This window comes from Silurus aristotelis, assembly GCF_946808225.1.
Source record: "Silurus aristotelis genome assembly, chromosome: 27".
NCBI lineage: Eukaryota > Metazoa > Chordata > Actinopteri > Siluriformes > Siluridae > Silurus > Silurus aristotelis.
The window spans coordinates 12653489-12714436 of NC_139600.1; the positions used below are offsets into that span (position 1 = coordinate 12653489).

Below are 60948 nucleotides of genomic sequence, written 5' to 3' on the forward strand. Positions count from 1 at the left end.
AGAATCCTTTCTTCACTTGAACTAGCACAAGTTTACAAAGGTTGGAGTGAAAGATCTGTTCTTGGCCTTATATAGAGCGCTGACCTAATGAACAACTTTGGATGAATTGGAACACTGACTGAACCCCAGGCCTCCTCACCTACATCAGTACCTGACTTTACTAACACCCTTGTAGATGAATGAGCACAGATCTTCACCAGCACATTTAAAATCTAGTGGAACATCTTCCCATAAGAGTTACAAGACATACTTCAGCATTGACTCGAACATTCCTCATTTCTGGCTGCAACTAAAACCACATAGCACCTACAGAAGTTATCTTCTGATTATCCAGCCACCCCATAATGCAACATAGTGGCTACATTAGATGCAAATACAAAAATTACAAATAGCAGTGCCTTCTCTCATGATAAAAAGACTGATGACTTTCAACAAATGTTAGCCATGTCCTGTAATATGTGTCAAACTCAAAGCCCCTGGGCCACATCTCGCCTGATGTACAATTATATCTGGCCCGCAAGATCATTTTATAAACACCTATTATTATTGTTATTCCAGCATCAATCAAGTCAAGCTTCTGTTGATGTATACAACACTATTGTAAATGTTATTGCGAAGCTAGCCCCTCACAATGGTGAAGAGAAAAGTTGATTCTGAAAACAGCCTTTCAAAACCGATGAAAAGGCTGAGTATATGTTTGCTGACATTGCTGGTAAACCAATGTGTCTTATTTGTGGAGCTAATGTGGATGTAATTGAGGAATTCAATCTAAGACGACACTATGAGACAAAACATCAGGATAAGCTTAAAAACCTGAAATGCAGAGCAGAAGATACATTTACATTTGCGGCATTTAGCAGGCGCCCTTATCCAGAGCGACGTACGAAAGTGCTTTGAGTCTCTAGTAATCAATAAATCTACACTGGTACGCAAGATTACAAACTTAATATAAATATAACCCTTGAATTCTACAAACTTGGAAAGTGCTAATTTAAGTATTTCAGGAAGAGGTAGGTCTTAAGTCGTCGCTTGAAGATAGTCAGGGACTCTGCTGTACGGACATCTAGGGGAAGTTCATTCCACCACCTCAGTGCCAGAACAGGGAAGAGCATTGAAGTGTACTTCTCTCTCATTTTGAGAGAAGGTGGTACCAGTTGAGCAGTGCTGAAGGATCTCAGACAGCGTGGTGCAGTGCGAGATGCGATGAGGTCACTGAGGTAAGATGGTGCTGGTCCATTTTTGGTCTTGTAGGCAAGCATCAGTGTTTTGAATCTGATACGTGCAGCTACTGGAAGCCAGTAAAGGGAGCGCAGCAGTGGGGTGGTGTGGGAGAACATGGGCATATTGAACACAAGTCGTGCAGCTGCATTGTGGATCATTTGCATTGGACGAATATCGTTCAGGGGAAGACCTGCCAGCGGAGAGTTGCAGTAGTCGAGTCTTGAAATAACAAGAGACTGAACAAGCACCTGGATTTGGAGATCTTGACCTTGAGATTAATCACCTGGGATGACCAGCAGTTCTGTTTTGCTAGGGTTGAGTTTTAGTTGGTGAGCACTCATCCATGAAAATATGTCTGTCAAGCATGCTGCGATCTGAGCGGAAGCTGTGGAATCTGATGGAGGGAAAGAAAAGATTAGTTGAGTGTAATCTGTATAGCAGTGATAAGAAAACCCATGTGAGGATATTACTTCACCAATGGAGTGGGTATAGAGGGAGAAAAGGAGGGGACCAAGTACCGAGCCTTGTGGGACACCAGTGGTGAGTCTGCACGAAGCAGATGTGGATCCCCTCCATGTTACCTGGTTTGAGCGACCTTCCAGGTAGGAAGCAAACCATTTCCATGCTGTTCCGCAGATACCGAGGCTCATGAGGGTTGACAAAAGTGTCTTGTGGTTGACTGTGTCAAATGCTGCTGAAAGGTCCAGGAAGATAAGAACAGATGACAGCTTGGCTGACCGAGCAGCATGCAGTTTCTCAGAAACAGCCAAAAGGACCGTCTCTGTGGAATGTGCCGCTTTGAATCCAGACTGGTTAGGATTATGGATGTTGTTCTGTCAGAGATAGACAGACAGTTGGTTAAAAACAGTGTGTTCCAGAGATTTAGAAAGAAAGGAGAGAAGTGATACCGGTCTGTAGTTGTTGATGTCTGATGGATCCAGAGCACGTTTCTTCAAGATGGAAGAACCCTTGCTTGCTTAAAGGTAGTTGGTACATAGGCAGATGTTAATGACCCATTAATGATTGTGGAGATGAAGGGCAGGAGATCTTGTGTGATGGTCTGAATCATAGTTGAAGGGATTGGATCCAGAGGACAGGTGGTGGGATTGCAAGTTTGGATGACTTGCAGTATCTCATCTTCTGTTAAGGTTGAGAAGCTTGAAAGAGATGTAGTGGATTATCGGCTGTGTTGTGTAGTCATTGTTGGGGAGGAAGTGAAGGTCTGGCAGATTTTCTTAATCTTCTCATCATAAAAGGAGGCAAAGTCATTGTGCTTAGGCGGTAGAAGGCAGTTTTGGCAAAAGTCACCTCCAAAGAAAATTTGGTCAGGAGTGCGCAGTAAGATGCGAGGTCTACATCGCAGTTGTGATTTTTTTCCCACTTTCTCTCTGCAGATCTGAGTTCTCTTCGATTGCTGCGCAAAACTTCTGACAGCCACGGTGTGTACAGATGTCACACTGGCAATGTGACATCTGTTCTGTGGATGGGAATGCCTGTGTCTGTAAGAGATGACTACAGAGATGGGCTTGAGGCACATGACTAATCTCCCAATTTGAGATTAATGTGTTTTAAAAAGAAAAAAGTACAAATAAGAAACTCTAAATAAACACCAAGCGTTACTGGTTTTAGGGGGGGCGACCTCAGTCTGGACTAAGTCTGTAGCGCCTTCAATATAAGTAAGTAAGCCCTGCCCACAATTCACACCTCAAGTGAGACTGAAACTACCCTTGATTAATCACCTGACCAAACTAATAGGCACAGACCAACACTAGAATCAACTGAGTTAAATAGATATACATAGTTAGAATCCTACCTGACCAGAAGAGAGTAGATTCAAGATGGAGCTAAAGCACACTGTGGAATACAGAAAGTGGAAGAGTTAAAGATGAATCGGACATTTCAGCAGACATTTTTCACCGGAGCAAATTCACGAACACCCAACATGCTGCTACTATTTTTCAGGGGTACTTTGAGTTGACACTTGGACAAACCAGTCAAATATATGAGGTATAATGCTCTTGTACAGGCAGATCTGGAAGTGGTTACATGTACAACTTCGGAAGCTTTCATTTAACTTCTAAAGATTTTAAGAGAATCCAGCCAGTCATAAGGCAAATTAAGCAGACATCCCAATGCTCACAGCAGATTAATTCCATTAAACTCTAACACATCGTAAATGACCACAAGCATCATCTGTAACCGGAATAGCACAAGTACAATTTTCCATTTCTTCCTCATCTCTGGTAGGAAGTGAAATCTGCTGCAGTATCTGGCAGTAAGATCAATGGGGTTGAACACCTGTTCATGTGCCTAGAGTGTAATCAGATTTGTGATTGCACCAAGGCAGCAGCAGTCCTTGCAAAATCGTGTGTGCCATCCTTTTACCGGACCAGTGGCAACAAAACTGACTGTATACTATTAGATTTTTTTTTCATGCCATGCAACAAGGAGCTTCTCCTGTTGCAACAACGTCTGTGTAAATGCTGTGTTGTAGGAGCACAAATAAATAGGCTAAGCATTTTCCATTTCTTAATATGTACATAGAATTTTCAAGCAATTTAGACATTTTTGCAAAGATTTGTGCTTACAACATGCCAGACACAACAATTTGGTACAAAAAAAATAATCCCAATCACCCTTAGTTCTCCATTTATTGTTAATGTTCTTAGAGAATATTGATGAAAAGCTCTCTAATTAAAATAAATTGGATTGTGTATATTAGAGAGGGAGCGAGATCGAGAGAACTGACTGTTGCTCTGGATGGCAAAACTGTCTGTTAGATCTTTTAATCAATACAATTATACGTTAATGTAGTCTCATCACTTTTATTCATGTGAAACATGTCCCAATTCAGCACTGGGGTGCAGAGTGAATTGCTAAACTATTTTGCGAAATCGAGCAGGCTCCTCACCCCCAAGGGTTCCATCTTTCCTTTTGAATGCTCCACCAACCCCTGGGTTTTGCTTATAATCTGACACAATCGGGTGCTCACAAAGACCTTAAGAGGGGAAAAAAAAAAGGTCAATAAAATAGGTCTTTGGCTATATATTGTTGGAAGACGTTCTTAAAGGCTTTAGGGCTGTTCTTGTTCTTGTATGGGATTAATTTCTTTATTTTAACACAGAATTCAAGCTGAACAGATCTCCCATTGGTTTAATCTTTTCATTTCCCCAAAATTGAATATCCTGTATAATAGAATTTTCATGAGTATATTTACATAGTGGGAAATTGGTGTCCCATGTTTATTCATTTATTTCTTCATAACCCCCCCCCCAGTCTACAAATTTCACGTTACCGTACATCTCCAGTGTGTAGTCAGTTTCCATTTCCATAATGAGATTATATATAAAAAAAAATATAATAATCATTTCTACAATATAGAACTACTTCACTAATGGACAAACCCTAAGTAAAATATGATCTGGATGACTGAAACGGTCAGTGAAAAAAAAATCACAGACCATTTTATTTTTTTTAATGCCCTGAGCTGATGCCTGATATGGCCATAGATTTCTGTTCTTGGTTGACAAAAGAGGAACGTGACATGATCATTGGTTGTGCATTCTGAAATGCTTTTCTGCTCATCTTGGTTATAAAAAGTGATAATTTCGCTCATCCCACCCCAGAACTAGCCCTCATTTTACTGTTCACACAATTCAGTAAAATGAGGGCTAAAGTAAACTCTTGTGTAAAAATCTCATGTTTTTGAAAAAGTTTCTCAAAAATATAAGCGGTTTTTGAAACTCTCAAACCATCTCACCTGCTATCAGCAACAATGCCATGGTTAAATTTACTAAGATCACACTTTCTGATGTCTAATGTGAATGTTAACTAAAGTGGCATGATTTTTTTTAATTAATTTTTTATTTAAATGAATTATAAAACCAGAAGGCATGTAATAGTATCTGTGTTCGGCTTTGTTCTGTGTTGCTGGAGGCAGACCAGATGTTTCGTTAAGCCATCATGTATGAAAGGCCTAGTGTTTAGAGCCATGCCTGGGAAAATGAGACTGTCGTCCTTAAATCAGTATGAGTCGATGTATAGAATATGATTCAGGATGCATGTCCTTTTGGTAGATGACCTCTGACCCGTTCATTAGATAATTAAGATGAATGATCTGGGAAGGGAGCTCCGATACATCTAGGATACATTTAGTCTGGACAAAGACAGACTTCTCTTTGTTAAACATTGTTGCGAAATTAGGTCATATACATTAAGAGGCGGACCCAGAGATCGGGCAAAGGTATTTAACATGTCTGGAGCTATGATTCGGGAGTCGTCGTCATCGTCAAAGCGGTGGCTCCGAGCTGTTCCAGGAGGCTCGTAAAGATGCTGAATGTCTGTGTTAAATAAAAACTTTATTTACAAAGATATATCGGTGTCGGAGAGGATTCATTCCAAGAAACAGCTACACTCCATCAAGACAAGAAATATACAACACATGCACACAAATTTCTTTTCAAAATTCTATTTTGAAAGATGTGCACACATCATATCATCATCATCATCATCATCATCAAGTTGTTGGCCATCTACATTGTCTCTTTTCCTGATCACAATGCAATCATGATCTTCTGGATGATCTTTAAAAGCTTTAATAATAAAATAATAAAAAATGTATCCATAATAATAAAATAAAAAATCATCATAATGTAATTCTTAATTACAATAAAAAAAACACTACAACCGAGTGAATATAACTTTTTTATTGACACAGATATTACACCTATCTCACTCTTGGGGATTCGGCACTAGTAAAAGCCTTGGTGTGCATTATTGTGCTTTTCTGCTAATGGTTATAAACAGTGGTTAGTGAACTTGCCTTCATAACTTTTTTTTTGTACTGTTTGCGTATTAGCTGTAGCTTTCATGCGTAAAATCTGATACTGAAGTGAATGTATTCTATCAATTCCACCTTTCTCTACAATTTGATCTGAACTTGCCTCTGACTGAAGTGCACAAAAGTTTGTGGCCTAACCATTGGTATGTGCTTTTGGAACATTCCACATTTAGTAGCACAAATATATATTTGCTTTTATATATATTTTCCACTCTACAAAATAACATAATTTAAGAACAAAACAAACCTGAACAGGAACAAAACCAGAAGCATAAGATGCAAATAAAAAGCATGGAAAGACTTATATACAAAGAAGAATAAGTGATTAGTGACATGACAGTCATGCCATGATGCAGTGGCTGATGAGCAGCTGTTCTTTTTGTAATATTAAAAATGTGTTTTTGAAATTTTGCTATATGTCCCACTTCTGCAGTTTCTTATAGTTGTTAGCAGTGCTTAATGACACAATAGGTCTCCATATGGGAAATTGCATCACTTTTTTCCTTGAATGAATAGCGGTATTAATGTTCCCAAGTCTAACTATGTTTTCTTTTAAATCAATTCCTATTTAGTAAACTTTCCTGCTGATGAGTATCTATAAAGTTTTATTCAATTTACAATCTCATTTGTTATATTTTGAAAATAAATGCTTTATATACTGATAAAAAAAATCATTATAATTCAGTTCCCTACATTATACGGCTAAACTATGTTAATAAGCTCGTATTTGCTTCTCCATCTGAATAAATAGTCAGTGTAATAATAGGCTGTGAGCACCGATTTGCTTTCTTGTCCAGACTTTTCTTTTGTGCCATGCATTTAATGGTGTGCTTGAGAAATAGGTATGGATTTACATTGCTGGTCTGAACGCAGTATGTGATTGAGAATTAAAGCTGGATTTAATTTATTGCTTCAGAGAGCACTCCTTTAAAATATTTGAAATGAGGGTAGCCCTGGCAAGAATGGAAATCATGGTGATTAGTTCAGATTAAAACTGTCTAAGCTCCAAAACACCAGGAGTAATTTAGCTTTTGTGTGAAATTCTACATTTATTAAGAATGTGCGTTTATGTTAAAAGTGCACAAAAAGGAACATCACTGAGGTTTAAATAAATAAATAAATCAGAATCCTATATGCTGTTTAATCATTTAGAAAGGAATTGATGGAGAGGTGTACTCAAGATTTGCTACATTTTCCTGTAGTAAAATGTTTAGTGTATTCAAACTGGACGTGAGTTGAGACCTAATGCTTTCATCTAGAAGCATTTGACCAATTATACTGTAGATTTTCAGTCAGAAATCTTGTCATTCAACAATTCAAATTTCTTTGTACATTGTATGGATGGGTCCATTTTGATCAAGTATTGTAGTAGTTCTTTGGATTTTGCAATATAGTAAAAAAAAAACATGCATGCACCAACATAAAAGGCTTTACATATTGCCATGTGAAAGGTGCTGGACAGATGCACTTATAGGTTTAGGCCGGTTTTAATAACCATGATGGCAAAATAGCATAAGGTCAGTCGCTTACCAAACAGAATATCACAAAACAAGTTAGAATCAAGAGTGTGACACAAAACAGATGGAGGTCAAAGTGGCAAATGATCGTACAAAAGCTTGATAGTGACTAACTGAGCTCTTAGTGTATTAGGGTGCTTTCATGTGATGACTTTGGGTGTGTAAATAGAAACAGACTTGCCAGGAGCTTGATGACTTAGAATTGTTTGTGTGTGTGTGTGTGTGTGTGTGTGTGTGTGTGTGTGAGCTTTCTGATAACCATGTTTAAAGGCTGAAGTGTCTGCTGGGAGAATACACATTGAAATTCTGGCCAGTTCTAAATCTCCGCCAGTTTATAAAGAATTACTAAATGATTACCATTCTTTAAAGGAATAGGCAAAATTATTATTGTAATATAAAAATGACAGTTTTTGCCAGCTGCAGGAACTTTTAAAAATAATAATATAAACAGACATCAAAATCATCCCAGAAATGGCTGCAAATGAATACTTTTACACATTTGACCAGATCAATCCCCATTTAAAAAAAGAAATTGTAAGAGCAATACATCTCTACAACATTTCTTCCTTCACAGGTGAAGCAAGCCTGCATAATGAGATTTGAATGCACTGTATATGGAAAGAAAAAAAAAGAAGGAAATCCCCATTGAGAATGATGAGTGCTTACAAGGTTATTGTGCTGCACTGAACAAGAGGCCAAGCTGTGATGAGGCAGTCTGTGTGTACGGATGAAGAGATGAAACAGCTGGTGTTGTGAATGAGCCGGCCAGCAGGCTATAAAGAGATGAGAAATTAAAAATGTTTGGATTAAAAACCGGCAGTTTTCCTTTAGGGACGTCCATTTTTTCTTTTCACTCAGACAGCTCATTAAAAGGTAGAGCTTAAATCAGAGCTTATCCATCAGGATATGTTTATAAGCATGAGCCCCGTCAAACTGGTCGTGGTGGGGGTGTAGCAACCATTTATAGTGCCTCTCTTAATGTTAGTCAGAGATTAGGATTCAGCTTTAAATCAAGTGCTCGTTCTTAAAACCCCCAGGGCCCTACGCTAATTTTCTTCGAGTTTACTTGTTTTCTTTCAGACCTCTTGATCAATTTTGATAAAGTGCAGCTTGTAGGAGATTTTAATATGCATGTAGATGATGTAAATGATGCTCTAGGATTATCATTTGTGGACTTATTAAACTCTTTTGGGGTTAAACAAAACGTCACCAGACCGACTCATCGCTTTAACCACATATTAGACGGAGCAGACGTCACTGATATAGATATTTTACCTCAGAGTGATGACATCACAGACCATTATCTCATATTGTACACACTACCGGTAGAGCAGATTAGCCGTGTTTCACCACATTATCGACTTGGTAGGACTATTGTTCCGACCACTAAGGACAGATTCTTAAATAACCTGCTAATAATCTTGATGAAATGGTTAACAACATAGACCTTATCCTCACTGGCACATTAGACACTGTTGCCCCCATCCGGTTAAAAAAGGTTAGAGAACAAACACCTGCACCTTGGTATAATAGTCATACGCATGCCCTCAAGAGAACAGCCTGTAATCTGGAGAGAAAATGGAGTAAAACTAAATTGGAGGTATTTAGAATTGCGTATAAAGACAGTATGCTCAGCTACAGACAGGCGCTAAAAGCTGCAAGAGCTGAACACCTGAGCAAACCTCATAGAAAACAACAAAAACAATCCCAGGTTGCTTTTCAGTACAGTAGCTAAATTAACTACAAATCAGGGATCTGAAAAATGTGTTCCATCACAGTTTAGTAGTGAGGACTTTATGAATTTCTTTACTGAAAAAATAGATAACATTAGAAAAACAATTGTGGTGGTACAACCTCTGACAGCATCTCCTGACATTATCTCGCCTTCAACTCCACAACTACACTGTTTTACAAGTATAGGACAGGAAGAGCTGTATAATGTTATTACCAAAGCTAAATCAACAACATGTCAGTTAGATCCCATTCCAACTCCTCTATTGAAGGAAGTGTCATATACAGCTGGTAAACCCCTTCTCAATATTATTTTTAGGTCACGTCCCTAAATCCCTCAAGTTAGCAGTTATTAAGCCCCTCATTAAAAAAAACCTAATCTGGATCCAAACACCCTATCGAATTACAGACCAATTTCAAATCTCCCATTTATGTCTAAGATTTATTTAAGATAATCTCCTCCTAGATCGGTTACAGAATTACATCAGCATTCAGGGACAGGCATTAAGCTGGTTTAAATCCTACCTGTTCGAGTGTTACCATTTCGTAGACTTAAATGGAGAGTTATCCAGGCTAATGCTAGTAAATTATGGTGTGCCACAAGGTTCAGTTCTAGGACCCCTGCTTTTCCCAATATACATGCTTCCCTTAGGATAATTATTAGAAGGCATGGAATTAGCTTCCATTGTTATGCTAATGATACCCAGCTATATATCTCAACAAAACCAGGCAATACAGCACAATTAGCTTGCATGACTGAGTGTGTTAAAGAAATAAGAGATTGGATGACCCATAATTTACTACTGTTAAATTCTGATTAGACAGAGATTTTGTTAATGGGTCCAAAAAACAGTATACAGAAGCTCCAGCATCTTAACCTGCATTTAGACGGATGTTCTGTAACCACTAGTTCAACAGTAAAAGACCTGGGAGTTATTTTAGACAGCAACTTGTCTTTTAAAAATCATATTAACCAAGTTACAAAAACAGCCTTTTTTCACCTTATAAATATTTCTAAACTAAGAAACATGTTATCCATATCCGATGCAGAGAAGCTCGTCCATGCGTTCATGACCTCCAGAATAGACTATTGTAATGCATTACTAGGTGGATGTCCTGCATCATTAATAAACAAGCTTCAGTTAGTTCAGAATGCGGCAGCAAGAGTTCTTACAAGGTCAAGAAAATATGACCATATAACCCCAATCTTATCATCCCTGCACTGGCTTCCTGTTAAGTTTCGAATAGACTTCAAACTACTACTTCTTACTTATAAAGCACTAAATGGTTTGGCTCCCATGCATTTCTCCAGTCTTTTAAAACGCTACAATCTGCCACGCTCCCCAAGATCTCAAAACTCTGGGCTTCTAGTAGTTCCTAGAATAGCAAAGTCCACTAAAGGCAGTAGATCATTTTCACATTTAGCTCCTAACTTTGGAACAGTCTTCCTGACAGTGTTCGGGGCTCAGACACACTCTCCCAGTGTAATTGCAGATTAAAAACATATCTTTTTAGCAAAGCCTACACATAACACACATCACATCATAACTTTGTGCTCCTGTACATCTGATCACATGCACATTATCAACTTTTGTGTTAATATCATAAACAGCAGCTACGCTAGTTCCTCTCCACTGCTTCTCTTTCGCTCCTCATCCCGAGGCATCCTGAGGTTTGGCCAGCTCCAGTCACGTCCCACCTCATGAAGATTATGAACCTTTGAAGAAGTAGATGCCGAACTCGCAAACATCCCAAACCATCTAGGGACGTACCAGTGCCAATTGTATCGCACTACATGTGTGGAGTTTGACATTGGACCTCCTGGAGTGTTTAAAGGCTCTGGCATGGAGAAGCTGATGCTGGATCTGTGATGATCACAAATGTTGAGCTCAGTAGCTCCTAGTTTTATAACCATTAAGACTGTAGAAAGAACATTACTTATAATCTTATACTCCAGTACTCATGTTAGTTCTCACTCTTCAGTGTTCTGTATTGTTAAAGATTTATGATCAAACTCTTGATGTCACCCAAATGAGGATGGGTTCCCCTTTTGAGTCTGGTTCCTCTCAAGGTTTCTTCCTCATTACATCTAAGGGAGTTTTTCCTTGCCACAGTCGCCATGGCTGCTCATCAGTAATAAATGCACACCGTTCACCTTGACTGTTGGGTTCCGTAAAGCTGCTTTGAGACAATGTCTGTTGTGAAAAGCGCTATAGAAATAAACTTAAACCTTTGAACTTAAACTTAAATGGCCATTTCGCCACCCTGTCGCTTAAAGGAGGTTGAGAAACCAGAGACCATGTAGAGAATATAATGACATTTTCTTCACAAGGATAGTTCAATGGCATTCACTTTAAGACAACCTCCATAATGTCACTATTATTAATAATCTACATTTAGATTACTGCTGGAGAAATAGTCAAACACCCTTTCCATCCTTTTTTCAAAAATATTAAATTACAAATAGAGAGTAAACAAGAATCATAATACTTTATTGATCCAATAGGGAAACTGTTGAAATTGTTGAATAAAAACTAATGAAAAATCTAATGAAAGTGAAGCTCTTTAAATTTGGGGAGATGGGAGCTTGGTGGTTAAGGCATTGGGCTCTGGATTGGTCAAAGGTTGTGAGTTCCAACCCAAACCACACAAAGCTGCCACTTCTGGCCCCCCTCCTGGACCCTTAACTCCATAGCTGTTTAACTGTATGAATGAGAAAACAATGAGATCTAGTAGACTGATACTGGAACACCACCTCCTGCAAGACAATAAAAGCTCTTTCATATTTTTAGGCCTACCGGTTTACAATATATGGTTCAAATTCACAGCCTGAGGTGGGCCATTGCAAAAACATTGATTTTGAAAAAAGATATGGGATAGTATTTATTTATTTATTTTTAAAAGATCCATTTCCACCAAGTCATTTATAATCCAGATTTATATTTTAATGTACTTGGTATTATTCACAATTCCACCAATCTTTGAAAGAATCCCCAGACCCCAACAATCCACACGCGTCATTCTTATTTCAATACGATTAACAGTGTGTAGTAATGCTTTGCCTTGTGTTCAGTCCATATCTTTTCCTGTTGCTTTTGTTGTACTATGATTACATTCACATGTTTTTCCAGTTTGACTCATGCATTACATTTGGTGAGATCTTTCATTGAATCTTTCAGAATCTTTCAAATTATTGATTTGGCATCATAAGGTGTGTTTTGGAAATGATTTTGATTCTAAAACTGAGAGGGTGAAGACAGCAGTGCAGGGAGTAGTCCCTGGTTTGAGCTTTGGTTACTGTCTAGTGGCTTCGGGGTTTTCATCCACCTTCTAAAAACATTAAGCAAGACTACACACACTTTTCTAAGAAATAGGTCTTTTTTTTTATGCAGGATATTATATAAGTTGCTAGAGAAACATGAGCACACAGTAAGAATGGCTTGATCACTATATTTTTTTTTTCAATGCCACATAGTACTATGGAGGTACGTGTGTTATATTTAGCATTGGGTGCACACTAGTCTTTTAGATGTTCCACCCTTGAGATCATCTAGTATACATCGCACACTTTCTTGGCCACAACCTTCAGATTTTTAAAGGTTAAATCTGGTTATCTGCACATCACTTATACAATAACTTTGTATAAGTTTCTTTTTTAAGAACCTGTTTTGTTTGGAAATCTAAGACTGTTTAGGTAGAAAAATTATTATATTTGATGCTTATTTTATATAAACTATTGAATTCTTTTTTGGTTTTTTTAAATAGCATTCTTTAGTTGTCTGTCCAAAGATTAGACACAGATCAATAATAGTATGTCCTTTCCATTTGATCCAGACACCTTCTGTGGTTCTAAGCGCATAGCAAGCAACATTAAAATAACCTAGCATTGATTTTTTATAAGGAGGGTTTTAGAATCCTTATGCTTCAGGAAAGATCGTTATGACTTAAGCTATGTCTGTCTCTGAACACTACTTATGAATTATATCAATCTAGTTCACACAAAAGTGCCACTGCTGTGTGAAATAGAAACAAATATGATGCAGCATCTCCTCAGCATCCCTGCATGTGGCTTATTACTCCTGACTGCACTTTCTTAAGAAAGAACAGCGGCTCTAATAAATAGCTGTCATTTTCTCATTGATTCCAATAAAGATTATCAACTGGGTCAATTTCAATTTCCTCCTTGTGCCATCAATGGCATGTTACCGTTATGTTATTGGTGTAAGAAATTTTTTTTTTTATCCACAGCAATAATTAGGTTTGTATGAGTCATTTTGAAAACTTTTTGGCCAATGAACACCTTTTTTTTATAGCAAGGTCAAGTGCATAAGACCCATCCAGCTATAATCATATATACAGAAAAATAATGATTAGAATCCTCAGTGAGACTGCTTAAAGGGTGTTGTGCTGCACTGAAAAAGAAGCAATGATCAGCTAATCTGTGTCTAGAGCAGTAGAGATTAGGGAAAATTAATCTCGTGTTATACAGGTAAAAAGCAAATGTGCTTTGCAGTAGTGAGAGATAAGAGCAAGTGAGTTTAACTAACTAGTTGTATGATGGGCATGTCATTCAAAATTACACAGTAATTTAGATCCCATGACTTAGTAGTGTAGAGTGTGGAGTCTCCATGGAAAATAAGTGGCTTCGCACCTGCTTTTCTCTGGCTGCCATGGTTACTTCGAATATTTTTAAGTATCATATTCACAGATTGAAGAAGAAATAAAAAAAAGGCAAAAGAAAACTGGACAGTCACTGAGCTTAAATCATCTCTTTATGAGAATCTACATTAGTTTATACACTGCGTTGCTGCTTACTGACTAAATATATGTAATATATTATGGATGTACAGGTGTTCCTATCAAAGCAGTTTAAATGTTGAGAATTATAATAATCTACTGTAGTCGACTACAATTACATTTACTTTTTATACCCTTATCCAGAGCGAATGAGAGTTGAGAGGCCTTGCTTAAGGGCCCAGCAGGGGGTGGCCCAGAGTCTGAATCGGAAACATTAGCCACTTTAGACAGACAGACTTTTTTGTGTGTGTGTATTATATATATATATATATATACAGTGAGGAAAATAAGTATTTGAACACCCTGCTATTTTGCAAGTTTTCCCACTTAGAAATCATGGAGGGGTCTGAAATTGTCATCGTAGGTGCATGTCCACTGTGAGAGACATAATCTAAAAAAAAATCCAGAAATCACAATGTGTGATTTTTTAAACTATTCATTTGTATGATACAGCTGCAAATAAGTATTTGAACACCTGAGAAAGTCAATGTTAATATTTGGTACAGTAGCCTTTGTTTGCAATTACAGAGGTCAAACGTTTCCTGTAATTTTTCACCAGGTTTAAACACACTGCAGGAGGGATTTTGGCCCACTCCTCCACACAGATCTTCTCTAGATCAGTCAGGTTTCTGGCCTGTCGCTGAGAAACACGGAGTTTGAGCTCCCTCCAAAGATTCTCTATTGGGTTTAGGTCTGGAGACTGGCTAGGCCACGCCAGAACCTTGATATGCTTCTTACAGAGCCACTCCTTGGTTATCCTGGATGTGTGCTTCGGGTCTTTGTCATGTTTGAAGACCCAGCCTCGACCCATCTTCAATGCTCTAACTGAGGGTAGGAGGTTGTTCCCCAAAATTTTGCAATACATGGCCCCGGTCATCCTCTCCTTAATACAGTGCAGTCGCCTTGTCCCATGTGCAGAAAAACACCCCAAAGCATGATGCTACCACCCCCATACTTCACAGTAGGGGTGGTGTTCTTGGGATGGTACTCATCATTCTTCTTCCTCCAAACACGTTTAGGTGAATTATGACCCAAAAGTTCTATTTTGGTCTCATCTGACCACATGACTTTCTCTCATGACTCCTCTGGATCATCCAAATGGTCATTGGCAAACTTAAGACATGCCTGGACATGTGCTGGTTTAAGCAGGGGAACCTTCCGTACCATGCATGATTTCAAACCATGACATCTTAGTGTATTACCAACAGTAACCTTGGAAACGGTGGTCCCAGCTCTTTTCAGGTTATTGACCAGCTCCTCCCGTGTAGTTCTGGGCTGATTTCACACCTTCCTTAGGATCATTGAGACCCCACGAGGTGAGAGCTTGCATGCAGCCCCAGTCCGAGGGAGATTGACAGTCATGTTTAGCTTCTTCTATTTTCTAATGATTGCTCCAACAGTGGACGTTTTTTCACCAAGCTGCTTGGCAATTTCCCTGTAGCCCTTTCCAGCCTTGTGGAGGTGTACAATTTTGTCTCTAGTGTCTTTGGACAGCTCTTTGGTCTTGGCCATGTTAGTAGTTGGATTCTTACTGATTGTATGGGGTGGACAGGTGTCTTTATGCAGCTAACGACCTCAAACAGGTGCATCTAATTTAGGATAATAAATGTAGTGGAGGTGGACATTTTAAAGGCAGACTAACAGGTCTTTGAGGGTCAGAATTCTAGCTGATAGACAGGTGTTCAAATACTTATTTGCAGCTGTATCATACAAATAAATTGTTAAAAATCATACATTGTGATTTCTGGATTTGTTTTTTAGATTATGTCTCTCACAGTGGACATGCACCTACGATGACAATTTCAAACCCCTCCATGATTTCTAAGTGGGAGAACTTGCAAAATAGCAGGGTGTTCAAATACTTATTTTCCTCACTGTATATATATATATATATATATATATATATATATATATATATATATATATATATATATATATATATATGCCAAATCTATTTGGCATAGATTTAACAAGGTACTGGAAACATTCCTCAGAGATTTTGGTCCATATTGACATGATAGCATCACGCAGTTGCTGCAGATTTGTCGGCTGCACATCCATGATGTGAATCTCCCGTTCCACCACATCCCAAAGGTGCTCTTATTGGATTGAGATCTGGTGACTGTGGAGGCCATTTGAGTACAGTGAACTCATTGTCATGTTTAAGAAACCAGTCTGAGATGATTCGCGCTTTATGACATGGCGCGTTATCCTGCTGGAAGTAGCCATCAGAAGATGGGTACACTTTGGTCATAAAGGGATGGACATGGTCAGCAACAATACTCAGGTAGGCTGTGGCATTGACACGATGCTCAATTGGTACTAATGGGCCCAAAGTGTGCCAAGAAAATATCCCCCACACCATTACATCACCACCACCAGCCTGAACCGTTGATACAAGGCAGGATGGATTCATGCTTTCATGTTGTTGACGCCAAATTCTGACCCTACCATCCGAATGTCGCAGCAGAAATTGCGACTCATCAGACCAGGCAACGTTTTTCCAATCTTCTATTATCCAATTTTGTTGAGCCTGTGCGAATTTTAGCCTCAGTTTCCTGTTCTTAGCTGTCAGGAGTGGCATCCGGTGTGGTCTTCTGCTGCTGTAGCCCATCCGCCTCAAGGTTCAATGTGTTGTGTGTTCAGAGATGCCCTTTTGCATACCTTGGCTGTTATTTGAGTTACTGTTGCCTTTCTATCAGCTCGAACCAGTCTGGCCATTCTCCTCTGACCTCTGGCATCAACAATGCATTTGCGCCCACAGAACTGCTGCTCACTGAATATTTTCTTTTTTTCGGACCATTTTCTGTAAACCCTAGAGATGGTTGTGTGTGAAAATTCCAGTAGATCAGCAGTTTCTGAAATACTCAGACCAGCCCGTCTGGCACCAACAACCATGCCACGTTCAATGTCACTTAAATCACCTTTCTTCCCCATTCTGACGCTCGGTTTGAACTGCAGCAGGTTGTCTTGACCATGTCTACATGCCTAAATGCATTGAGTTGCTGCCATGTGATTGGCTGATTAGAAATTTGCGTTAACGAGCAGTTGGACAGGTGTACCTAATAAAGTGGCCGGTGAGTGTGTGTGTGTGTGTGTGTGTGTGTGTGTGTGTGTGTGTGTGTGTGTGTGTGTGTGTGTGTATATATATATATATATAATATATATATAAATTGTAAATTGTATGTACGTATGCTCACTCCTGAACAAAATCTTAAGACCAGGGGAAACATTTTAATATTTGCATTTTGCGCTGGTGGATCATAACCAGGTTGTAAGGACTTCTTTAAAATGTCAAAAAAAAGAGAAAGGAGACAAAAAAAAAACCAGATTGGCAATTTATTGAAAACTGCATTTGAACTCAAACAGGCTGATCAAAAAAGTTAAAGACCATAGCCCAAAAATCCTCACAACAGAACTAAAAGTATCAAAAAAGGATTCAGTAGTGAGTAGCCTCACCGTTCTTGTTTATAACTTAAAACACTCGTGCGTTGTGAACTGCAGCATTGTCCTGTTGAAAGTCATTACCACACAGATGAGGGCCCTCAGTCAAGACATAGCCAACCACCGTTTGACACCCCTGTACAACCTGAAGCAAAATTTTTCCCATTAATGGAAAACACACCCCAGATCATGATGGTGCCTCCTCCACTCTGCCATGTAGAAAACATCTGCAGTGGGATCTCCTTGTCATGCCAGTGTCGGTGGAAGCAATCAGAACCATCCAGGTTACATTTTTTCTCAAACGAGAATAAAACTTTATTTTATCTTTCAATGTCCCGTGTTTGGTGCTCCCTTGCAAATTCTAAACGGGCAGGTTTGTGGTGTGGAAGAATACGTGGCTTTCGAAAACGCTTTTTGTTCTTTAAGTCCTTGTTGTAAAAAGAGCAGGAGTGTGCGTAAAAAGCCTCATCAAATTCTCTCTCCAAGCATGAACTTTGCCCCTAAACAGCTTCAGTTAGCTATGGAGTCATGACAAGAAGTTAACAACTCTGCCACAAATCATCAGCAAGGCTATGAATCACAGGCTCTTGCCCAATATCACTGCCAAATCCAACCACGCACCTGTGCATGACACCAGCATCAAGAATTGCTAATTACTGCAAAAAAATATATTGAGATGTTCTACTCCGGGTTTGTAGCTCTGCTGTGCTGCTATGAGTCTTTAACAAATATATTTGTCATTGCAAGAGAATACCACTTAATAGATATTGTAATAGATATATGCTAATAGAAACTGTTGTATCCAAACTCAGCAAACTATTGTTTTATAATCATATTCATAAAAAAGTAGTTCCATCAAGAGATTTCAATTAGACCAGAAATAACCCCGTAAATCTCATAATGAACTGCTGGTTGTCAAACTGGAGAGTAAATAAATAAACAACCAAAAAGCAAGGCTTTTTTGCTAATTAAAAGACCTAGTGGCCCATCAATATTAAAAAAAGAAACAAAAAGAGCAGTAAAATTCAACTGAACAAAAATATGGTATAAAACTTATTTTACAGATAGCAGTAGGATACACCCTATGACATTATCCAAGCTTAGACACATTATAGCAAATCTTGAAGAGGAATGAATGAATTATATTCTGTTTAAGGCCATAGAGAATCTGGAGCCCATCCCTGAAACACCCTGCAACAGTTTTTCCCCCAAACCATCAGGCATTTCAACACACAAAAATGAACTGTACCAAACTCTCTCTCCCTCTTTCTCACACACTCACTCACTCACTCACTCACTCACTCTTTATTTTTGATCAAATTATAAAATATTATCTTATATAATTTAACCAAGCAGGCATTTTATTTAAAATAGTTTTAAAAATGTAAACATCACATCACAGATGTTAATAATAATAAACTGCATTAATAAAAAAATGACAAGCAATTTAATGTTTTGTATTTCTTCCCTCTAACTGTACCGAAAATGAACCGAACCGAAAAGACCAAGGTGGCACAATGGCAGAAAGTCCCCCAGTCCAGATGTGCAAATGCTTGTTGCCTCGTGCATGAATACTTATGGACGTGATATTTTAAATTTACAGACATTTCTAGATTTCGGTTAGTACCCCATAATCAAAGTAAAAAGTGTATTTGAACAATTGTAGTGTAAGGCTGCAACATAAAATTTAATATAGTGAAGGTCTGTGCACATTTTCCTTTTTTTTGTGCGTTTGTGTGTGTAAATTATATATATATATATATATATATATATATATATATATATATATATATATATATATATATATATATATACATACATACATACATACACACACACACACACACACACACACACACACACACACACACGTGTGTGTGTGTATATATATATATATATATATATATATATATATATATATATATATATATATATATATATATATATATATATATATATGAGAGAGAGATGTAAACACACAAAAAAATTGCATTCAGACCTCCTTAATAACTATTAAAAGCAAGCAAACTCCTAGGAACAGGTAAAACTAACAATGACAGAAAACAAAGTATATTGCTTTCATTTTCTTCCCATGCTAATGATACTTGCTGAACTGCTTAAGGCTTAAAGTGTATAGAATATGTGATTGTCTTATATTGAGTCCACAAGTTTTGGTGCAAATCTTATTTATCTTTTTTGACCGCACAGAATGCAATAATTCCCAAATCTCTTTAATATATATATTCTATTCACAATAAAGCAAATAAGCATATTGGATGTTTGAAGTGACAATATGTAACATTTTAAGGGGAAGGAAGTCGTTTGTTAGATTTACAAATCATTGCATTCTGTTTTTATTTACATTACACAGTGTCCTAAAAAATTTTTTAAATGGGGTTGTACATGTTAATTCATGTGCCTCCAGCATTTATAGCCCAAGAGCTATAACAGGATGTTAGTGGAACATGCACAGTAAGAACACATATAAACTATAAAAATCTATTTAACATTAAATGTATAAATAAATGTATATAATAAAAATATGAAATATGGCTCATAGATGGTGTTGGATGTGTGTGTTGTTAAATGACTGCCATTTACACACAATGTAAACTTAAGGCCCTGTAAACCAAGTGCTGAAATAGAGCCAATTGATAAAGGCAAGTCAAATGATAGTAAAAATAAAATTGTTCACAGTGGAACTATGGGCCAGGTCTATTTAGTGTTTTATTTTAGAATATTGTATTTTAGTTTGTGGAATAATGTCGAATTTTGACTAAAAAATACTGTTCTTATTTGTATAACAGCACGAGCTGGTTCATTTGAGACAAACTGAAGCTTGTTTGTACTGGAACATGGTGATAGCAAGGCATGACCAAACCTCAATCATCCCAACAAGGGTTTTTTACTACTGCACATAATGTAACTGAAAGGCAATCATAAGTTACTACATAATCAGAAAGCACCGAAGTGCTTCTGCTTTTTTGGAAAGAAGTCAGAGAAAGAAACTCAGCAGCTAGTGTCAAAGACATTTTTATATCCTTCAACATCATTAAGCTTCTTTGTCATCGGATATGATGACAGACAGCTGTATGGCTCAGTTTTTCACAGCTGCTAATAATGATTTAAATATAAACACGTTTATTTGGCATCTATCACGCAGCTAACATACAACTCTGTGTCATCAGCAAAGCAGAAATGATGCTGATGCAATGTTAAGTCTATCTTAATCCAGTGGTAGCACATATAGGAAAAGTGTGGCTCTAGAAAAGAAGATAGTGGAGAACCAAACTTTACTTTAATATGCAGAGACAAATCACTATTAACACCGTTAACACTTTAGTCTTTTCTAGTTTAAACCTGACTCAATTTATTTAACTTTCTACCTTAATGCAATATTGTAATGATTAGTATGCAAAAGTGCCTTTAAAGTTAAATAATACAAGCAAAGACTTGCCATTTAGATTACTTTAACTATTACTGTTTTAGTCCTGTGATGCGACCTTTATGAGGAATGGATGTAAATCATGCAGATAAGCAGCTACGTTCAACTTTTAATTTATCTACTACAATTGTTCAAATTGATTTTTTTCTCATTAATCTACACTTAGTATCCTAAAACGGCAAAGTAAAAACAGAAGGGAATATATGGTCAGGTGTCCACGAGCTTTGTCAGCATATAGATGTTTTTGGTAGGGCTAGCATTATTTATAGCTAAATATTTGGTCGATTCAATGTCTCAAGTAAACTAAATACACAATAGTTTCATTTATAACATGACATTTTAACATAAGTATAATCAGATTTTATTTTTTTTTGTCCAACAGAACTATTATCTTCTATAATTCCTCAATAAACATAAGACGTTCTATGTAACATGTTTTTTTTATCACATAATTTTGATATCAGATACTGATACGGATTTGTCAGTCATGTAGGTCGCACAAACCCGAGGTGCACACCTCTGAGGTAGCATTGTGAATGTAAATGTGCCACTGGCATTCTCCAGCTTATTACAGAAAGTGATTTAGTGCCTGCATCTACCAGTGGAACCTAATAAGCCAATAATGATGACTGACTGGGCTGCACAGATTCTATTAATAGTGCCTGCTCCCTGAGCGACCATGTGCTTCCACGCTTGGCTGAGCAGGCGAAAGCTCTGGCTCTGTGACATCACTTTAAACACAAAAAGAATGCCATGCATGTTGCTGAAGATATTGTAAATACTGGCTCAATGGAACAATATAAAATAGAAACAATGTATGCAGCCCTTTGTATAACAAAAAAAAAAAAAACCACAATGCAATCTGGGCTTTTATGAAGATTTAAATGCATGTTGATGTTAGGTCTATTAGGAGATGAAGGTTTTTATTTTTTCTTCATGATCAGAAATCCAAATCTGTGGTGGCCAGACATGTCTTTTCTTTTACAAGTTAATTTGTGTGAGTCATATAAAAAGCAAATTTTGAGATATTTCTAAGTATCAGGAGGTTAATGCAATTTTGTCACTTTTCTGAAGACAGTTGCTCAAAGCAGCCACATAAGCCCAACATAACTGACATACATGTGCGGAAACATGTCTAAACTTTTTCCAACAAGTCAAATCTTTTGTCCAGGTGACATGCCACCAATGTCGAGTTGTGACCATATATATATATATATATATATATATATATATATATATATATATATATATATATATATATATATATATATATTTTTTTTTTGTTTTTGTTTTTTGTTTTTTTTTTGTTTTTTTTTTGTTTTTTTGTTTTTTTGTTTTTTATATAAAACCTTCATCTCCTAATAGACCTAACATCAACATGCATTTAAATCTCCATAAAAGCCCAGATTGCATTGTGGGTTCTTTTTGTATATATACATACATACATACATACATACATAATAAGTTTTCTGCACCTGAATCCCATTTAAATAGAATTAGCGCATGTGTATAGCTTCAACTTGCACTATACTCTATGTATCACCTTAAATACTTGTATATTTGTGTTATCCTGCATAGTGTGATCATGAGAAGTAAAATATATATATATATACACACACACACACACACACACACACAAACACACAAATTCATAAATTATACATATTTATAAAAACATTTATTCACGACCTCCTTTCTTTACTCAGATATAATATATATATATATATATATATATATATATATATATATATATATATATATATATATATATATTTAAAAAACAAAAAAATTATTTTTAATCACTAAACATGACTGATGCGCCAAGTCTCAAATCAAGCACCAAAATCTGCCAAAGTACACATCCAGCAATTAAAACCATCCATGTAGAAACATAGCAAAAGTTCCATTTGGTGTCCTGATGATTTACGTCATTTAAAACACCATAATTACTTTAAAACATTTTGTAAGAGTATTTTGTCTTCATGCTCTATTTTAAGATTGGTTTCACTAATAATAAAAAAACATTTACATAAGGCATCCATATTTGCAGATGCCCATGTTGATTAGATTATTAAACACGTGAAAGGTATTAATTTAAGGTACATTTAGAAGGGATAAAAATGTGCAATTAAGTTGCGATTAATCATAAGTTAACTCATGACAATCATGCGATTAAACACGATTAAATATTTTAATCGATTAACAGCCCTAATATATATATATATATATATATATATACAGTGGTGTGAAAAAGTGTTTGCCGCCTTCCTGGTTTCTTATTTTTTTGCATGTTTGTCACACTTTAATGCAAGTGAACACAACATGCAGTTTTTAAATAAAGGTTTTTATTATTGAGGGAAAACAAAATCCAAAACTACATGTCCCTGTGTGAAAAAGCCTAATAACCTAAAAAAAAAAAAAAAAAAAAAAAACTAATAACCTAATAACTGGTTGAGCCACCCTTAGCAGCAACAACTGCAATCAAGCCTTTGCGATAACTTGCAAAAAGTCTGTTGCAGCGCTGTGGAGGAATTTTGGTCCACTCATCTATGCAGAATGGTTGTAATTCAGCCACATTGCAGGGGTTTTCGAGCATGAACCACCTTTTAAGGTCATGCCACAGTATCCCAATAGGATTCAGGTCAGGACTTTGACTAGGCCACTTGCTGGTGTGTTTTGGATCATTGTCCTGCTACAGAACCAAAGTTTGCTTCAGTTGAGGTCACAAACAGATGGCCGGACATTCTCCTTCAGGATTTTTTGGTGAACAGCAGAATTCATAGTTCCATTTATCACAGCAAGACTTCCAGGTCCTGAAACAGTAAAACAGCCCCAGACCATCAAACTACCACCACCATATTTTACTGTTGGTATGATGTTCTTTTTCTAAATTGCAGTGTTACTTTTATGGCAGACATAATGGGACACACACCTTCCAAAACTCTTCTCGTCAATCCACAGAGTATTTTTCCAAATGTCTTGGTGATCATAAAGGCTTGACTCAGTTTTGCCAGAAAACATCTTGATGTTCTTTTTGTTAAGCAGTGGTTTTCATCTTTGTACTCTGCCATGCAGACCATTTTTGCCCAGTCTCTTTCTTATGGTGGAGTCATGAACACTGACCTTAACTGAGGCAAGTGAGGCCTGCAGTTCTTTGGAGGTTGTTGTGGGGTCTTTTGTGACCTCTTGGATGAGTCGTCGCTGTGCTCTTGGGGTCATTTTGGTCAGCTGGCTACTTCTGGAAAGGTTCTCTACTGTTCCATGTTTTTGCTATTTGTGAATAATGGCTCTGTGGTTCGCTGGAGACCCAAAGCTTTAGAAATGGCTTTATAATCTTTTCCAGACTGAAAGATCTCAATTACTTTCTGTTTCATTTGTGACAAACATGCAAAAAAAAAAAAAAATCAAAACACAAAAATCAAAATATATACACACACACAGTGGTGTGAAAAGTGTTTTGATTTCTTATTTTATATATATATATATATATATATACACATACATACATACACACACACACACACCACCACAGTTTTTATTGCATACCTATTTCAAGCTAGGACAAGTTATCAGAAATAATGCTTATAAATGATTTAGCAAATTACTTTCTCCAACTTCTCAACTGTCTACATCACTCACTTGGAACAGAAGCTCCACAAAAACACCACCTACAGAAGTCATTAAACAATGTGTCTGCTTTAAAATCCATTAATCAACCTCATGTGCTCCAGCTACAGGCAGAGCTGTCAACTTGACAAATAGCTACGTATGTGTATAGTTCATAAGGCATGATCTCAGCCTTGAGTGCAGAAGGGAAACCCTTCTTCTCTTTAAGAGTGAGCCCTGCATTGGTGGACAGTAATTTGCTCAAAAGAAAAGAAATGAATCTTTTGTCTTTTGTTATTTTCAATGCCTGTGATAAAGTGAAGGCAGCTAGATTTTTAGATCTGTTTACTTGAGTATTGTTACCATTTTGGATCGATTTTATCAAATTGTATCAAGGTTGGGGGAGTGGTGGCTCCAGCGGTTAAGGCGCTGGGTTGCCGATCGGAAGGTCGGGGGTTCGAGCCCCGGTATCGTCAAGCTGCCACTCTTGGGCCCTTGAGCAAGGCCCTTAACCCTCTATGCTCCGGGGGTCCCTTACGAGGGGAAATATCAAGGTCCGTGACGTCGGAGTGACGTGGGGCCACCTTCCCGTGGGCTCACCACCTGCAGGAGGGAACATAAGGGACGGTGCTGTGAGGATTGGGCAGCAGTCAAAGGCGGGGGCCCGCTTAGACTGCTGCCCCCGCGACCCGAATTGCGGATAAGCGGGAGAAAATGAATGAATGATGAATGTATCAAGGTAATGTATAGTTGTTGGGGAAAAAAAAAAAACACCAGATGATACAACCACTATTTTGGCTGTTTCATGTCAGGTCATAGACAATGGGCTGTCTCAATAATTGTCTTTTTTCCAGACTGAAAAGGGCACAAGACACTCTATGGACATTTTCACAGTACCTTGTAAAAATGAAAGTTAATTACCAGTTAGTGTCTCATTATTCGGATTTCATATAAACGAGAAACTTTAAGTAACAATTAAAAAAATTTGAACCAGACTGGGCAATTGTTGAATCCAAATAAACTGTTATTGGGAGGAGTTATGACAGCAGTTACGACCTCTTGATCTAACCTGGCTATTGATTTTCTTACAATAGTCTTATTTATACAACAACACAGTTGAAGATTAAATGCCTTACTTATGGACACAGAAGTGGCAACAAAAGTGATGCTGGGATTTGAACCCTCAAACTTCACATTACATTTGGCAAGACTTTATACTGACTGGAGTTTGAACTGGCTTCTGAAAGAGTAGAATGTAAACAGAGACTGTGTGATACATGATGTTAGTACATCAGCTAGCATTCAGGTGCAATGTCTTACCATACAACCACAGTATAATGACAAATCCATTTACCAAAAATTCACTGTCCAAAAAACAAAACAAAAAAAAACTTTTGGCTTTTTACTAACAGCTAATTGGTTCTATGTAATTGTATCCCAAAGGACAAAACATGGGAAAACAGCCAAAACTATTTACTACTAATAACTTTAACAAGACATATCACCAGCTTTTTGGTATATAATAGATAAACTATTGACAATTTGGCATTATCATTATTAGTCATTGTGATTATATTGATGTATTATTCACAGTGTTCATAAATATGCACAGTCACATCAGGTTACATCCAGAACGAAACACTAAAGAGTATGCAATGGACTAAGACTTTGTTATTCTACGATTCTAAGAGCAGGGGAAGTAGATTCCAGACTCCAAAATCAATGCAAAAAAACATTTTCAACAAGACTTACACAGCCTTTTTATTTTTATTTTTTTAACTCTTAATTATGATGTGGAGGTACATGTTCACAGGCTACCTGCTACCAGGGCTTTGATTAGGCAACCAGGACTGCAAAGTTAAGTGTGCACCCGGTGTGATTGCAAATGCCCACTAGACAATGAAAGGCAAGCTTGTCTGTGATATAATCAAAGCAAAATCAGCAGGCATCAGGGAGTTCATGGAAGAGCTAGAAGCAGCATACAATAGCATAGTAATGAGCTGAGATTAGTGGAGCTTATAAGTGAACAATTTTTAATTCCCCAAACATTTTGGGAAAATTAGGTTATGAACAAGAACCTAAAAATGAGCTCATGAGACCAAAAAGTAACCAATGCTAACACTAGGAACATGTTCTGTGTTTGCTGGGTTGGTACCTCTGCAACCATGTAACTTAAATTGAACGAATTCTTATTTCGGAATATTTAAATAATCCCAAGTTTACAGTTAGGTAACAGTGATCTTGTCACTTTTTTTTCAGCCCTGCCTGATTGATTGTGCTTCTGATTTGAGTTTTTTTTTTTCATGTGACTGCTGTTAAAGATGGCTCAACATGCACAGCTTAAAGATGCATGAAGTTACATTGGAAGATTAATTGATGAATTTGGACCATAATTAACAGAAACAGCTTAAGGCTAAAGTTGCCAAGTTTGTATTTAAGTGTCCATTAGTGAACACTCTATTACCAACAATGATGGAACATGAATAGACATTTAGGAATGGATGGAAATGAAAGGATATTTGGTGTCACCTGGATAAGGATGAGTTCCTGATTGAGTCTGGTTCCTCTCAAGGTTTCTTCCTCATACTATTTCATAATATTTTTGCTTGCCACTGATGCCACTAGCTCACTCTTTAGGGATATAGGGACTAACTTCTATTGCTAAAATGTATCATTTTAATCTATGATTTCTGCAAAGCTGCTATAAAACAAAGTCCATTGCTAAAAGTGCAAAACGACGATGATGCTATAAAAAAATGTGAAGGATAAAGAGGTTAGTGAAGTTGAAAACAATTGATTTTAATCATAATTTATTAATTCAGAGATACAGTAAATAAAACCGGTTCAGGTAGCTTAACAAATTTTGAGTCTGGGTCAAACATATATATTTTTTGTTTTATATATGCTTATTAGTAATTAGTCATTTTCTCACTTTATCATTTCAAGTAGCTGCAATATGTTTTGACAGCTTGGATAATGCTTTATATAGATCTTTGCTTTTCATTCCTAAATATCAAAAGAATGATTTTCACGTCATAATATCTTCACTGTCAATATGCTCTTGTTGCAATTAAGCTTTTTTTTTTTTTATATTCCCAAGGATTCTCAATTAAGATTTTATTTTTTTTTTACCTATTGCTACCTTCTATGGTTAAATCTCTGGTCACATATGAGTGAAATGTTTATTCAGAGGAAAGAAAATTACTTTAATCTGGCAGGGGAGGAGGGTCTTAATTGAAATGGTGAGGAAAGCCATGGCATTTTCCTCTAGTACCAGCTAGAGGGGAAAATCCTGTTTGATATAAGGCAGTCCGACTCAATGTGACCCAGATAGATACATTAAGACCATCTGATTTGCTGTCAGATACATGGCTGTAGATCTTAATGAGCTTTGGTTATTTGATTTAACTAAAAATGACAAACTGGCATCAAACCGGATGAAAAGAAGCAATGAAAGAAAACAGCGATTGTGCTTCAACACGGGACATTCAAAGTTGCAGCCGACAATATTTTTTGTTAAAAACATGTTTTTGATTTTTTTAATGATAATTTTTTCTTGAGGCCACCAATCCATTCCCAACAAACCATTTTCACAAAGCTCCAACCCCTCAAGAACAATAAGGGTCCACAGAAAAGGGATAGTAAGATTCACAGATTTACATTGGTACATGGTGCATGGGCATAAAAGTTAACAATGTGATGCATACATTTAAAAAAAAAAAAAGTGCATCCCATCCATCTTCTCCCGCTTATGCGAGGCCGGGTCGCGGGGGCAGCAGTCTAAGCAGAGATGCCCAGACTTCCCTCTCCCTAGACACTTCTTCCAGCTCTTCCGGGGGGACACCGAGGCGTTCCCAGGCCAGCCGGGAGACATAGTCTCTCCAGCGTGTCCTAGGTCTTCCCCGGGGTCTCCTCCCAGTGGGACGCGCCTGGAACACCTTCCCAGGAAGGCGTCCAGGAGGCATCTGGAACAGATGCCCGAGCCACCTCAGCTGACCCCTCTCGATGTGGAGGAGCAGCGGCTCTACTCTGAGCTCCTCCCAAATGACCGAGCTTCTCACCCTATCTCTAAGTGATTGCCCAGCCACCCTGCGGAGAAAGCACATTTTGGCCGCCTGTATCCAGGATCTTGTCCTTTCGGTCATGACCCAGAGCTCCTGACCATAGGTGAGAGTAGGAACATAGATTGACCGGTAAATCGAGAGTTTCGCCTTGCGGCTCAGCTCTTTCTTTACCATGACAGACCGGTACATCGACCGCATTACTGCAGAAGCTGCACCGATCCGTCTGTCAATCTCCCGTTCCACCCTTCCCTCACTCGTGAACAAAACCCCAAGATACTTAAACTCCTCCACTTGCGGCAGGAACTCTCCACCAACCTGAAGTGGGCAAGCCACCCTTTTCCGACTGAGGACCATGGCCTCGGATTTGGAGGTGCTGATTCTCATCCCAGCCGCTTCACACTCGGCTGCAAACCGTCCCAGTGCGTGCTGAAGGTCCTGGTCTGATGAAGCCAACACGACAACATCATCTGCAAAGAGCAGAGACGAAATCGTGTTGTCACCAAACCAGACACCCTCCGGCCCCTGGCTGCGCCTAGAAATTCTGTCCATAAAAATTATGAACAGAACCGGTGACAAAGGGCAGCCTGCCGGAGTCCAACATGCACTGGGAACAAGTTTGACTTACTGCCGGCAATGCGAACCAAGCTCCTGCTTCGGTCATACAGTGGACCTTTTCCAAATCCACAAAACACATGTGGACTGATTGGGCAAACTCCCATGAACCCTCCAGCACCCTGTAGAGGGTATAGAGCTGGTCCAGTGTTCCACGGCCTGGATGAAAACCACACTGTTCCTCCTGAATCCGAGGTTCTACTATCGGCCGTATTATCCTCTCCAGTACCCTGGCATAGACTTTCCCAGGTAGGCTGAGAAGTGTGATCCCCCTATAGTTGGAACACACCCTCCAGTCCCCCTTCTTAAAAAGAGGGACCACCACCCCGGTCTGCCATTCCAGAGGCACTGTCCCCGACCGCCACGCGATGCTGCAGAGGTGTGTCAGCCAAGACAGCCCCACAACATCCAGAAACTTGAGGTACTCAGGGCGGATCTCATCCACCCCCGGTGCCTTGCCATCGAGGAGTTTCTTTACTACCTCGGTGACTTTAGCTTGGGTGATGGACGAGTCCACCTCTGAGCCCTCAGCCTCTGCTTTCTCAATGGAAGACGTGACGGCGGGATTGAGGAGATCCTCGAAGTATTCCTTCCGTCCAACGACATCCCCAGTTAAGGTCAACAGCTCCCCACCTCCACTGTAAACAGCATTGATAGGGCACTGCTTCCCTCTCCTGAGGCGCCGGACGGTTTGCCAGAATCTCTTCGAGGCCAGCCAATAGTCCTTCTCCATGGCCTCACCGAACTCCTCCCAGGCCCGAGTTTTTGCCTCCACAACCACCCGGGCTGCAGTTCGCTTGGCCTGCCGGTACCCGTCGGCGGCCTCAGGAGTCCCACAAGCCAACCAGGCCCGATAGGACTCCTTCTTCAGCTTGACGGCATCCCTTACTTCCGGTTGCCACCACCGGGTTCGGGGATTGCCGCCTCGACAGGCGCCGGAGACCTTACGGCCACAGCTCCGAGCGGCCGCTTCAACAATGAAGGTGGAGAACATGGTCCACTCGGACTTAATATCTCCGGCCTCCCTCGGGATCCGGTCAAAGCTCCGCCGGAGGTGGGAGTTGAAGATCTCTCTGACAGGGGACTCGGGCAAACGTTCCCAGCAGACCCTCACAGTACGCTTGGGTCTGCCGAGTCTGTCCAGCTTCCTCCCCCACCATCGGATCCAACTCACCACCAGGTGGTGATCAGTTGACAGCTCCGCCCCTCTCTTTATCCGAGTGTCCAAGACATACGGCCGCAGGTCAAAACGACCACAAAGTCGATCATCGACCTATGGCCTAGGGTGTCCTGGTGCCACGTGCACTGATGGACACCCTTATGCTTGAACATGGTGTTCGTTATGGACAAACTGTAACTAGCACAGAAGTCTAATAACTGAACACCGCTCGGGCTCAGGGGGGGCGTTCCTCCCAATCACGCTCCTCCAGGTGTCACTGTCACTGCCCACGTGGGCATTGAAGTCTCCCAGTAGAAAGACAGAGTCCCCAGTCGGACCACTGTCCAGCACCCCTCCCAAAGACCCCAAAAAGGCTGGGTACTCTACACTGCCGTTTGGCCCGTAGGCACACACGACAGTGAGAGACCTATCCCCGACCCGTAGGCGCAGGGAAACGACCCTCTCATTCACCGGGGTAAACTCCAACACATGGCGGCTGAGCTGGGGGGCTATAAGCAAACCCACACCAGCCCGCCGCCGTTTACCATGGGCAACTCCAGAGTGGTGAAGAGTCCATCCTCTCTCTCGAGGAGTGTGGTTCCAGAGCCCAAGCCGTGCGTAGAGGTGATCCCGACTATCTCTAGTCGGAACCTCTCGACCTCACGCACAATCTCAGGCTCCTTCCCCGCCAGCGAGGTGACATTCCACGTCCCTAGAGCTAGCTTCCGTGTCCAGGGATCGGGTTGTCGAGGCCCCCGCCTTCGACTGCTGCCCGATCCTCTCATTTTTTTTAATTAGTGCTTCTTTTAATTGTTTTTTATATGATTGTTATTTATTTAATGTTACCCAAGGATCAGGTGATACAAGTGCACAAAACATAAAATAACTTGAAACATGAACAAAGAAACCAAAAACTATATACACAAGTGCTAATCATGGTGAGTGTGAGTGATCAGTGACATGTGACAAAACAAGGCAATAGCTGTGTAACATAGCTGGGTAATATAGTCCCTAGGCATAATCCTGAATACTGTTGTCTTTAGAAATGTATTAATTTCCTTATTTATTTTTTATGTGCCTGATTTTATTATTTCTTTGGCAGTTATTCATTCATTCCTCATCATTATACAGAATATCTGAAAAAATATTTGTGGACATCCCATTCCATGTTATAATAACCTACTCTCTGGTGGGACAATTTGTGTTCTATAAGCCACAAGGTTGTTACAGGCCTCCTTACCTCACCTACACCAGCCTGGGGTGCACTTAGTGTTTACATTCTTCCCAAATGTGTTCACTGCGGATAAGGTCAGAGCCCTATAGCAGACCACTTAATATCTTACACTCTGACCCATGAATATACTGCACACTCACAAGCCTGGACTTTTTTTCAAATCTTCCATTTGGGGTGAAGCCCAGTGTGCCCTCAGATTCTGAATGACAGGAGTGGAAGTCTTCTACTTTTGTCACCCATCATCCTGAATCTTTATCTTGTGCATCCTGAAACACATTTTCAGGTCAAAATGTAATTGTTTAAAATACCGTTGCCTTCCTGTCAGCTTCATGACCATTCTCCTCTCACCGTGCTCAGTTTCCACTCCTGGCATTTACTGCCATTTACAGAATGTTTAGTTTTTTTTGTTTGTGTTGAGCACAATTCTATAGTCTATTGTGTGTGAAAATCTCTGGAGATCAGCATTTTCTAAAATCCTCAAACCAGTTCCTCACCACTATGCCCCCAGTCACACTTTTCCAAGCTATTGAATTGTATCTGTGCAATTTTATGCTTTGTCCTACTGCCACCAGATTAAATAAACCTTGAGCTGTTCTTAATAAAAGGTCATATAAGGAATGCACTATTTTTCTCGTCACGGTGACAAAGTGTATAAGATTTTGAAATACGAAATATTTATTATAGAGACATCAAATACAAAGAGAGAGGGAGAGAGAAAGAAAGAGAGAGGGGGTGTAAACTGTTCAAATAAATAAAACATTTGGACCATTTGTTATTTTTTATAGCTCTTGATAGCTCTTTGATATTTAATCACTGGCAGAGCACTTTGAATAGCAGGAGCAGGAAGGATGTTTTTCCTTTTTAGTGTAATGAAGCAGAGAGGACTCCATTTGCCACCTATTTGCAGGTTAAACCTATGGAAAGAAGGAAAAGGAACAAGAAGAGCAAAAGCTAGAATCAAGTTTAAGTGAAAGATTTTTTTTTAGCGCATTAACATCTAATCTTTCCGATAATGCATTGGCCATAATGACAGCTAGAAGTAGGATAAGATAGACAGAATTACAATGTTGACATGTTTTCACTTTTTTTTCTTTCATTCTCTTGGTTTTGCATGCTAAGGCTTCGGTACGATCGGGGGTGGTGGGATTCTTTTTTTTTTTAACAAAAGAATACAAAAAACTTTTTTTTAGAAGATAGACAAGGTGAAAGTAGAGCTAGTGAGAGAAGTATTACAAAAGGGATACTGACAAATTTTGACAGCGTGTTATTACAGCTAAGTGCCAATCAAGAATTAATGGCGCAAGCGAATATGTGCGTGTGCCACTGGTGGTGTTTTTTTTTTGTTTTGTTTTTTGCCAGAAGTGGGCCTTCCCAGGTATGTGTAAGTGAAAAACAAAAGAATGTCACCTTGCCAGTGAGAATACAATGAGTAGATTTCAGCATTGCAGCACTATGAAAGCAGATGGTGACAGCCGTTGAAAAACTCCTCTAGCTAATGGCAACAGTGGCAATTATACTCGCATTCATCATTTTAATGGCAAATTGCAAAACATTTCTTCGTCTTCCCTAGTGTTTAAAATACATCATAAATAATATGTCTAATAAGTAAACCATTTCAAATGGTTATCATATTCCCAAATAAATATATAAAATAATAATAAGGCCAGTCATAATTAAAGTGCCAACACTTTATGCATTCACAGGACAGTTTGACTTATTACTTACTTACTATTGCGAATACAGTACACATGATAATGGTGGCGGATGCAAGTGCTGAGTAAGAAGGTTTTAATAAACATAAGGCAAACAAATCCAAAACAGCAGGCAGACTCAAAAACGGGCCAAGATTTGGCGATTGGCAAACAGCGTAGACTACAGCAAACTACTTTGGAACAACAAGGAATGAGAGAGAGAAAAAAAAGGAATGAGAGAAAAAAAAAAATTTGTCAATAAACAAATATAAATTCTATGCATTACTATGCAAATGCACGCACAGATGTGTGTGTGTGTGTGTGTGTGTGTGTGTGTGTGTGTGTGTGTGTATATATATATATATATATATATATATATATATATATATATATATATATATATATATATATATACACAGGCATGACTCAAACAAGGAGGACAAAACAATTGTGAATGAGACATGTGAAAAAACGGACCAATGATGAGAAAGGTGTGGAGATATTATTTGGGGGGGGGGGGGGGAACCCATACACATATGGCTATGACAACAAACAAAGAAATGGGAAATGCTCTGTAACTGCAAGCCGATTATAATTATACATAATCTTAGTGTTATCATTATTATTATTATTATTATTGTCATTATTATTATTATTATTATTATTATTATTATTATTATTATTATTATTATTATTATAATACAACCAGAATATTCTGTAGGTTAATCCTCCATAAACTTTAATGCAACATCTGCAAAACTTACCACAGTCCTTTAGCCTATTGTGTCTTTTAGTGTGCTCTAACTGTACGAATTTATCATGATTACATTTTTTAAAAACCATTAAATAGTTTGGATGGTTTGAAAATCTTTCCTTCATTCACCAAACTCAGAACAGCCAAGCGTCTTTTTTTGTTTAATGGTTTTTCTGCAGCAATTGATCAAAAAAATCCTCCAAACTTCCATAGACGTACACTGAGGGAATATAAAGTGGCACACATGCTCCATTGATATTTTTTTTTCTATCAATCAACCTTTATTACTCTTTCAATCCATCTGACTTTCTACTTATATCATTCTGCCATCTATCTTTCCACAAGTAACTGTCTGTCTTTCTTTGTCTTTTGACTATTCAAACTAACCACAAGCATATAAAACCTTTTCATGCTTTCAGGCTGCCTTCGTCGAGCAAATTTTCATGTTTGTCATGACAAACTTTTACTTTTTATTTTATGAATTTTGAACATGACTAATAGTGTCAGTCTAGCTTACAGTTTAGTGATGCACAATGAAGACCAGATTAACTAAGTGGAAACACATATGGATTTGGACCCAAACAGTATAAAATATGTACAGTATCATAATTCTGCAACCTAATATAATTACAGTAAATTTACAAAAATTTGTGGACATCTAAACATATGTTCATATGTGATTTTCGAACATCCTATTCCACATATAGTCCCCAATAGCTGCTATAAAAGATGGCATACTTCTGAAAAGATAATGTACCCACCAAAAATGTTAATAAAATTATATCCTGATGAAAGTGAGGTGAGGAGGTCTGGGGTGCAGTCAGCATTTCAATTCATTCCAGAGGTGTACAAGTGGTTTAAGGTCAGAGCCCCTAAGATCTTCCACTCAAACTCATTGTTTTGTGCACAGTGGCAATGACATGGAACAGGTTCAGGTGTCTTAGTTCAAGTGAAGGGAAAATGTATATAGAGACACATATAGAGCCTCATCACAGCCGACTCTCTTTCTCACTTTCATGGTTACCGTTCTGGTTCTTGGTTATCGCTGTATCTTGTCTGTGCTTCGGTTTTGGTTTCCTCTTGTTCATGCTTCCTGTTATTTTGTCTTTGTTTCGGATATTTGTACCGTAATTAAAAACATCTGTACTTGCAGCGCCGATCCTCGTTTTGCATGACAGTTAACAAGAGAGTTCAGAGAAGACTCACAAGACCGACACGTTCAAGTGGACAGGAAGGCTATAGGTAACACTTATAGCCAGTCTTTATACCCATGGTAAGCAAAAAAACATGTCAGAATGTACAACATGTGAAAGAGCAAGAGTTACAATGGGCACAGGCTCAACAAACAACCAGTTATATTAAATGTTTTTAACTTTGCTTAACGTTCGAGGGTTTAAACCCCAGTTTAGCCAAACTGCCATTGTTGGGTCCTTAAGCAAAGCCCTTATCCCACTCTGGTCCTCGTCCATCCGTCCGTCCTTTCTTTCTTTCTTTGATCCATCGAATGAAAATACCAATTCTTCATATTAAAATATCCAGCAGCTGCATCCATGCGTATCCATAGCAATGCATGGAACAGCACAAAATTGTCACGCCTACCTTACAACCCCCAACCGTATTAAAATAATTGTACCAGTACAGTGACACCTGGGGGGAAAAAATGGAAAGCTCTGCAATTCATCTACCTTCCCTTATTCAACAGCCTGTACTTATTTCTATTTACAGTGAAATGTATGCAGGAGTCGGAAAGAAAGCAGTGGGTGAATGTACCTTTAAAAAGACAAATAGGCCGACGTTTGGGTACAAAGGGAGACATTGTGCAACAAGGAGAGACAAAGCTAGTTGAGCTGTCAAGTGCAGAGTGGTATTTAAGTTTTTTTTTTTTTTTTTTTTTTTTTTTTTAAGATTTAACCGAGCATAATCTCCTGTGTGCTCCTGACACCTGTGTAGGTTGGATACAGCAGCGCTGGCACACTATAGTTATCACAGAGCAGAAAGAAAAATGGCATACATGTTCAGCAAATACATTTAAATCACACTTGAACTTAAACAGAAGTCTGGATGTCAACCGTAACAATAGTGGTAGGTAAAGAAACTTTTCAATCAATAAACATATTTCGGAACGGTAGGTAAATGCTGCGAAAAGGAAAGAGGAGAAGGCAGGAGAGAACTAGTGATTGTTGTTCATAAACTACAGAATACAGAACACTGCAGAGTGAGAACTAATGTAACTTATGAGTAATGTTCTTTCTACAGTTTTTTACAGTCATTTGTGGTTATAAAACTAGGAGCTACTGAGCAAATCATAAAATAGCTCAACCTTTGCGATCATCACAGATCCAACACCAGCTTCTCCATGCCAGAGCCTTAAAACACTCAAGGAGGTCCAGTGTCCAAACTCCACATAAAGTGGAATCCAATTGGCACTGGTACGTCTCTAGATAGTTCGGGATGTTTGCGGGGTCGGCATCTACTTTTTTAAAGGTCCACAATCTTCATAAGGTTGGGACGTGACTGGGGCTGGAGCAACCTCAGGATGCCTCAGGATGGGGAGAGAAAGAGAAGCAGTGGAGAGGAATTAGCGTAGCTGCTGTTCATGATATTAATAGCACAAGTTGATAATGTGCATTTGATCAGATGTACTGAAGCACAAAGTTATGATGTGATGTGTGTTATGTGTAGGCTTTGCTAAAAAGATAAGTTTTTAATCTGCACTTAAACTGGGAGAGTGTGTCTGAGCCACGAACACTATCAGGAACACTATTCCAAAGTTTAGGAGCTACATGTGAGAATGCTTTACCACCTTTAGTGGACTTTGCTATTCTAGGAACTACTAGAAGTCTGGAGTTTTAAGATCCCAGGGAGCGTGACGGTTTGCAGCGTGTTAGAAGACCGGATAGATGATTGAGAGCTAAACCATTTAGTGTTTTGTAGGTAAGCAGCAGTAGTTTGTAGTCGATTCGAAACTTAACAGGTAGCCAGTGTAGGGATGATAAGATTGGGGTTATATGGTCATATTTTCTTGACCTTGTGAGAACTCTGGCTGCTGCATTCTTGACTAACTGAAGCTTGTTTATTAATGATGCAGGACATCCACCTAGTATTACATTACAATAGTCCAGTCTGGAGGTCATGAATGCATGGACGAGCTTCTCTGCATCAGATATAGATAACATGTTTCTTAGCTTAGCAATATTTCTAAGGTGGAAGAAGGCTGTTTTTGTAACTTGGTTAATATGATTTTTAAAAGACAAGTTGCTGTCTAAAATAACTCCCAGGTCTTTTACTGTTGAACTAGTAGTTACAGAACATCCGTCTAAATGCAGGTTGAAATGCTGGAGCTTCTGTATTCTGGTTTTTGGGCCGATAAGCAAAATCTCCGTTATGAGTTATGAGTCATCCAGTCTCCTAATTGTTTAACACTCAGTAATCCGAGCCACTTGAGCTGTATCGTCTGGTTTTGATGAGATATGTAGCTTTGTATCATCAGCGTAACAGTGATCGCTAATCCCATGTTTTCTAATAATATTTTCTAATGGAAGCATATATATTGTGAAAAGCAGGGGTCCTAGAACTGAACCTTGTGGCATGCCATAATTTACTTGCAATAACCTAGATAGCTCTTCATTTAAGTCTACAAAATGGTAACGATCAGACAGGTAGGATTTAAACGAGCTTAATGCCTGTCCCTGAATGCCGATGTAATTTTGTAAGCAATCTAGGAGATCATTATCTATATTGTGGAATGCAGCACTAAGATCGAGTAAAACTAACAGAGAGATGTAGCCTTGATCTGACGCTAAAAACAGCTCATTAGTGATTTTAACTAGAGCAGTGGCCTAAAACCTGACTAAAACTCTTTAAAGATATTGTTCTCTTGTAAGTAGGAACAGAGACAATATTTTCTAAAATCTTAGACATAAATGGGAGATTTGAAATGGGTCTGTAATTCGATAGCGTGTTTGGAACCAAATTATGTTTCTTAATGAGGGGCTTAATAATTGCTAACTTAAGGAGGTTAGGAACATTACCTAATGATAATGAGTAGTTAATAGTATTCAGAAGAGGCTCACCAGCTGTATGTAACACTTCTTTCAATAGTTTAGTTGCAATGGGATCTATGGTTGACATGGGACAGGTTGATTAAGCTTTGGTAATAACATTATACAGCTTTTTCTGTCCTATACATGTAAAGCAGTGTAGTTGTGGAGCTTTATGTGAGTTTGGGTGAGATCTCATTATGAAATGCTTCAATAATGCATTTCATAATGAACCTGATAAACCTGATAGCATAGCATCATAGCATTCACTTGTTTGCTGTGCTAATTTATGATGTTTCGCTTGGTCATGCTATCAAACCTAATGCAACAGCATATGCTAAGCTAGTTAGCCAAGAAAATAAAGGACTTTACTTAATTGTCAAATCAAAGTCAACATTATTGTCCTTCTTTCTTTCCAAAAACATGTTGAGCGATGAATGAAATATAATCTCACAAATTTTACTGTGCCTGTAGATTATCCAGATTTTTTTGCTTCAAGAACCCTAATGACACATAAGAAAAGGTTCCTATCTGAGTCTGGTTCTGATCAGGGTTTCTTCCTCGTACCATCTCAAGGAGGGTTTCCTTGCTATTGTTGGCACTGGCTCAATCATTATGGATAAACCTATTTGTCTCTGTAAAGCTGCTTTGGGACAATGTCTATTGTTAAAACAGCTATACAAAAAAATGTTATTGAACTGAATTGAAAAGTTAAATGTATAACTTGCTCCTGGGGTCTTCTAAATCCAGAGTCATTTTACAGCTCGATGAAACTGGGAGGGGGTAAATCAGAGATTAAGGGCTGTAGCTTTAGTTGTATCTGAAGAATAAAAAAATTGTGTTGAAAATTGTTCAAAATTCAATCCATTTAAATGTGATAATTGAGTACAAACCAGTTCAATGCATGTCAATTGGGTTGCAAAACTAAACATACTCACCTGATCAATCCTAAAAACCCAAAATAAACAAACGCACCTGAAATCAACTGAAAGTCTTCTTTTTTTCAATACCTCCTGAGTACCTCAGCTGCATAAATCAGGATTAAACCTTTCACCCACTTGCTGCTCACTTTCAACCTTTACACCACCCACATACAAACAACCAGGGTCTTAAATGCCTCGATTGATTTTGGATTTCAAAAGAACCTGCACTCTCAAAAATCCTCTCACATAATTAAAAACACGAACATTTACTTAAGTGACTTATACTGTTTGTTTAAAAAAAAAAAAAAGATTATAAATAAATAAAAAAATGCTCTCAAGATGTTTTTTTTCTTCCCCAATGCAACCTACACAAGGCTTTGAATAAAACACCTGAAGACTGTTAGTGTGTATCCATGGCAACTTTTACACTTTAAGTAATTAGGTATTACTGCTAAAGAAAGAAGCCCAAAGGATTGACATAAATTAGCAAGCTGGAACCAAACATCTATGTTCTACATGGCAAATAAATAAATAAATAAATAAATGAATAAAATATCATTCTTCAGTGAACAGCTCATTGTGGAAACCTGTTGCAATGCACTAAGCATGTAAACCACCTTATAAATAATACATATAATAATTCTAATATTGCTGATGATAAATAAACAATATATATATTTTTAATAAAATTTAGGCCCAATTGCTAGTGCTTAAGGAAAATGAATGAGGTCATTAATCTGGATTACATAAACCTTTTTTTTTTTTTTTTTTTTAGTAAAATACCTTTTTCAAGACAAATCAGCTTTGGTGAAATTCAGATGGAAATCTAGATCCCTAATGAGGAAGCAGGAGGTGACTGGCTAGTGAGAGAGAAGAAGCAAGAAATCTCAAGAGAACCCATGTTCTTGCAGGCAACAGTGAGTTGGATTATGGGATTTTTATAAATCCGGTCCAACAGTACATGTTTCAAACACAATGGATCTTGGGTTTGGGGGAGAACAGAAGTTGACAGGTCATAATTTTCCATATACCAGGTGTGTTCCTGACCACTCCTCTGAAATGTGGTCAACGTGTAAAACTAAAAAAGATTGTGGTTACATATAATGGACTTTCAGCTCCACCCAGATGAGGATGGATCCTCTTATGGTTTCTTGTTTATGCCATCACCGGGAGTTTTTCTTGCCACAGTCACAAATAATTGGAACAAACTAAAATGATAGGAAATATTATTATTATTATTATTATTATTTTTACTGCTTTATCTCTGTAAAGCTGCTTTAAAACATTGTCTATTGTTAAAAGTGCGATACAAATAAAAATGAACTGAATTACATAACTATCTCTACTGCTGTTCTATTTTTTTTTCTTTTGAAAAGAATTTGATTCACTTGAACAAATATAAGTACATTCTAACAATAGCTGAATTTATTGCTCTTTTTGCCCCCTAGTGGAGGTTTTTCTTGCAAATCAATTATAGTACACAGGATGAATTTATTTAGGACATAGATTCTAAATGTATTTGATGAGACAAACATTTATACAGCATTTATCAGTTACCTGACCTATAAACACAACATTGTATTTTTATTAGGTCTTTACTGTACATACATTCAGCCCCAGTCAGCAAACCAACAGTGATACTTTAAAAATATACATAATGAATACAATAAAATGCAGCTACGATTGCTTCATGCTATGGAGTCATGTATTGATCAGTCATGTAAAGTAAATATATACGTTGCTGTATTTAAGTAATTTTTTGGATATTTTCTAGAGTATCAAAGATATAGCCGACTTTCTCTCTACTCGACTACATTTATGATTTAATATTCCGATGTACTTTTTACTCCATTATATTTTAAGTGACAATAACAGTTACCCATTACATTTTGCTCACCAGCTTTATCCACCGTTATTTATTCTGCAACAGAGGTGCCATCATCATCCTCTCCATTATAGTTGGCCATTATATACTAATGGCTCTGACTGTTTGACATTAAACTCTAATTGTATTAATTAAATAAAGATACCTTTTTAAAAGATTGCTTTACTACTTTGCCTAATTAACCATGAATTGCTCAGTTGTATGAATGAGAAAATTGTAAGTGCTCTGCATAAGGACTGGGATGTTCAAAAAGCACAAATCAATTAGTGAAGGGAAGATCAGATCATTTTAGTGTCTTTGGTTTTTGAATTTCGTTCATCAAAATCAGTTTTTTTTTTCCCATTTAGTTCATATCGTTCCTTTAATCATGTGACAAAAGGACAAACGACTCGGACCAGAGGATTTATGAGATTACCTACTCAATTCTGTTTCCTGTGTAATGCACGGAATAACGTCAGATCATTTTAGTGACTTGGTTCTTTGAATCTTATTTATCAAAATGTTATAAAAACTTTTTTAAAATCTTTTTTTGATGAACTACTTAATTTTGTTTCCTGTACAGAACCTACGGAGAGTTTTCGATGCTTTGCTCATGTGCGTCCATTAAAAAACGAACTAATCACTCTTTGAGGCGACTCGTTCTTCTGCGTCACATTAAATGAAAGAGTCATTTGTGACTCATTCTACCCTTGCCTGCATGTATTTGTCCATTTCTGTCCTCTGATTTCTGAAATACCTTATAAAATGTATAAGGGTGTACATAAGGAACCTGACTTTGCCAATATCCACAACTAGACTCCAGTGGTGGACAAAGTACACAAACCATGTACTTGAGTAAAAGTGGGGATCCACTCTGTAAAATATGACTCCAGTAAATGTAAAAGTGCTTCCTTTAAACTTTCACTTGAGTAAAAGTGCAAGAGTATTTGCCTTCAAATGTACTTAAGTATCCAAAGTACTATGATTTATTACAACTATAATATTTTATTATCATTTTCTTCACAAGACTCCTACTGAATTAACTCAGTTTATGTAAAAAAAGACTGTCACTCTCAGTGCAACAATCTATTAATATAATGATAATAATTAAAACACTGATTATCTATTTATTTACTATATTATTGATATCAATTATCATAAGTTTTTGTCCACTCATAAAAAAAATAATGCAGTAAAGTACAGATAAACAGAAAAGCTACTTAAGTACAGTAATTAATTACATTTACCTTATTACTGTCCACCACTGCTAGACTCCATGTGTACACACACACACACACACACACACACACACACACACACACACACACACACATACACACTGCTTTACTGTCTAATTATCCAATTACCGCTCTTAGATTAATAAATGTGCCAACATGCTTAATGTGCTATCTAAATGTGCACGTGGCACAATGGGAATTAAAAAAAAAATGATAGTATATTAAAAAAAAATTAATCTACATAAAGATACAAACTTCATGCCATCATTGATCACATAACCAAATGAATGACTGGACCTCAGTTTGAGTAAGGAAACTGCTTTTCTTCCCAGCTGTTTATAGAAAAATCAATTAACTGGCCAAGAATCTTTAAAGCAAGCTCAGTGTTACAGCCTGTTATGTTTCTTTGAAATAACACATTTTCAGCCTTATTATTATTATTATTATTATTATTATTGTTATTATTGTTATTATTGTTATGTCAAACTTCAGATTTGTGGTTGCAAAAGGGAAAAAAAAAGTTAACTGGAGATGTAGCTTGCTAATTGCAAATAAAAGAAATTGATCAGTGTCTTACTGTACTCTTTATCTACAAAAAAAAAAAAGATAAGAAAAAAAAAGGAAAAACTCACCCAGGCCATTTCAATGCAGCTATAAAAGTCATAATTATCCACTAATGATAGAGGCTGTATTGGGTTTCATGTTAATAAATAATAAAAGCTAAGTTTTCTTGTCCAAAAAACTGCCTCCATTTACCAATTGCAAACCACAAGCCATCACAAGCAAGAAAAAAAATACTGTATCCATAAGCTCCTTGTTATAAAATTATAAAAAGACACTATGCACTATATGGGCAAAAGTTTGTGGACACCGGACAGTAAAACGGGTCACCTGACCAAAGGTGTTCAGTAGGGTTGAGGTCAGAGCTCTATATCAGGCCAATTAATATCTTCCCATCCCACCCATGGATCTGGCTTTGTGTACAGGAGCATTGTCATGCTGAAACATTGCATGGATCATCAGTCCTAGACTTTCCTGTTGACTCATCTCAAATCTTCATTATTTTTCATCTGCTTCTAAACAACCAGATTACATACATACATACATACATACACATATATATAATATATACACATATATATATATATATATATATATATATATATATATATATATATATATATATATATACACATATATATATATATATATATATATATATATATATATATATATATATATATATATATACACACACACACACACATTATATATATATATATATATATATATATATATATATATATATATATATATATATATATATATATATATATATATAGTGCACGAGAGGATTGACTTACTGACTCATTACAAGAGTGTATGCTGGACAAGCACATGCACAATATTATGTAAGACTAAATGCTGCTGGGTTTTGTTGAGTGTACATTTGATTCTTGCTCTTAGTCGAACTGGCTCTGAATTAATGTGTCAATCTCTTATAGTCTTTTTGCTCCCACTGTACTAAATGCAAGCTGTTCTGGAAAATTACCAATAATCATTAAGCATTAAAATTGAGGCGTTGGTGTCACTAGGGCTCGAGCCCCAAATAATTTTAATCTAGACCTGAATATTTTTGGCCTTTAACTGGCCTGGGGTTAATTCGAAATATGATAGGAATTGAGTACATGTTTGTTTAAACTTTACTTGTTGCTGTTACCACTTACTGTTTGGGATGCTAACTGTTAAAATTACACACACACACACACACACACACACACACACACACACACACAGCATGTAATGGATTACACGGCATGTCTGAATTATTGTATCTTTAAAAACTGTCCGCCTTAAAAATTGATTTTTAAGAGTGTCTGAGACTAAATCAATTTCTCTTACTCCGGCAGCCATTGTGGGTGTAAAAAAGTCTAATTTAGATGTATAAATGCGTGCAAAGTGCTACAGACGTGTTTTGCTAGTCGAACTTGGCTGTAACAGTTTCCCTCTGACCAACCAAAAAGATGATGAAAAAATGCTGACGATATTCTTAGTTAAAGAAACATATTTATTTCTTATAGAGACTAAGGTAAAAGGCCATCACTACAGACTTTAAAGGCCCTGGGCAGATTAGATTGACATGGCAGCACATAGAGGCTGAAATCTGGTTAGGAAAAAAAAAATCTTACATCCAAATACACGTACTGGAAGCAGTGCAGCCAAGAGAAACGCTACGAAATGAAAAGAATAAACTGTTAGGAATAAATTAATACAATTTAATGAAACAAATGTTAGGTTTTAGGTTGTAAATGTAGTACAGTGCCTCTGATAGTGTTTAGGCCAGCAGAGAAGGCCTTGCTGACCCACCACTAATAACATCTGAAATACTTATCAGGGATCTAAATCTATATCCTGATTTCCATAAAGCCCCTGCACTACCAACCTGCCATTGTTAGGGTTTTAAGCTGGACCCTTAACCCTATCTGCTCAAGGAGCACTGTATCTTCTATGAACTCAGCTTGTGAACACTATATGTGAAGAAAAGATATATGTAAATGCAACAACTAGGCCTTTGCCGTTACACAGCATGAACCCATGAAAGATGCACATAAGCACATTGTTTTTATACACGCTGGGCCTTATATAATGTAAAGAATTGTGCACCTCTTGTCATGATTTGCACCTTAACAAAGTCACGTGAACGTTCTGCAATCTGTGTTCTGGCAAGCAAGTAAAATACAAGACCACCAAGATTGATGCCCTGTTAGAAGGCAGTATGACATTCCAGGTTACAGAGAGTCTGCTATAAGGAAAACTATTCAAACTGAAACACCAAAAACTATTTTCCAGGTAATTTCAGTGCTGAATCTTAATACAAGATCAATATACAAAAAGTTCTATTATTTCTACAACCTGACAAACTCACTTCTAAATCGTTGCAGATAAATTAGCCAGTTCAAGATTACAATCCAATTAAAGCATTAAAATGATATCCAACCAACACAGAGGTATGAAGTGTGCCCCCTGACTTCACAATAAAGACTTCAAGATATTCTGGCAGTAAATTCGATATTATATAATCGACTGAGGACCTCTGAATAACCTGAGCAGTTCATCTGGCATCTAGAATGAATCATGAGCAAAAAAACTCAAGGTAGCAATGTGCACACAAATAAGTCACAACAATCAAACATTGGAGGTCCATCAAAAATGTTAGTACAATAAATGGTCAGACAGCTGTGTCAGTTTCAAGTAAAATTCTGACTTCATTTCCCAACAAATACTGTGGCCAAACTTTTAAACATAGCTGCCATGCAGTACACTCAAAGTTCCTTTTAATTAGTATAACGCTTTTAACAAAAGCAGCTTTACAGAGATAACGTGTTTATAAGGTTGTATTAAGAAGGTTTAAGTTTATTTCCAATAACTTTATTCATTATAAATGTTTGTCCATAATGAGTAGGCCAGCAGCGACTGTGGCAAGGAAACACTTTCGGAGATGCCTTGAGGAAGAAAACCTTGAGAGGAACCAGATTTAAAAGGGAACCTTATTCTCATCTGGGTGGCACCAAATGTTCATTCATTACAGTTCCATTTGTTGAGGTGTGCGGTAACAATCTGATCCCAAACATACAAAATCATACAGTATAAAGAGACTTCATTCCATTTAGAACTTTGCAAAGCATACACTTGGTTGATAGTGTGCCCTGAACCATTCTGACCTGTTTTTATACAAAATTTTTTACTTTTTGAATCCTGACCTGTTGTCCGTTTACGACCTGATTCACATTTTAGACGATTTTATAATTACATTATGTGTGTGCGCATATATACAGAGAGTCCGCCCATTGCACAGAAATTGTATCCTCACTTATACACAAGGAAGGGCGAGGGTTGGTTGACGTCACATAAGCCTTCAGGGTTTCCAGTGGGAGAATTTACAAGATCTAGAGTGACATCACGCCAGTAAGGATAGCAGAATCCAAATTAAAATTGTGGATGCCACAAAGAGGTCCAAGCCATTAGGAGCCTAATTCAGAAAGAAAAAAAACATCATGTTGTGGTTTGCCCAGAGCAACATCCAAGCTAGAACCACCACTGGTTATATTGATTATAAGCAGATGCAACGACAACAATAAAGTGCACATGAAAACAAACACACAATAAACATGACATCAAACACCAAGCAATGAAACAACAAAAGGTACAACTATCATGAACAAAATCCAAACAAGAAAAGAGAGGTGCAACAAATGGTGAGACTTAATACAAGTGTTAATTGCTATGCTAATTAGTGTGAATGTGATTTAGGTGTGCAAACATGTGACAAGGTCCCATGAGGTGCAGTGGCTAATGGGAAATGTAGTTTCTGACCATATTCAAGACACTTATCATATCAGGTAGTCATTTAAAAATAATCTAAAAACAACACTAAATCCCCTAAATACAACACATTTTTGTTAGGTCACATTATCATTTGACTTATTTCATTTCTGTGTGTCTCTAAAAAAAAGTTCCCTGGTGAGATTAACAGCCTTAAACTAATGTTGACTGTTGCAGCACATAATGCAAAATATTCTGTTAAACAGACCCTATTACTGTTTCTAATGTGTGCCTATGTGTACCCCCTGCATTACAGATGAGGTCTACCACCATAAAAAAAAGCACTCCACTTAGATTGGTCCAATAGCTAAAAACATATCTGAGCTAAAAAAAAACAAGGCCTTTACTGCATCAACACTGAGTAACTGAATTAAATCGTATAATCAGCCTTTGCTATTAACATCCCATGTAGCTTCTGTGTTTCAAGTCACACTCATTTAGAATTTGGATATTCTCTGCTGTAGGAGAGCCTGTAGACTAAAGAAAACATTGTGATGTCAGACATATTATTAATTTAAAATTCATCACACTGGTCCTGCATTCCAGACAATACGGTCTTTACAAAGTGTTTAGACCTGCTGAAAATAAAAGAAAGAAAGGTACTTTATACTCGTCACATGTACTTTACAGCACAGGGAAATCTGCATATCCAGGTGATGTTAAGGTGCTGGGGTCAGCCATAATACAGCCCTCCTAGAGCACTATGAGTTAAGGGCCTTGCTCAAGGCCTCTAAAAGTGGCAGCTTGGCAATACCAGAGCTTGAACCCCCAAGCTTCACATTAATTACTCAGAGCCTTAACAACTGATCACATTAACATGAAATAAATTTGTAAAATATTACAGAAGTGAATGTTTAATGTAAAAGGTTTATAAATAAGATATGAATTAGGGTTCAGTTTAATTATTACTTACATAAATAAAAAAAAAAAGCTTAAGGAGCAGTGTTGGGCAATAACGCGTTACTAGTAAGTTACTGTAACGCAGTTACTTTTGACAGTAACTAATACTGTAACGCATTACTTTTTAAATAAAGTAACTTCGTTACCGTTACCGTATGGTGCGTTACCCGTTACATTTTTAAATGAATTAATTTCGGCTGAAGTGTAGCCTACAGTCTAACCTGTTTACAGCAGCGACGCATTGTAGGATTGGTGGATGAACCACTGTAAACAGGAAGAAGACGCATTGTAGGATTGGTGGATGAACCACTGTAAACACGAAGAAGACGCACTGTGGGCGTGTTTCCGTTTATTCAGGTCTGTGTGGCAGTAATGGCGAGTCAAAGCGAGAGCAAGACGAGTTTCTCAAAGTGGAAATATGCTCATTATTTCACTTTAGTTGAGCGTAAAGACAAAAACTTTTTAGTCAAATGTAAGTTGTGTCTTTCTGGTTCGACGGTCGTATCTACTGCGATAAACAGCAACTCCAATCTGTCGAAGCTCCTCCAGAAACTCCATGCCTCGACGAAGCTAGAAGCTAACCCGGTGTTCTGTTCTACATTGTTGATCGTTTTCATACTTAAGCTGTGAAAGGAACATTTTTAAGAGCTCAACACAACAGCTTTTATGATGCATAAGCCACTTTAGTTTTTGATTTTGAATATATTATTCAGCTTGTTTTGTTATTTATTTCAGAAATCCTTGTGATATATTCAGTTTGTGCTGCTCTGACTTTACTAAAATAATGTTTAAAAATTACTTTGTGTTTAAGTCAGTTTTGTGTTTGTATAGACCATAACGCATAAAAGGGCATTGATGGGAACAGTACTTTTAACAGTAATGCATTACTTTTTGGTGTAAGTAATTGAGTTACTTTTTAAATTAAGTAACTAGTAACTGTAACTAGTTATGATTTCTTAGTAACTAGCACAACAAGGAGTTGTGAGTTAAGGAGTATGGGAACCCATTTTGTCTATATAGGGAACCCATCCTCATCTACATACATACTGTATAGTTATCCATTTATAACAGTTCTATCATAGCAGTAATCATAAATACTATTTAAAGTTACTATCTAAATCCATCTTTAAAGTTCTTTAGTTGCTCAGTAACTTCATGGATCTCTCAGGAGTGGCTGAACGTTATACAGCCATTCATGGAGTATTTACAGAGGGGCTTGCCGAACCAAATATAATTTTCCCCCACACTCCTTCCCACACTGAGGGTCTCACTTTTACATTCTACATTTTTTATACTTTTAATCATACAGTATATGCAATTAAGAAATTCTCTGCCAGTTTCTTCTTTTCTTGACTGAGGTTAAATTTGTTAAAATAATAAAAAAAAAAAAAATAATGTAATAATAATGTTCTGTAATTGTACTTAAGAGACACTCAAGATTATTGTAAACCTGAATAAGTTAAAATCCTCTGGAAGCCCTTGCATGGGACTAGGAGCAACGTATTCATTAAACGTTTAGATGAATGGGAATTGAAATGTAAATTTACTGGACACACATGCCACCACATGTAGCACGATGTGCAGTGAACTTTTTATAACAAAAATCTTTGTTTACATAAAAAAAAAAGCTTACACATACAGTTGCCATGTTTAAAGACTAATATCCCAGAATAAAGATGATTCAGATGTAAATGAGATATAAACTGGATTAATACTGGGAGACTGGACTTTTCAAGCTAAATTTGGTTTTCCTTCAAATTTGGAGAAACACATCTGTATAAAATGACTTTGGATGTTCTCTTCTCTTGAACTAGGAGACACAAACTTGTGCCAGCATGACAAACCCCTGTGCACAAAGCCAGCTCCATGAAGATATTGTTTACATAGGTTGGAGTGGAAGATCTTGAGTGGCTTACTACAGAGCTCGGACTTCAACCTTTTGTATAACTTTGGGATGAATTGAAATGCTGACTGCACCCCAGGCATCCTGTGTGGCTGAAGGAGCACAAATCTCCATAAGCATTTTCCAAAAGAGTGGAGGTTTTTATAACAGCAACTGCAGACTAAATGTGGATTGTGATTTTCAAAATACACAAATGAATCTTACGTTTAGGTGTCTTTAAGCATTTGTAAATATTTTGTATGTGAAACATACAGACTTTACCCTCAGAGTTTTTTCTTAGACCACTAGGACGATTCCAGACTTTCGCTTGAACACTAAAAGTCTCAGTTACTGCAGAAACAAGGTGGATCCAGCTCATTATAGTATACTATTATTATATTAATATTGCCTTTCTTGCCACCAGACTGCAGAGGCACAAAGGCAAAGAGACTCTAGAGAGCCATGGAGAGTTTTGTATGTCAAATAAAACAGCATGAGCGTTTGGGGTAAACGCAGCATCAAACCTCAGGGATCCCAGTGAGACCAATAAGTGAAGAGGAGGTGAGCCGGAAGATATTAAGGTAAAGGTTTTAAATGAAATCAGAGACAAAAATATTTTTTGGGGGGGGACATGTATTGTAGAACAGGGGGAAGGGGGAGTAAGGTCTCTTGATAATAGCGAGAATTAGAAAGACACAATAGAAAATTAAGCAAGATTATGTAAGAGAAACCACATAACGGGGCTGTCCTGGAAGGTTTTATTCCTCTAACAACAACAACAACAACACAATTTGCCAATAATTAGATTTTTCTGTGTCCTTTATATGCAAGATGGCATATAAAATCTTTGTTGTTTCTCTATCTAGATGGTAATAAGACAAAAAGGAAAATGCATCATGTCATGATACATAGAAACCCGAAAAGCATAAAAGACTCAGACTGTCCATTATAACGTGCTAAAACCCAGAGACTCCTTCCATTAATGTATTTATACAATAGTTTGTCTGAATGGTTAATTCTGATTGGCTGGAAGGTGAGAGTTCAGTTTTTTGAGCACTAGTAGATTAAAACTCTGATGCCTGTCAAAATCATCTTTGTGAAAACTATTTGTATGTTTTTTTGAGACACATCCATGTGCCTTTTTTTTATATGTGGCAAACTAGAGAAAAGGAAAAAACACACAAGAATTGGACAGATGAGAGCAATTAACCGACTTCACCATACAACAAGACAATGACTTGAAGCATATGTCCAAGCTCTGTAAGTGTTATTTAAAGAGTAAATCTTCTGCTGGAGTGTTAGCTATCATGGAATATCCTACCCAGTTACTGCAAATAAATCATATTGAACTGCTCTGGATGAACTGGATCACAAGGTCAGAAAGAAATCTCCAACTAGTCAAGATCATCTTCAGCAAGTTCTACAGAGGCATGGCAAAGTATTTCAGCTGAATGTTTAAAGAAACTAACTGTCCGTATGCCAACAAAAGGAACATGTATGTGTCTCAAAAACACAAAGACTTTGGGGTATGTTTGAGATCTTTATATTTTCAATGAAAATTTAGGTTTTAAAGGATAACCAGTCCAGCTAATTGTTAAATTTTGTGGGCTTGTGGTATGAAATGTTATTTTCTCCCACTGATGTTGTGTGTATCTGTAGGGCATACAAACTTCTGCAGTTCATATTCACCAATTAGTGTAGTACAGGTCAGCCCTGCAACACCACACAAGCCTCCTACACAAAGGCTTGCATATATACACACACACATACACACAAAAAAAATTCATCAGTTAACCTTTACTTTAACTGTTATCTTTCTGTAATGAGGGAAGTGGTTGCATTTCCTGCCAAAATGTATATGTATTTGTATTTATGGATGAAAATGTTTGACTCTTATGGTCTCGTTATCTCAAACAGTAATTAAAAAAAATACTAACACTAATCACAAGCAATGCAACGATGTAAGGTTGTTGTAGCTTTCCAAAAAAACACCACCAAACTTTTAGTATTTTGTGGGTAAATTGTGGGTTCTGAATAGAAATCCATGGAAACAGTAACAAAATGTATGTGGTATTTAATAAACCATGAAACGTATAGAACAGAGCATCTAACTATTCTCTATTTAATAGCACACTGTCTAATTACAGTGATGGACAGTAACAAAGTAATTGGTTACTCTACTTATGTAGCCTTTTCAAGCGCATGTCCTTTACAGGAGTATTTTCATTTGGGGAGACTTTAATTTCACTAAATTTTACAGTCAAATATTGTGCTTTTTACTCAACTACATTTTCCAAAATCAGTCTTTTCTTTTAATTTATGAGTGGATAAAAACTTAACTGGTAAAACACACAGCAATCTACCAATCAGGGTAAGCAAAAAAAAGACTTGAAAAGTTTTAGAGGGGGAAGTATGTCAAAGCATCTTTGATATATTTTGCTTAGAGCAACTTTACTCAGCATTCAAACAGATTTTGCCAATATCATCTAGCATTATTTATAAAGATTTAATATGTGGTATCTATTTTGGTGGTAGCACAAACATACAGTTCAGCATCGGTTCAACAGCAAGCAGAATATTCAGGGAGCACTTTTACTTTTAGCGGAGTCATATTTTACAGAGCGGATCTCACTTTTACTCGAGTACATGGTTTGTTTACTTCTTCCACCACAGTCTAAATTTGTTGCAGAGAGGGTGTGGTCAAAGAGGGAGCTGGAGGAAATGAGTGGTATGGATCACACACCTGTGGGTAGTTTTACTTATGAGTGTTCTCTGTGGCAGTGAGAAGCAAAGATGGAAAATACAAAGAGATTGAAGCCAAGAGAGAGAGAGAGAGAGAGAGAGAGAGAGAGAGAGAGAAATGCAAAGCAGTGTGTATGACTGTGTGTCTATGTGCTTAAAACACTGAGAAATCTAAGTACAAAACCAGGCCTGAGACTAGAACAAATGATCAGTGATGTAGTATTCGGAGTTCTTCATTTCAATTACTGCAAACCTCATAAGAACAAGTTGTTTATTCATTTTATACCACAGCAACTGCCCATATCTGCTGTATTCTTATTTATTATCCAACAATATAATGTGTATCCATTTATCCATTAGGAAAGGGTAATCCCTGTTGTCACTTGTGTTATTGAAGGTATAAATAAAGTCATTCCCTTGTCAGCCTCTGTTTTTACTCTCTTGATGCTAATAAGATAAAAGTGCAGGCTGTCAGTTTACTCAGCAACCAGAAAACGTTCAGTCCTGAAAACTGACTCTTGTGTCTGAAAAGTAAAGCTTTGATCTTTGCCTCTGTTGCCAACAAATGACTGACACTAGAAACACCTTCTATAAATCAACATATAAAAAAAGTTGTGCATGTGGAATGTATGCCATTGTATTCTGTATGGGAGTGGTTACGATAGAAACGATAACCTAGAATCAGTTTATTCTTATCAACTTTGTTTTGGAATTATAACTATTTGCAGAGCTGCTGTTCTAGAAAATGAATCAATACCTTATAATAAGATTAGTGATTTTAACAGTGCTACGGTATAAATGGACACAGAGCATAACCTCAAAGCTTTAATATGTAAGGGATAATCCACAGCTATGAAAACAGAGAATGAAATGGCAAGTGAACTAGCGTAGCATATATATATATATGTACACAAGGGATTATTTCGAGACTAGCTCTGTTTAAAAGAAAGTACTGTATATACCTTTATTTACGTATCTATGTTTACACAATATTCCTGCCACTTTTGGAATGTGTCTTGGAAGTCTTCTTTTCGAAGCTCCAGTGCTCCCTGTGACTGTGATCTGTTGGTGTGTTACTAAACTAGTCTGGAACCTTTTTGATACCACTGCATGTGTGTCTGTGTGTGTGTGCGCGTGTGTGTATTCATTAAATTTTGCCATGCTAACATGGTAAAGACGTGCCACTCTGCATGTTACTTTGTTATGGGTCAAATTGCACAATGTGAAATTAAATAAGGAAACAATTTTGCAAGTATAAAGTGAAAGAGAGAGAGAGAGAGAGAGAGAGAGAGAGAGAGAGAGAGAGAGAGAGAGAGAGAGAGAGAAATGACTTATGCACAACTGAAGTCCTCATTAGGCTATAGTCAGCTTCTCCAGTTTGTCCCCAGATGACACTAATAGAGAGCTGGAGAAGGTTGAGATTCCGCAGTGTGACTAACAGCACAGCAAGGATTGACCACGCAGTAATGTACAGGCAGGCAAGACTATAATAAGTCAATTTTTGTTTTGGGTTGTTTTTTTGCTAATGAAGTAGGTCACTTCTGGGCTTTTTGGGCTTTGCATGCATGCATGCTTGTTGCTTAATTACCACAATTGAACATCCAGACACAGCATACAGGCCCTTAACCTCCCCAAATCACCACCACATTCTAACAGTAATAGAGCAGTACAGTAATGTCTATGGTGGCTGCTACATGGGATTCATTTGACTCATAGAAGTTTTTGAAGGTCAATGCATCATGCAGAAAAATGCTTTTAGCGTCTCGTCCGTGACATAAAATAGAAAGGATATACTTTCGATTTTAATAGGTATAAGAATAAAGAGTAAAAATAATTTAAAAAACTAGGAAAATAAGAATGAAATAGAAATGCAATGAAATCACCAAAAAAAATTTTTTTTTTACAATTAAAAATAAAAATAAATTATTACTTGCGCCTGTGCACAAAGTCAGCTCCATGAGGATATGTTTAACATGGGTTCAAAAGATCTTCAGTAACCTGCTTTCGACCTCATCTCTACAGAACATCTTTGGCATTATTTGGAATGCTGACTGCACTTCAGGCCTCCTCACCCTGACTTTACTAAAGTTCTTGTTTTAGAAAAGAGCACAAATCTCCACAAGCACACTACAAACTTAAGTGGAACATCTACCCAGAAGGGTAGAGGTTATTAGAAATACAAATGAGGACAAATGGTCCATATGGTGTATATACATTTCACCAGCCCTCAAAGTCTCACATTTGCCATTCATGGTTGTTGTTATTGTTCATTTTCATTATGTTCATGCTAAGGTTACAGTGTCGTTTTTGCACTTTATTAAAATGGTCCCCACATCTCTTCGTATTACATACAAATAGATCAATAATGTCAATGGCACAAAAAGGTTGCTTTACATATTTAGCACATTCAAACACCAGAGAAAAAGGATTAAACCTGCACAGCATGAGAGGAGAACTTCACACAGACAGCAACCCGAACACGCGATCAAACAAGGACCCTGTTGGATATCTATGACACATTTATTGCACAACATTGCTTGACCGATTTGCATAATATGACGTGTCTCTATGCTCAAGTGCCATGACACATCATCCTTCTGTGCCAAGTAGAGCAGAACCAGAGAGGCACTATAAAGAAGGAACAGAAATAATTTTTTTTCTCCATTATGTTTTAACAGTTTAAATGATTTATCATTTGGATTTGGACAGTATTAAAATCGCAAAGCAATTCTTCTTGATAAAAGTTTGTTTTTCAAAGGGGAATCTAACAAGCTAAACATCCAAAACACTCAATCTTTGTCCAGCTCAAACCTTGTTTGTGTGTTTATCATCTGACCACCAGAGGAAAAAAAGACAAGCAATTCCTTTTCCACTTCTGGGGAGCTTGCAGCTTTTCCTTCGATTTCTTTTGTTAAGCCGTTATTAGTCTAATATATAAATACCAGTGGCAGGTCATGCATTTGGTACCTGGGCCTTCAGTGGGTTACATTATCTGGAATCAATATTTGTCTAATAACATGACAAAAACATGAAAAATGTAAATAAAATCCAACCTACTCACCAGAGATGCATACACATAATTTGCACCACTCCTCAGAGGCGGTAGGCCAATGGTGCTGCTCTTATTCACTGGTCTAGAAGTGGCGAACAAACCCTTTCCCGGGATGAGACAAGCTAGCTAGCTTCGGTTTCCTCTGTAGGCATAAAAAAAGTCTAACTCAGATGTATTAATGTGTGCAGAGCTCTACACATGTATTCTGGCAAATCAAACTTGGCTGTAACAGTTTCCCTCTTGAAATCGCTAATAGAGACTAAAGTAAAAAAAAGGCCAGCAGTACAGGCCCTGGGCGATTAGATTGACATGGCAGCACAAAGAGGCTAAAATCTGATTAGACAAAAAAATTAACATTCGCATGCACGTACTGGAAGCTGTGCAGCCAAAAGAAACGCTATGAAATGAAGAGAATAAACTGTTGGAAATAAATGTATAAAATTTCATAGAACAAATATTAGAATTTATGTTGTAAATGTAGGTCAGTGCTTCTGCCCGCCACTGATAAGTACCATTCATTACAAGAGTGAGCTTTCCACTTGACACTTTGCTCCAAATTACCTTTAAATTGTCTCATTTACTGAAAATAAATCTTTGGGAAACAGAGCTGCATCAAACGACTCTGTTAGCACTTCATTACGCTGCCATGCACACATACTCTTGTCTAAAATGTTTTAATGTATTTATTTATTAATAAGTGGAAGTAAAATGTAAGTATCTGACCATTATAAGTACTAATGTAAGTGATCCATCGACAACAAAAATCTCAATAATTTGTTTACAAATCTATTGAATAAACAAAAGTAAAACCCAAGTGATTTCATGCAGCTCTCCTGTTGTCACTAGCTCTATTGGCACTTACCTTCGATCCTTGGCTCCCTCCATGAAGCTCTGTGAAGGAATTTGGGAGTAATATGTTATAGCAACCTTACTTTAGACACAGATAAACTCAGTCATGAAAAACATTATTATTTCAACTGTGATTACATTCCAGTGAAGCCTTTTCTATCCTTTTCAGATCTTCAAAAAGGCTACGCATCCATTTATTAGTTTCAGGTTAGACTGCTGTAATGCATTGTACATTGGTCTTCCACAATAATCCCTGAACAGGTTTCAATTGGTACAAAATGCTGCTGATCATCTGTTCACTAATACAAGTAGGCTAGAATATATAAACCCTGTTTTCCCTTCGCTGCACCTGCATCCAGTTTGTTTCAGAATTAATTTTAAAGTTGTTTGTGTATAAGGATTAAAATAATTAAACTTCCAAATACTTTGTTGACTTATTACAGCTCCATTCCTCATCATGCTCCCGAAGATCCTCCCATCAGCGTATTTCACGTGTACCAAAGGCTAAGTACAAAAACAGAGGTGATCAAACTTTTGCTGTGTCAGCTCCTAAGCTGTGGTACAATTAGCCGTTTAATATACAAAGACCAGGCATAATATGACCAGCTGCCTAATATTGTGTTGCTCCCCCCTTTTGACGCCAAAACAATTGTGACCCATCGAGCATTACAGCATGAACTTCTTGAGCAGTTTGAGCTACAGGAGCTCATCTGTTCAATCGGACCACAGGGACCAGCCTTCGCTCCCCACATGCATCAATGAGCCTCGGCCGCCTATGACCCTGTCGCCGGTTCACCGCTGTTTCGTTCTTGGACTTTTTGATAGATATTGATCACTGCAGACCAGGTACATCACACAAGCGCTGCAGTTTTGGAGATGCTTTGACCCAGAAGTCTAGATGTCACAATTTGTCAAACTAGCTCAAAATTTACGCCCATTATTCCTGCTTCTAACACGTCAATTTTGATTGCCAAATTTTCAATTGCTCTCTAATAAATATATCCCACCCAATAACAGGTGCCATTATGAAGAGATAATCAATGTTATTCACTTCGCCTGACATAATCTTAGGTCATAATGTTATGCCTGGTTGGTGTAAGGTCAGCCTCAAATCTGGCTACTTTTAAATCTTTGTTAGGAACACACTTTTTTTCTTTGGCTTTTTTTTTTTCTTTGGCTTTTTGGCTAAAAAGTGTTGGGTCCAATTATTTTCTTTTATGTTTCTTGTCTGATACAATACATGGTTGTGAATGCTTTTAGTTTTTGTGTTATTTTTTTATCAGTGCTTTTATTGTAAAGCACTTTGTTAACAGATCATTATAAAAAGGTGCTTTATAAATAAACTTTACATTTATTTATTTTATTGAATATTAGACTGAGATCCACATACAGATCCCTGTGAATGGAATAACTGCATGCACTATTGTCTGAGCTTGTGTCCAATCAGATTAGAAAATTCAACAGCTCTTTGATTATAAATAATTTATAGCCTTTGTGATTTCTGTATTTTTCTATATACATGGATTGTTTTGTGTGTATGTTGAGGGAGGGTGTTTGTTTCACTAGTGGAAACATGAGATGAGTAAAACACAAATCAAATCCTGTACATCTGTTTAACCCTTAGATTCCTGTTCTTGGTTAACAGGAGTGAAAACTGATATGGTCTTTGAGAAAATGTGCATTTTCAATAAAGAAAAACAAATTACATAGTCACTCTTTACAACCTTGGTGAGCAGAAATGCATCTCAACATGTACAAAATATCAAACAGTAAGACAGAAGATGACAAAAGACCACACTGATTTCTACTCCTGTCAGCTAAGAACAGGAATCTGACTCTATCAATGATAAACTCAGAGACTTAGAGACATCATTTAGAACAAACCCAAAAAATTTGATAAATAATTACCTTGTCTTCCAGTTTTCAGCTTTTCAGATTCTTGTTCTTGTGTGACAGAAGTAGAAGTAGTATGAGGTCCTTCGCCTAAAGGTTTGATTTGTTTTCCATTCTGAGATGCTTTTCCGCATACCATGATTGTAAAGAGTGCTTATTTCAGTAACCTTTTTTACATACCAGTCTTGCCATTTTTAAACCAGTCTCTAAATTACTTGTTCTGTCTCATCAATCAAGCGGTTTTTCAGAGCTGCTGGATGTTTTTTTCCCCCATAACATTCTGTGTTATGTGGATTTTGTATGTTTTCTGAGCAGTCTATGGAGGAGCATTTTATTTATTTCATTACAGTTTCACACTCATATATTTTATATCCCTTTTACTTGCACAGCATGAACTCTTTTCTCAGACCCACTCTTTTTTATTTTATCAAAAACTTCAATTGCAGCCATGCCATGTGTATACAGTATCATATATATATATATTTATTTATTTTTCATTTAACCCTATAATTAATACTGTGGCTTTGCTAACAGATAACAAAGTTGTGAATGTTTGTTTAAAAAAATTATTTGCAGACATTTTCTACATGAAAATCAATAGAAAGGAAACAAGCCTATGAGCCATTCCACCAGTGTATATGGAGATTATGGACAGTGCTAAATAATGGCAGCTTAAAGGCAGCCATTGGTGTTTGTTTCCAATCTGTTTATCATTTTTATGCCGTCTTAGCACCATGAGCCATGCGCATTGATCGGAAGAGGAAACCAGTGATAAAATCAAAAGAGGTGTGGATATAATCGAGTGAGGAGAAAAAAGAAAGTACTCATAAAAAAGCTGTCAACTATGATAAAATTCCAGCAAGTCATCCAGCTATGTTTCTTCCCCCAAGGATTCATGTCTATCCAGCTCCTGTCTGATGTGTGTTTGACTTGAGGCGGTTGTGTTAGTAAGCACCTTGGTCTTCACAGACCATTGAGACAACTTGTTTCAAAGGATTTAATGGATAGTGATAATATCATCCAATATTTATCAGGAAACTGAAGGAAAAACCTCTCAACAATACACATATTCATTCTGAGTAAACTCTAGAGAATTTTGTATGTGAAAATTCTGGAAGATCAGAAGTTTCCCAAACTATGAACATGATGTGAACATGATATACAAATTGTCCTGTATCTGCATCTACAAATATGCACTTGTTCCTTTGGTCACTGAATACATCTCTCTCTCTCTCACGCTCAGTCTTTATCTTTCTTATACAACATTCTTCTGTGTGCCTGTCAGTCCCCGTGAAGAAGACATGGATGACAGGGGACAGATTGCCTTCTGCAGCCGACCATGAAATCCCTTTCTGGTGTTCACCCCACCATGGCACCTAAAAGAGATAGAATATGCTGAACCCCCTGGGTCCTCCAGCACACAACATCCAATTAGAAAAGAAGGCTTTGCTGTGCTTTATACAATTTTTCTTTCTTGGCCCTTGTCTTGACTTGACTTGCTTTAAGCCCTGTGTTTTGGGAGCTTCAGAGCAAACAGTGTGATTTATAAATGTCTTTTTCTGGTTTAGAAGAAAGGACCAAAGGCTGGTAAACAAGGCTTTCTAACAAAAACACAATTGTCTCATTTCTATGATGTTCAACTAGTAGCTACCAATCATAATATACTCAGGCATGTGCCACTGAAGAGTTCTGTACCCTAAACAGCCTGACCATGAAATATACATTTTACTCCAAATGTTGCCACAATTACATGCAGCATTAAAATTTCCCATCATTGGAACTAAGAAGCCCAAACATGTTTCAGCATGACAAGAAGAATTAGAATTTTCTGCTTAGAACCCTGACCTCAACCTCAGTGAACACCTTTGGGATGAATTAGAGCTCTGACTGAACCCCAGACTGAACCCTCGGTGCATGATCTTAGGCACTATTGCACTCCTATACCAACAAAGATGCAGGTTTTTGAACTAAGCGTTGTTGGTATGCAGGCCGGATGGTCCCTCTCTTCTTTAGTCTGGAGGACACAGCATGGAATTAAAAAAACAATTGCAAATTTTCATTCATCTGAGTACAAAACTGCATATCATTGTATGCAGTGATTTCCAAAAAGAATCATACCTGTTTTTAATGCAGTGCCACCTGAGGGCCCAAAGATCTCAAGCATCCAATACCGATTTTCACCATTGTCCCTTGCACACAGAAATTTTCTTCAGATTCTCTCAATCTTTTCTTGATATTACATAATGTTGATAATTAGATATTTAAAGATATTTAAAATTCTTAGTAATTTCATGTTGAGGAACATTATTGTTGTTTCACAATTTGTAGATGCAGTTTTTCACAGATTGGTGAAGCTCTGTTTCTCTAAGATACTAATAAGATATTTTTTCTTAATGTTCCTGACCTGTTACTAATTAAGCTAATTAGTTACAAAATGCTCTTTTCTACTTTAAAATGTTTCTTTTTAAGTAACACCTACTTTTCCAGCCTGTTGTTCCCCCTTCCCAAATTTTCCCGATATGTTGCGACTATCAAATTCAAAAGTTTTTTTTTTTTCAAATTTAAACCTAAAATGAGATTTTTTTATGAGAAAACTGACTTGTGAGAAATTATTACATTCTGTTTTTATTTAAATGTTACACAGCATTCCAGCTTTTTGGAATTAGGGCTGCAGTTGGAACTGTTCAGAGATGGTTTGATGGTTTGATTTATATGTGGTGCCTAACAAAAGAACTGCAGGCCACAAAAAGGGGCTTAAGTACTAAAGGAGTGGGACCATGTAAGGGAGAAAATTGTGGCTAATTTTCGTGAGAGTTCCTGGCAAAGGATTTATCTCTGGTAATGGCAACTCCAGAAATGATAGAAGAGGAAGAACATACAGTATTCATTTACTGATCCATGGCTTTTTCTGTTCACATATTATTATTTACTTTGTGTTCTGTGCAAATTGGTCCTTTCCAGACTCCAGTGTGAACTTTCCTGTCCTTTTTAGCTCCAGACTATTAATGCTGTTCTACTTAAAGGATGGCATAATTAATGGGTGACAGTATTTATCCATAATGAAAGT

General features: G+C 37.4%; 1 long non-coding RNA gene across 1 annotated transcript; it reads right to left on the bottom strand.

The window, feature by feature from the left end:
- Window positions 1–31889: 31889 nt before the first annotated feature.
- On the bottom strand, window positions 31890–58163 carry LOC310721479. The gene is made up of 4 exons (XR_014532062.1): window positions 57897–58163; window positions 56414–56492; window positions 56002–56030; window positions 31890–32584 (listed from the first exon to the last, which is right to left on the bottom strand). It is a non-coding gene; the product is annotated as an uncharacterized lncRNA (long non-coding RNA).
- Between the last annotated feature and the right edge of the window lie 2785 nt (window positions 58164–60948).